The sequence below is a fragment of the Schistocerca americana genome, chromosome 5, assembly GCF_021461395.2.
Source record: "Schistocerca americana isolate TAMUIC-IGC-003095 chromosome 5, iqSchAmer2.1, whole genome shotgun sequence".
Taxonomy (NCBI): domain Eukaryota; kingdom Metazoa; phylum Arthropoda; class Insecta; order Orthoptera; family Acrididae; genus Schistocerca; species Schistocerca americana.
Window position 1 is genome coordinate 390,435,208 of NC_060123.1, and position 72,089 is coordinate 390,507,296.

Here is a 72,089-nt window from a genome sequence, read left to right on the forward strand (position 1 = left end):
TGTGCGCGCCGCTACCCCCCCCCCCCCCCCTCCTCCAAAAAAAAAGTACTTTAAATGTCTTCTGTCTCGCGGAAACCATTTAGAACAAGACAAGCGTCCTTATGAAATTTTTTGCTTCAAATGAGTGCACGCGTCACGTTCCTGAACATTGAATATTCCTCCAGGTCCGCCAGTTTAGAAGGAGAAATGTGAGTGTCATGATTGTAAAAACCGTACATTTTGATAAACTAAAAGTATTGGTATACTTTAGGGTAAAAAAGAACTACATTTTGACATGTTAGGAATTCCAAATTGCACGCTTTACCACTGAAAAGCTAAAGGTGGTTGTTTAGATTTAATGAAATTTTAAAATAGTTGTAGTCGACACTGGGTCCAAGTCAGGCGTAAACTTAAGTTCTCTAGCATTAGCGAGAAAAGTTAGAACTCTAAGCACTATAGTGGGCTCTGGCGCTTCAAGGGCGCAGTGTAGGTTCTTCACGACATGCTTACTAACATCTGAACATGGTTAAGAAGGTACGGAGAGCATTTAAAGGAAGCTACCAATAACGACGCCAGGAAAATTCACTGCTCGTTTGTTTTTTTCATGGACCTTTTTAGGTGGGATTAAACTGCTGTTTCTTCATATACACTCCCGGAAATTGAAATAAGAACACCGTGAATTCATTGTCCCAGGAAGGGGAAACTTTATTGACACATTCCTGGGGTCAGATACATCACATGATCACACTGACAGAACCACAGGCACATAGACACAGGCAACAGAGCATGCACAATGTCGGCACTAGTACAGTGTATATCCACCTTTCGCAGCAATGCAGGCTGCTATTCTCCCATGGAGACGATCGTAGAGATGCTGGATGTAGTCCTATGGAACGGCCTGCCATGCCATTTCCACCTGGCGCCTCAGTTGGACCAGCGTTCGTGCTGGACGTGCAGACCGCGTGAGACGACGCTTCATCCAGTCCCAAACATGCTCAATGTGGGACAGATCCGGAGATCTTGCTGGCCAGGGTAGTTGACTTACACCTTCTAGAGCACGTTGGGTGGCACGGGATACATGCGGACGTGCATTGTCCTGTTGGAACAGCAAGTTCCCTTGCCGGTCTAGGAATGGTAGAACGATGGGTTCGATGACGGTTTGGATGTACCGTGCACTATTCAGTGTCCCCTCGACGATCACCAGTGGTGTACGGCCAGTGTAGGAGATCGCTCCCCACACCATGATGCCGGGTGTTGGCCCTGTGTGCCTCGGTCGTATGCAGTCCTGATTGTGGCGCTCACCTGCACGGCGCCAAACACGCATACGACCATCATTGGCACCAAGGCAGAAGCGACTCTCATCGCTGAAGACGACACGTCTCCATTCGTCCCTCCATTCACGCCTGTCGCGACGCCACTGGAGGCGGGCTGCACGATGTTGGGGCGTGAGCGGAAGACGGCCTAACGGTGTGCGGGCCCGTAGCCCAGCTTCATGGAGACGGTTGCGAATGGTCCTCGCCGATACCCCAGGAGCAACAGTGTCCCTAATTTGCTGGGAAGTGGCGGTGCGGTCCCCTACGGCACTGCGTAGGATCCTACGGTCTTGGCGAGCATCCGTGCGTCACTGCGGTCCGGTTCCAGGTCGACGGGCACGTGCACCTTCCGCCGACCACTGGCTACAACATCGATGTACTGTGGAGACCTCACGCCCCCACGTGTTGAGCAATTCGGCGGTACGTCCACCCGGCCTCCCGCATGCCCACTATACGCCCTCGCTCAAAGTCAGTCAACTGCACATACGGTTCACGTCCACGCTGTCGCGGCATGCTACCAGTGTTAAAGACTGACACTGACGGCGGCGGTGCACAAATGCTGCGCAGCTAGCGCCATTCGACGGCCAACACCGCGGTTCCTGGTGTGTCGGCTGTGCCGTGCGTGTGATCATTGCTTGTACAGCCCTCTCGCAGTGTCCGGAGCAAGTATGGTGGGTCTGACACACCGGTGTCAATGTGTTCTTTTTTCCATTTCCAGGAGTGTATGTCCATGAAGTATCACTTATTCACTGCACGTAGAATTACGAGGTTATTTTCGATAGTGTGCACTTGTATGAAATGGTTTGAGAAGGCAAATGCGCTTCGTATGTTTTTCCCTTTTAATTCTGTGCATTCTGTATATCGCGGTTTGAAATTCCGTCACGTGTCTCTTACGTAGCTTGCCTTTCAGTGAGAGAGATAGATTTTGTATGTGTGACTGTTTTGGTATAAGTATTGCATTATGTTAATGGTGTTTGTTGAAAGACGTAGTGTTGAGGGTTGCTCTTCACACTGATGAGGCTAAAAATTATGACTACCTGCTTAATAGCTTGTTTGTCCGTCTCTGGAACGAAATACATAACTGTTTCTGAGTATCAGGGATCAGACAGTTTGTTGGTAGGTTTGTGGAGGTACGTGACAGTAGATGTGTATATACAGATCATGTAATTCACATAAATAACCGGCAGATGATTTGCGTTCGCGGTGATGGCGATCGGTAGCGACCTTGGTGGGCTCCCTAAGTGATCCCACTGGAGCGCCCTTCTGGCTCCGAGACACTGGAAGAAAGATGACTTCGCCGTGGGAAAGACATCAAACATGAAGGGATTCAGGTGGTTTGCAGCTGTCAGCGTGTCTTCGGTTACTGCCGTAGGTCCGACATAGGCGCAAGAGAATGACTCCAATAGCATAACGCTGCTGCCACAAGCCCGCGTCCAAGGCGCGCTGCGCGTTGAGTCGCCGTTTACTTCTATGACGGCATTCGTGGACACGACCATAGACCAAGTGTAGCAAAAATGTAATTCTCCCGAATAACCGACACGTTTCCGTTGATAGACGGTTGAATCCCGATGGTCCCGTGCGCACTGCAATCGTAATTGACGATATTGTTGTCTCAACAGATGAACAGTACGAGTGGTCTGCTGCGGAGCTCCATGTTCAACAATGCACGATTAACAATGTGTGTCGAAACACTTGTGTATGCACCAGCATTGTGCTCTTTCGGCTGACAATGAGATGCCACAGATCACCGTCTATCCAACTTTACAGATCAGACAAGCCTCCGAACCCCACTTCTGTGAAGAGTCGTGGACGTACAACCGTTTAGCGCCTAGTGATAGTTTCACTGTTCATCTACCTCTCTCCGTAGATGCTCAAGACAGCAGCAAGTGGACTTCCGACCAGCTTCGCCGTTTTCGAAATACTCGTTCTCAGTATCTTTGTGATAATAATCTGCCCTTGGTCAAAGTCGCTTATCTCAGTGGATTTCCCCATTTGTAGCTCATTTCTTCTCTAGGGTGATCCCCAGTCAGTGTCTGTTCTGCTTACGTACGTCACATGTCCACAATACTCCCAAGCGTCATTCAACGTAGCGGTGAGCAGTGGTCATAACGTTTTGGCTCATCAGTGTATACGCGACGCGTATATGAAGGTTTTGAAAAGATTGCTGAGTTTATATGAGACATGGCCATAGAAAGGAATCTGTACAACCTGATTTTTATTTATTTCCTATTTTAGTGGTGACTGATTTCTTTTAATCTTCGCGAAATTATAAATTTAATAAACTGCCGTTCTGTGACAGCCGTTATTCTGTGCTTTCCTTTTCTATTTCATGAATATATATATATATATATATATATATATATATATATATATATATATATATATATATATATATATATATTTTGGCAGTTAGAGTCTGTTTATTGCGGATCGGAGAAATCATATTGAGCACGATGATATGAAGAAGCAGGAATAATAATGTCGGAAGATGTAAATTTGTGGTGAATTACAAAAACGTGTCTATGTTGATTCATGGCAATAACAATATCTAAAACAAGAAACTGAAATTGCACCGACGATGTTGAATTGCAAAACTAATATTATTGTGCAACTTGCTGAAGGAATTTTCAAATTAGTCGACATTTGTCAGCTACACAGTAAGACGATAGTGTCATCAAGATATCCTTTGTGGCTGAGGAGAGTGTTGCACCTGGAGGATAGTGTACCTAGGAACACATGGTGTCTCCTGCTCGTAGTTTCAGTCTAGTGACCGACTTTAGATACACCTAAAGGAAAGTTCACTGGAAACTACGAGAGCCGATTCCGCCATTTTCTTCTGTTTTGTTGTGAGATTGTTTCCTGCGCAGCGTTTGTGTTACTAGTGCCGCATACGTAAGTGCTGTAGAATACAGTAATAATGTACACACATAACAAACAGTCTGCATCACCTCGGTTCAAAGAGTTCCGTAACCTGTACAGAAAATGGCAATAGAGATCAAGTTAACATCATTTCCGCCGTTTTAATTGCTCATGAAAACCACACATTGCATGTTTTACGACCATACAGCAAGACAGTGAAGTGAAATGGAGCGAAGATAAGGATTTCGGTTAGATGAGTATAGGGTAGTATCAACAGCAGTTGAAAATGGTATAACGGGGGTAGAATTAGTAATGAATAGGTAGGTAGCGCAGAGAGTGTGTTACTGTGAACGGTTCAGTGACATAGCTGTTCTCATCAGAATATACAGAAAGTCAACACCGGCAACAATACTTCAGGTATACGTGCCGACATCACAAGCAGAAGATTAACAGTTAGAGAAAGTATATGAGGATAATGTACGGGTAATATATTACGTAAACGGAGATGAAATTCTAATAGTCATGGGGGGATTGGAAAGCGATTATAGGGGAAGGAGTAGAAGAAAGGATTATAGGAGAATATGGGCTTGGCACTAGTACTAAGAGAGGAGAAAGACTGAGTTCTGCTATAAATTTCACTACTAATAACGAATACTCTGTTCAAGAACCGCAAGTGGAGGAGGTATACTTCGAAGCACTAAGCAATGGAGAGATACGCTTGAAATTCTCTTAGGCTGTAGATACTGCGATAATGAATAGCTCAGTAGGCAGTTCAGTTGAAGAGAAACCGAAATCTCTAAAAAGTGCAATCAAAGAAGTTAGGAAGAAAAACATAGATACAAAGAAAGTAACTGCGAAGAAATTATGGGTAACAGAAGAAATACTTCAACTGATCGATGAGAGAAGGAACCACAGGGAAATTCAGAAACACAGCAATGTAAGTCCCTTAGGAATGAAATAAATGGAAAGTGCACGGAAGCTAAGGCGAAATTGCTGCGTGGAAAATGTGAAGAAATCGAAAAAGTAATGATTGACGGAAGGACTGACGCATCATAGAGAAAAATCAAAACAATCTTCTGTGAACTGTAAAGCAAGGATAGTAACATTAAGACTACAATGGGGAGTCCACTGTTAAATGCCGAGGAGAGAGGAGACAGATGGAATGAATACATTGACAGCCTCTGCGAACGGAAAGAATTGTCTAATGATGTGATAGAGGAAGAAACAGTAGTCGATATAGATGAGATAGTGGATCCAGTATTGGAATCAGAATTTAAAAGAGCTTTGGAGTACTTAAGATCGTATAAGGCAGAAAGGATAGACAACATTCCATCGGAATTTATAAAATCATTGGGAGAGTGGCAACAGAACAACTATTCACGTTAGTGTGTAGAACGTATGAGTCTGGTGATATTCCTTCTGGCTTTCGCAAAAGACATCATCCACACAACTCCGAAGACTGAAAGAGAAGACAAGTGTGAGCTCTTAAGCTCATGAAACGCAGTTGCTGACAAAAATAATATACAGAAGTATGGAAAAGAAAACTGAGGATGTGTTAGGTGCCGATTAGTTTGGTTTCAGGAAAGTTAAAGGACCAGAGAGGAGGTTCTGACGTTGCAATAGAAAATCGAAGGAACGCTAAAGAAAAACCAGTACATGTCCATAGGTTTTGTCAAATTGGAAAAAGCAACGACGATATCAAATGGTGCAAGATGTTCGAAATTCTGAGAAAAATAGGGAGAAACTACAGGGGAAAGACGGGTAATATACGGTATGTACAAGAACCAAGAGCAAACAATAAGAATGGAAGACCAAGAACGAAGTACTGTCATTAGTGAAAGTGAAGAATATCGTAGGATCTGCTGAATGAAATGAAGAGTCTAATCAACAGAGAGTATAGTTTGAGAGTAAATCGAAGAAAGACGAAAATCACGAGAAGTATAAGCAATTATATCACAGAGAAACTTAACATCAGGACTGGTGATCACGATTAAATTAAATATTTCTGTTACCCAGGCCCCAGAATAATTCATGACAGACGGAGCAAGGAAGATATAAAAAAGCAAACTAGTACTGGCAAAAAGGGCAATGCTCACCAAGAGAAGTCTGTTACTATCAAACATAGGCCTAAATTTGAGGAAAAGCTTTGTGATAATGTACATTTGGAGCAAAGCATTTTATGATAGTGAAACGTGGCCTCTACTGTGGAAAACTGGAATAGAAGAGTATTGGAGCATTTGAGACGCTACAGAAGAATGTTGAAAATTAGGTGGACTGATAAGGTGAGGAGCGAGGAAGTCCTCCGGAGACTCGGCGAGGAAAGAAATATATGGAAATCAGTGACAATAAGAAGTGGCAGGATGATAGGACATCTATGAAGACATCATAGAATAATTTCCATGGTACTAGAGGGAACAGGAGAGGGTAAAAACTGTAGAGGAAGACATATATTGGAATACACCCAGCAAATAATTGAGGACGTAGGTTGAAAAAAAGACTATAACTGTTACCTAGTTCCGTTATACAGATGTCGGGAGAATTTAACACACGTCCTGTCACTTTTAACTGCCGCCAGTCTTTGCATAACTGAAGAGCACACATGTTCAGTACGTTCTTGTTCTTGTTCTTCTTCTCCTTTTTCATGGTCTAGTCCAAAGGACTGTTCTAGGTATGCAACCACTTTTTCTTTGCCTTCCTACGGATCTTGCACCTAAGGTTCTAAATTTCAAGGCTTGTTTTAGGAGTCTTGAGTCTGGCATTCATTGTAGATATTATAGTTAGCTTTGTGGATTAGACCTGATATTCCCATTTATAGCATATCCCAAGCTCTGCTCTTATGTCTACATTTCCCAGTCTATCTAATCTTATACAGCCCTTAACTCCTCTTAGAAATTGCATTCTGCCGCTTGGGTTTTACTTTCTTCCAGTTTTAGTAGTTGTTCAAGCTTCACTTCCAAACAGCAATGTAATAGTAGTCATTACCCTATAAAACTTCTTTTTTGCATTTTTCTTCACTTTATTTCTTACTTTTATTTGACTGTTCCGCATAACATTTGATATTTCAGGAGTTTGTTTGAGGTAGTTCATTCTGGTAGCGTATAATATTTTCCAGGCAACTGAAGTGACTAACTTGTTCAATAGTTTTGTTTCATATTAGGATCGTAGTCGTCAGCGGTTGCGTCCTTAGGAAGCCATCACTGTTTTTTTGAAATGGATATTTTTGTATTATATTCGTTAGGAATTTGGCTCAGTCTATAGATGGATCTTCGTAGCGAAGTTTCGCTATGCTACACAGTTGCGAGGCCGCTGCGAAGAGCATATGGTACGTTATAATTCTCAAGCTCAGATCTATTTATTGATTCCATGTTTAAATCATATCGCCAACGTATATATTAAAAAGTGTAGTTGGTAAGCTATACCGTTCTCGAATCCCTTGGTTTATCAGAGTGTCTTCTTAGATTCCATGGTTAGTCTTTATTCTTATTTTTGTACCTCTGTATAGGCTTTCTGTCACTTTTGTTATTTGTTGAGAATATCTATTCTTGTGTAGTATTCTCCATCAGATTTCCCTGTGTATATGGTAGAATGTTTTTTTCTTAGTATATAAATGCGATGTTACTTTCGCTATGGAACTCTCTTTTCGTGTAATTTGTTTAAGTGTGAAAACATTGTCAGTACAGGATCTTACTTTTCTGAAACCAGGTTGTTCTTCAGATACTAGATTTTAGGCATTAACTTGTAGATGTTGATTTATTATCTTGGCGTACACCTTATACGCTATGTTCGCTAATGTTATATCACGATAATTATTGCATTTATTTCGTTTACAATTTTTTACAGGCCGGGACCTGTTGCTTTACGTTTTTTTGTTTTATTCGGGGTTTCGTTTAGTTATTGGATCGCTATGAGATCGCCGTCATATAGGTTACCCATTTCAGGGGTGTTCTCCTTTAATGCTTGATTTTCATTGCACCAGAGCTGTCTGTAATTTGCAATCCATTTATATTCTGGTATTCAGTTTAGATTTGTTGTCTCTTTCTCCGCCGTATTTTTATGTTTTTCTCATATTGTAATCTATACACTGTCTTACATGGATATTGTCTTCAATTTTGCTCAGGAAGTTAGTACACGATTCTTCATTTGTTTTCGTGACAGTAGTTTTCACTTTATTTCTTTTCTCTTTAAATTCTTGTTTCTCAGATCTTGTTATCACCTGTAAGTGTATCTGGTATGTTCGTTTCTTTTCCCCAACTGTATTCTTTTTTCATAGTGACTCATTTTCGGCCTGTTTAATACATATATTTATAATTTGCCTTTCGGTTTCTAAACTGTTAATTGTATCTGCCTCATTTGGGCAAAGATTTAGTCAGTTTTGGTTTTGATGTTTTATGCTCTCATCCTGTAGTAGATAGATATCTAGCAAGTACGAAGAACGAAGCTACGAACGCACTGAACTTGTTTGCATAGTTTACAGTTGGCCGTCACATTAATTATTTTTATTGAATGAAATTTTCCCTGAGACATTTAAGTCTCTAATTTGTCTACGATAACGCTGGAAGCTGAAGAAGTGAATTAAAATTTGTGCTAGTAAGCAAGAAGACACGGGTTCGAGGCCCGGCCGCAGCACAAATTTTAATTCACTTCTTCAGCTTCCAACGTTATCGCAGATAAATTAGAGGCTTAAATGTCTCAGGGAAAATTTAATTTAAGATCTATACGATCACATGTAGTACAGCACTTCCCCATTACGTCCAATGCTGTGGTGCTATTCCAATGTCGGAGAGCCCTGGTAATAGTGAGAACATAAGAGGAGATGTGGACTAGAGTTTGTGTTGAGGGGGGTATTTGACTTGGGTAGTTCGTGCAGCTCTGTTGACCACAATGCTGTGGTGGTGTAATGGTCATAATTCGAGTTTTGGCCGCAGCAAAAATTTTAATTCACTTCCTCAGCTTCCAACGTTGTAGTACATAAATTATTGGTCTCTGCCCCTCGTTCTCAAAGTGTATTAATGTATGAGTCTCTTCCTAAACAAAAGAATTAGTGATTTTCATTCCTTTACTTGAGGCAAAATGTGTAAGAGAATTTCCATTATGATTTATGAGTTGTTCGCCAGTAGAGCCCACTGTTAGAAGCATTGTGTTATTTCCTATTCTGTCATATAAATCACAGAAGATTAATAGATGATGAGTTTTGTTGCATTTGTCTGTTTCTGTTTGTAGGGTTTATTCTCGTTTTCCATATTCAGATGCGAACATCCTATTCAATGTTAGCTCCCCTCAAGCTGTTCTGTATCTCGATGTTATGGTTCAATTATTTGTGTAAATACTCATAAAATCTTCAATTTTGGATTTCCATTTATTTTCTACTGATATACCTACTCAGCTACTACCGCTGTTAGCAAGGAGAGAAGGAGCAGAATATGTAAAGAAACACCAATAACCAGGGAAGATGCTTTATAAATAAAAGCGAAGCGCGTCTGGCGTAAATCTTAGTAATTAAATTGCAGTCAGCTCAAGACGGATAACCTATAGTAACAGATTTTAACAGCTACTGCGGAAGATGGCCACTCAAACATACGTATTGTAAATAGAATGTTTCGTCTGCTATGTTTAACTGATAGACTGGTAGCTTTAAGAAATTTAAATATTGTCATAGATTAATAAAAATATCTTAATTATGAGTGGGAAGTACAGCGGCTTAGAAGCACGTATTAAGAAGATAAATAAATACGCAGAATACTTTCCCTGCTTTGCACATTTATTAAATTTGGTTGTGAAGTGCACTGCAGAATGGTGTAAAGAAACATCCTTTTCCTTAGATTTCGTTGAAAGCCTCTATAAATTTTTTTTGCTTCTGCCTTTCGACGGTATCTTCTTTTGAAAGCACTGAAATAAACTAGTTCAAAAATTCTGATCTGAACAGGCTGTCGGGTACTAGGTGGTCGGTCCGAGCAGATGCTAAAAAGGCAACTGGAGTGGTTTTACCACTACCAGGTAAGTTCTGAATGACGTATCTAATAAAATGGATCAAAAGGTAGAGTGTCGTACTCTGGCTAACGGTCTAGTTTAGAAGATTAATAAGTTGGAAACAGAAATAATGACTATCGCTTTGAATCAAATCCAGGAACGCATGCAAGCGGATAGTGCTTCGCTGCAGTTATCTGATCGAAACCATAATATGAAATGCGCCCTTTATAAATCGTTACATGACTACGTCCAAGCAATGCGGTCAACATTTTCAGATACTGAAGGAAAAGCCAAAGTTCTGACCAGCTGTGAGGAATATGAGCAATAGATTTGAAGATGACGCAACGCGAAGTACAAAATACGATTAATTAAGTGGCTGTACAACACTCGATGAAGTTGGAGAAAACCCAACACCTGGTCAACGGTTTGAAATTCAGGTGTTTATTGCCATTACTGACAATGTGCTGTCTGTGTTAGCTAAGCCTGCAAGGTTTTCATATGTTTTCTGCCACTGTAAATAATTACTTTCACTGTACTGGAACAGCGGTGAATAAAAGCGATGCACGAGTAGTAGATGAGATTATTGACTCAGTATTTAAGTTTGGTTCGCTTGTTCGTCCGTCAGTTGTGTAGCGCTGAGGCATTCTTATTTGATCACAGTAGCGAGCAGTTATCTGGATAACTTTATTGTAGAAATTAAAACTTGTTTGCAAACATATGTTGCTGGTTCTATCAATGGAGAAGATTTTTTTGGTGGAATTTTTCGACGTAACCAATGCATGCGCAAGAATGAAATGTTTGTTTGGCAGAACTATTAAATGAAGGAAATATTGGTCTTTTGGATAGCTAATAACATTCGTGATTAGTGTTAATTTGGTCTCTTTGTTTTCATTATGTCGCAAATAACGCAACTCGTTGGAATGTCTGTAAGTCTTGCATTGAGAGAATTTCGTAATTATTAGGTCCCTCTTAAGTTGTACGGTCTTTTTGACAATAATCAGAGTTTAATTTTTCACGAACGACTTTCTCTAGGTAAGACCTTCCTCTATCATTCAGTAAAGTTTTGTGCACATTGCACCTTATGCCACATAAAGCCACAGTTTTTTTCTGACAAGCAAAAAACAAATTTTGTAGTGAGTACATTATCTTTTCTTTAGCTGTTGCATCTGCTGATTTCTTTTTGCTTTCGAGAACATCAGTATACCATGAACAAAACAACGTACTAAGCGTGAGGTAAGTTACTTTTATTTTGGGGAAGATCTCACTTTCCATTCTTATGAGGAAACAGTTCGTAGTCAAAATTTTCGGTTGTTGTGATAAGTAAAAAGATAAATTTACAGTGAACAGTGTAGGCAACCTAAAACAGTTATTTTATTTTTGTGGACATTTCAAGTCAGACATTGGAGTTCATCTCACGTAGTTTTCATAATGTACTTCATTAGTGAGTTTCTGTTAAACAGTTTTCACTGAGTACACAATTACTTACTTTTGGCATTTAATTATGTCAGTTTTCATTATTTCAAATTCAGTGTTTAACTAAATTGAAAGTTTTGTTTCATGACACAGTTCACATACATAACACAGGACCGACCAACAGTCAGTATTGCTCAGCAGTTGAGAGCGTCGTCTAAAGCACACGTTATACGAGGGGAAAATTTTTGAAGAAAAAATATTCAGTATTTTCATTTACAGAGGAATTTTGATATAAAGCTTACAAACCCATGGAAGCATATCATCAAGTGACTAGTGTATTTGTAGTACTTCGGCAATTTATATCTTTAACAGCAGCCTAGGTGACGACCACATTCTGTGTGTTAAGCTGTTCAAAACAGATGTGGTTATAGCTGTTGACAGCGAAAAGCAGGAATACCTGCAATTGCAGTTTTATAAACATTTAATGGAAAACTCATTAGAAGCGTGTTTTTCAAAGGCAGGAATAATATTACGCATGTCCATGCCTTTATTGATCACAAATTCCGTGGAGAACTTTCTTTTTCAAGATTGAAGCGCATTGAATATCAGTTAAGGAACACCTCGGGACAAGAACGTCTAAACGTCCTCGCCATAATGAACGTAGAATATGGTTTTCTTAGAGACACTGATTTGACTAGTGTTAATCTCTAAACTTCCCAAATTAGATAGAAAAAAACTTTTTTTATAAAGTGCTGCTTTATTTTATATCCCAAACTTTCAGACCTAAAGCAAACCAAGGGCCTGTTCTTAGACTCTGCTACCGTCCCGCGCTGGTTTGATCCGGCACTGGCTTTATTCGCACGCCATGCCCAAGGATGCAAATGGCACATATATTTCACAATGGCAACTGCCTGTTTCTCCGCCGCGAGTCCAGAGAGGACGTAAAACACATCGACATTATCAGCAACCATTTGCATAAGATAAATTTAATTTCTTAACCGGTTTCAGGCATTTAGTGCCCCTCTTCAGAAGGTTGTACGGAAAATATACCACAAATAAATAGAAGTTACGGAAGAAAATTAAAATTTAGGACGAATAGTTTAAAAACTCTTGGGGCTGGAACCTGTGACTGGACTCAGTGGAGAAACAATGCACAATAATTAGTTAATATAAAGCGACTGAAAGTGACTATGGAGGGAAAGAAGAATCCGCACAATTATACTATAGTGAAACAAGTAGTACTGGAATATATGCAGGTCGCAACTACGTTTCGCGAAAGAATTGTAACTAGCAGCGTTCATACCAATGGCATGGTATTGTAAGGTTTAGAACACATCGCTGAACAGGTGTAGAGATGTCAATCGTCTGGTAGCAGGAAATATGGCCGCGCAAACAGCGCGCAAGATGTACCAAGGGACGAGAAGCAATAACTGGAATAAATGGAGAAACAATTTCTAGTGAATAGCTAAAATGAAGAGTCAAAAATAACTGTAGGAGAAAGGAAACTCGGGCATCGTTGTATGCTTTTGCTACGGTGGAATAACTAGTTCAGAAATGCACACGAAGTCCTAAATATGCTTTTCGAAGTAAATGTAATTAGCGATATTCACAAAAGTTGTATGAAATAAGTACAATAGCTTTGGCTACCTGACCGTGCCCCCCCATGAACCATGGACCTTGCCGTTCGTGGGGAGGCTTGCGTGCCTCAACAATACAGATAGCCGTACCGTAGGTGCAGCCACAACGGAGGGGTATCTGTTGAGAGGTCAGACAAAAGTGTGGTTCCTGAAGAGGGACAGCAGCCTTTTCAGTAGTTGCTAGGGCAACAGTCTGGATGATTGACTGATCTGGCCTTGTAACACTAACCAAAACGGCCTTGCTGTTCTGGTACTGCGAACGGCTGAAAGCAAGGGGAAACTACAGCCGTAATTGTTCCCGAGGGCATGCAGCTTTACTATATGATTAAATGATGATGGCGTCCTCTTGGGTAAAATATTCCGGCGGTAAAATAGACCCCATCGGATCTCCGGGCGGGGGCTACTCAAGAGGACGTTGTTATCAGGAGAAAGAAAACTGGCGTTCTACGGATCGAAGCGTGGAATGTCAGATCCCTTAATCGGGCAGGTAGGTTAGAAAGTTTAAAAAGGAAATGGATAGGCTAAAGTTAGATATTGTCGGAATTAGTGAAGTTCGGTGGCAGGTGGAACAAGACTTTTGGTAAGGTGAATACAGGGTTATAAATACAAAATCAAATAGGGGTAATGCAGGAGTAGGTTTAATAATGAATAAATAAATAGGAATGCGGGTAAGCTACTACAAACATCACAGTGAATGCATTATTGTGGCCAAGATAGACACGAAGCCTACGCCTACTACATTAGTACAAGTTTATATGCCAACTAGCTCTGCATACGACGAAGAAATTGATGAAATGTATGATGAGATAAAAGAAATTATTCAGGTAGTGAAGGGAAACGAAAATTTAATAGTCATGGGTGACTGGAATTCAAGAGTAGGAAAAGGGAGAGAAGGAAATATAGTAGGGGAATATGGATTGGGGCTCAGAAATGAAAGAGGAAGCCCCCTCGTAGAATTTTGCGCAGAGCATAACTTAATCATAGCTAACACTTGTTTTAAGAATCATGAAAGAAGGTTGTGTACATGGAAGAACCCTGGAGATACTAAAAGGAATCAGATAGATTATATAATGGTAAGACAGAGATTTAAGAACCAGGTTTAAAATTGTAAGACATTTCCAGGGGCAGATGTGGATTCTGACCACAATCTATTGGTTATGACCTGTAGATTAAAACTGAAGAAACTGCTAAAAAAAATGGCTCTGAGCACTATGGGACTTAACATCTGTGGTCATCAGTCCCCTAGAACTTAGAACTACTTAAACCTAACTAACCTAAGGACATCACACACATCCATGCCCGAGGCAGGATTCGAACCTGCGGCCGTAGCAGTCGCGCGGCTCCGGACTGAGCGCCTAGAACCGCTAGACCACCGCGGCCGGCAAGAAACTGCTAAAAGGTGGGAATTTAAGGAGATGGGATCTGGATAAAATGAAAGAACCAGAGGTTGTACAGAGTTTCAGGGAGAGCATAAGGGAACAAATGAGAGGAATGAGGAAAAGAAATACAGTAGAAGAAGAATGGGTAGCTTTGAGGGATGAAATAGTGAAGGCACCAGAGGATCAAATAGGTAAAAAGACGAGGGCTAGTAGAAATCCTTGGGTAACAGAAGAAATATTGAATTTAATTGATGAAAGGAGAAAATATAAAAATACAGTAAATGAAGCAGGCAGAAAGGAATACAAACCTCTCTAAACGAGATCGACAGGAAGTGCAAAATGGCTAAGCAGGGATGGCTAGAGGACAAATGGAAGGATGTAGAGGCTTATCTCACTAGGGGTACGATAGATACCGCCTATAGGAAAATTAAAGAGACCTATGGAGAAAAGAGAACCACTTGTATCAATATCAAGAGCTCAGATGGGAACCCAGTTCTAAGCAAAGAAGGGAAAGCAGAAAGGTGGAAGGAGTATATAGAGGGTCTATAAAAGGGCGATGTACTTGAGGATAATATTATGGAAATGAAAGATGATGTACATGATACTGCGCGAAGAGTTTGACAGAGCACTGAAAGACCTAAGTCGAAACAAGGCCCTTGGACCGTGCGAGGTGGTGGTTAGCACACTGGACTCGCATTCGGGAGGACGACGGTTCAATCCCGCGTCCGGCAATCCTGATTTAGGTTTTCCGTGATTTCCCTAAATCGCTCCAGGCAAATGCCGGGATGGTTCCTTTGAAAGGGAACGGTCGGCTTCCTTCCCCGTCCTTCCCTAATCCAATGAGACCGATGACCTCGCAGTTTGGTCTCTCTCCCCAAACAACCCAACCCCTCAAGGCTCCTGGAGTAAACAACATTCCACTAGAACTACTGACAGCCTTGGGAGAACCAGTCCTGACAAAACTCTACCATCTGGTGACGAAGATGTATGAGGCAGGCGAAATACCCTCAGACTTCAAGAAGAATATAATAATTCCAATCCCAAAGAAAGCACGTGTTGACAAATGTGAAAATTACCGAAATATCAGTTTAATAAGTCACAGCTGCAAAATAATAACGCGAATTCTTTACAGACGAATGGAAAAACTGGTAGAAGCCGAACTCGGAGAAGATCAGTTTGGATTCCGTAGAAATGTTGGAAAACGTGAGGCAATCCTGACCCTACGACTTATCTTAGAAGAAAGATTAAGGAAAGGCAAACCTATGTTTCTAGCATTTGAACACTTAGCGAAAGCTTTTGACAATGTTGATTGGAATACTCTCTTTCAAATTCTGAAGGTGGCAGGGGTAAAATACAGGGAGCGAAAGGCTATTTACAATTTGTACAGAAAGCATATGGCAGTTATAAGAGTCGAGGGGTGTGAAAGGGAAGTAGTGGTTGGGAAGGGAGTGAGACAGGGTTGTAGCCTATTCCCGATGTTATTCAATCTGGATATCGAGCAAGCAGTAAAGGAAACAAAAGAAAAGTTCGGAGTAGGTATTAAAATCCATGGAGAAGAAATAAAAACTTTGAGGTTCGCCGATGGCATTGTAATTCTGTCAAAGACAGCAAAGGACTTGGAAGAGCAGTTGAACGGAATGGACAGTGTCTTGAAAGGAGGGTATAAGATGAACGTCAACAAAAGCAAAACGCGGATAATGGAATGTAGTCGAATTAAGTCGGGTGATGCTGAGGGAATTAGATTAGGAAGTGAGACACTTAAAGTAGTAAAGGAGTTTTGCTATTTGGGGAGCAAAATAACTGATGATGGTCGAAGTAGAGAGGATATAAAATGTAGACTGGCAATGGCAAGGAAACTGTTTCTGAAGAAGAAAAATTTGTTAACATCGAGTATAGATTTAAGTGTCAGGAAGGGATCGTTTGGTAGAACATTTTCTGAGACATCGAGGGATCACCAATTTAGTATTGGAGGGCAGTGTGGAGGGTAAAAATCGTAGAGGGAGACCAAGAGATGAATACACTAAGCAGATTCAGAAGGATGTAGGCTGCAGTAGGTACTGGGAGATGAAGAAGCTTGCACAGGATAGAGTAGCATGGAGAGCTGCATCAAACCAGTCTCAGGGCTGAAGACCACAACAACAACAACGTGACTGCGAATGACTACAAGTGCTTATTAACTGTAAACACAACTTGTAATTATAGAGTAGAGCAACTTTAAGAATAGAATGTCTATGGGTCATTGTTTATATATGGCTAACCACCAGCAGAAAAAATAAATCACCACATGTAGGTTATAGGTCCTTAAATATCTGAAGTAATAAATGAGTAACTACCTGGCAAAGTAAGTGGCTAACCTCTTACAACTGAAAATGTTTCACTACTTAGAACTGTAGATGCCCATCATCTGTAGATGATCAGCTTATTAAAACCTGTGTATAAAAGTTAAAAAACTGACTGTATGTAACAAACGTATATGTACGAAATGTACCAGCAGTAAATGGTTGACTATTTGTAGTTGTGAACAACTGTTTAAAAGTGACTTTATATAGCTATCTAACAGCAACTATATGCAACAGTGCATGACTAAGCTATAGTGTATAAAATACTTCAAAAATTTACTGGTTATAAATAGCATATTAGTGACGATTTGAGTGTAGCCACTTGCTGTAAATTATTGATACTTTCGTACTGATCGAAACCTGCTGACTGCAACTTGTTGAATATAACCGCAAACAAGTAGTTGTAATAGCGACTATAACTTGCCAAATGGCAATTTTCTACCCATGAAAACTGTTGGGTTCATAAACTTGACTGTCTACACCAGAGGAAACCTATTATATAGTATAAGCTCACTATACGCCACTGCAGTTTTAATAAGCCAATAATAAGAAAAAACGTGAGAGAAGGGAGGAGTTGGGGATGTTGGGGGTGCGAAGGGTGGGGTATTGGGGAGGGAACAGGGTAGATTAGTTTCAAATACAAAGAAAATGGGGAGGAAAGAGAGAAGCTAAACTACATATGCAAAACGCGATGAGCAGAACATTACATGTAACTTATGGAGTGTAGCATACTGATTATCAATAGGAACAAAACTGGCTTACAACAGCTAATTATTACAACTGATAAGGTGTAGCAATGTTATAATTAATTTCTACATGATTATACCAAGATTCTGCAAACTATCGAAACTAACATACTAATTGTAACTTATGGAGTGTGGCGTACTGATTGTAACTGTAATGGAGAGACTGTGGCCTTAATTGTGGCTTACTAAGTAATCACATTCTGTGTATGAAGATTGACAAATCCTACAATTAACTGTGTACCAGGAGCTGATAATAAAGCATTCCAATTATGTGAAAACATAGAAGGAAAAACACACAAAACAAATAGTTGAAACTGTGTGAGCAAAACATAACACATGGGGTTCAAAATGGCTCTGAGCACCATGAGACTTATCATCTGAGGTCATCAGTCCCCTAGAACTTAGAGCTAATTAAACCTAACTAACCTAAGGAAATCACACACATCCATGCCCGAGGCAGGATTCGAACCTGCGACCGTAGCAGTAGAGCTGTTCCAGACTGAAGCACCTAGACCCACTCGGCCACTCCGGCTGGCCTAACACGTGGGGCTGCGTGGGTTGGTGGAGGAGTGGTGAGGGTGTTGCGCGGGTGGTGGGTGGTGGGGGAAAGTAAATGTACAGATGTCATAAACTGTTGGGTAGCGGGGAGTAGGTGTTGGGATAAGCACTTTTAGTCATTCACGGTCAGCTAGGCAAAGGTATCGCACTTATTTCACACAACTAATGTGAATATCGCTAGTTATATTCACTTCAAAAAGCATATTTATGACTCTGTATGCATGTGTAAACTAGCTATTCCACTGTAACAGAAGAATATACGTTTTTCCTCTCCCACAGTTATTTATTACTCTTCGTTTCACCTGCTGTATGGGGACTGTTTCTCCATCTCTTGCTAGATCTCGTGCGCTGTTTGCGCACCTATGTTTCCTACTACAAGGCTACTGACATCTCTGCACCAGTTCAGCGATGTGCTCTGAAACTTACAGCACCACACATATGCTGTAAGCACCCCCAGGTATAATTCTTTCACAAAACGTACTTGCGACCTGCATATAATCCAGTACTAGTTGTTTCAGTGTAATATAACTGTGACCACACTTCTTCCTCTCTACAGTCACCTTCCAATTAATGACTGAGTATTGTCTGCCCACTTATTCTAGTCAAGGGTTCCAACCCCACGCTGTGCTTCGCATTTTGTTTTTACTTACAGGTTTTCTGCTAGCATGCTACTGGCCTCACCACGGGCGTTTGGAGTTTAGTTCCAAAATTTCCATCTGTAGTGCCACTTGTCTTTGGTATTAGCTTATTTCATTTATCATTAGGTCATTATGAATTACTTATTATACTGTTTATGTGCACTTAAATTTTTTTCAATCGTTATTACAACTACAGTTGTGTATGGTTTTGTTTTATTACTTTATCGTACTTTTACCCCTACCCTGAGACCAACCTCACGACATGCATGTCATTAACTGGTTAGCTCCAGTTCAAGTACACCATTTTAGTATAGGCACTATGAATTTCATGGAAATATTTACGACCTCATATTGTATTAATAGATTGATTTTTGTACTACATATTGCTCTAGTATTGTTTCAGGACCACTGAAATGTGCTGCACGCGTCTTATTGTTGACACTCGCCAATGATGCTATGGTTATAAGTATGTACCATTTCTTATCTTTACATTTTTAAAGTTTTGAAAACTGTTTGTCCTTAATTTTAATATTCTTATCGAACTTTTTCTTATTTGTGGTATATTTTCTGTACAGCCTACTGAAGAAGGGCACTAAGTACTTGAAACTGGTGAAGAAATTAAACTTATTTTATGCAACTGGTTGCTGAATATTTCAATATAATATACAACTAAGGCTGCTGACGATGGACGATAAATATATCTGTGGTACTGAGCCATGTGGCATGATCGTTGACCCAAAGAACGCTGACAAAATTATTCTTCGTTGCAGTGCTCGTTGTCGCGACCTAGTTGACCGTTTGGATAACAAAAGTAAGAGACAAACTGCGCTTCAGTCTTTCTAGTATCGCAACTAAGTACAGGAAAAAAACACCACAATTTTTATATATCACACCTCATTTTTACCCCCACACCAACGAGTAGTAGGGGTATCTTAATTCCCCAGTAATTTTATACAAATAATCCACATGTAATACCAAATTTGGCTGAAATTAATCCAAGATTTCTTGAATTATACTGTTATGTCAGCCTTCATCCTCCCCCTCCTGCTTACCCAGAGGGGTATCTTACTGTCACAACAAATATTTTCCAGACCACAAGTGACAAGTGTACCGCCGTTAGACGTGTATTTTTTTTTTTCGATTCTCCTAACAGAAAGGAGAAAAAAATGTTCAATCGAATACGTTTCACGTGCATTTATTCACGGAAGCTCAATACAAATTGTAGATATTCAAACATCCCCTCAAGGCTTCCAGTCTTTCTAACTAAATGTCTAAGAAGCCGACCTTGCCTAGGGTACTGGACGGCTTACAGGTGGCTGATAGTGAACGTTCCTTCAGATATTGTGGGCAGCTGCGAATACAGAATAAGCAGTCCCGGACCAAGGCAAAACAAAACCAAATCCATATTGCGTCTGTATTGTAGCAAGCGGCAAAGTGGTCAGCGTCTGTTCACCAATGTTGCGGCTGAAATTTATGTTCTGGGACTAATCCTTCCAATCCTAACGCTCTGAGTTTACTTAATGAGTCTACTCACCCCCCCCCCCCCACCCAACAGTGATTCCAGGTGCAATCATCGTTACCCCAGGGGGTCAATCTCCCGCCAGTATTACCGGCGCAACTGGTCTTGTGGATACTGGGGAGATCAGGTTAAAATGCAGTGTGAGTCAACAGCGGAAATAGGAGTCCTCTAGCCAACTTAAAACCAAAACAAATATATGTTTTGCAACACTTAACATACAAACACGTTTGCAGCCAAGTAAACTTCATAAATTGGGAGATACATAAAAAAAACAGAAGATTCCAATTGTGGCACTTCAAGATACACGAATGATGGACAATAACATCATGGATCTTGGCAATTATCGTCTTTTTAAAACTAAAACTGATAAAAGAACACTTAATAATGCATCACATATGGGAGTTGCTTTTACAGTCTCCAAAAATATTTTAAATTCGGTAATGGAGATTAAACCCATAAACAATAGACTAATGTCCGCCCCTGGTAGCCGAGTGGTCAGCACGACAGAATGTCAATCCTATGGGCTCGGGTGCGATTCCCGACTGGGTCGGAGATTTTCTCCGCTGAGGGACTGGGTGCTGTGTAGTCCTAATCATCATCATTTCATCCCCATCGACGCGCAAGTCGCCGAAGTGGCGTCAAATCGAAAGAGTTGCACCCAGAGAACGATCTACCCGACGGGAGACCCTAGTCACATTTTTATAGACTAATGACAATTTCTCTTAAATGCGAAAATAAAGCATAAACTTTAATTAATGCCCATATATCAGTCAATGAGGATGACTTTAGAAAACTTGAAGAAGGTAATGAAGCTTGGGAAATGTTAAAAAGCTTCATCTCGAAAATCCCTCAAACCGTATTAAAATTTTAATGGGTGATTTTAATGCTCAATCAGGTAAAGAGAAGAAATATTAGAAAGCGTTGGGTGAATTTCCTACGCATAAATGGACAAACCAAAATGGCCAAAGAATTTGTGAAACGTGCAAGAATTTTAACCTTAACAACACATTTTAAAAAGAACCCTTAGAAATAAAAAATACATTTATTGGAAAATTTCAAATAGATCATTTATCAATTTGATACCCTAACTACAAAGAAATTTTAAATGTCCAGGTTAGGAAAAGGGCTAATGTTGATTCTGAAAACTATTTAACGCGAATGAAACTAAAGCTTCAACCTCAAAAACTCTTCAAAACAAAAAAATGTTAGCCCGAAATGTGACACAGCTAAAACGGCCCCGATTTCTGACAAGGGAATTTGCTCAAAACCAATCCAACAATTGGCAAAGCCTAAAATAAAAGATCATAAAAAGACCACAAAATTTAATTCTGCTTCGAAAGAAACAAAAACACAATGGTTGGAACGTGGATTGTGAAGCAGCAGTTTAAGCATGAGGGATTGCAAAATTGGACGAGTAAAAAAAAAAAAAAAACCGAAAATATGTACAACATCTTTATAAGTATAAGAAAAGAAACATCTAAATTAAACCAAAAGCCTAAAAGAAACTACGAAAATGTCCAACTTTTAAAAATCGAAAAAGAACAACACATGAAACTATTATAAAACATTCAGAACGAAACTAATTGGTTACCGACATCACAGTCTGGACTCCAAAAATGAAAATTGCAGATTGGCTCTTAACAATCAGGAAAATTGTAAGGTGCTTGCCAATTATTGAAAAACTATTACTGTCCAGAACCAGCGAGTAAATTCCAACCACAGGAAACTAGTAACACCAACCCTAACTCTAAAGAGCCTGACGGAATCGAAATAAATAAACAAAATAAGAGATTTAAAAAGAATAAAGGATCTCGAAAAGACGGTATAGTTGCAGAACTACTAAAATCAGCTGGTTCTAACACTATAAAAGAGATCACTCAACTAATAGAAAATATATAGAAATTGAGAAAATACCTGAGTACTGGAAAACTGTCCTAATTCATACATTGCATGAAAAAAAACTGGATAGAACCGATGTTAATAATTACGGAGGAATCTCTCTTCTCCGCTCACGTAGAAAATTCTGTGGCAGTGTTAACTTGATCGAGCCCAAAAAGTTAGAACCTAACATTCGTGAATACCAAGCAGGCTTTAGACCAGACAGATCCTGTTCAGGACAAATTCTTAATTTAAAACTAATCCTTAGGCACCAATATACTACTATCTATAAATGTGGATTTTAACAAGGTTTATGACTCATGTGATCGTGAATCTCTTTTCCAAATTTTAAAGGACTAAGACCTAAATAATAAAACTCTAATACTGATTAAGGAAACGTTAACCGACACTAGCTCTAAAGTTAATTTCGTGGGGGAAATTTCTGAACCATTTGATATAAAGACTGTTGTTAGACAGGGAGATGGACTCTGCCTGTTACACTTTAACTCTGTTTTGGGAAACGTAGTTACAAAATGGCGAGAGTAAAAGTCGAGTCAAAATATAGATCAATGATTCATGGTAGGTAGAAGTAATATTACAGTAGAGTGCCTCCTCTTTGCAGAAGACGTGACAATTTTAACTAGGAATATTACCACAGCTCAAAAAATTGAAATTCTTAAAAATCATAAATAAGTTTGGGATAAAGTAGGACTACAAATATCATTAGAAAAAAACTGAATATATGACGTGTAACAAACAAGCACCAAAGTTTTTGAACACGAAATATGGAAAAATAAAAAGCGTCCCTCAATTTAAATACTTGGGGAAGTCATACAAGAAAACGGTCTGGAAAAATCAGCAAACGGTCTTCACTGTCAAAAAATGTTAACTGCATTCAGATTAACAGAAAATATTTATAATAAAATATCCCTTTCTAGATTCAGTAAACTTAGACATTACAGCAATGTAATCAAACCTGAATATCTTTATGGAGAAAAACTTTAATTTTAAATAGAACGAGCGATATTGAAGAAATTCAAAAGAAAGAAAGAAAGAAAGAGAGATTGTTAGAAAAATATTAGTCACCAAAATTACTGAAGAAGAATCTTATAGCCTGAAAAGTAATGAGGAATAGAATACCCAGCCATTCATGATGACATGAGAAAATGAAGACTTAAAGGTTATGGGCACATTAAAAGAATGACACACAATAGATTGACAAAACAAATAGTAGAATTCTGCGAAAACAGAAGTAAGGCCATAGCTGAACCAATCAAGTGGATCGCTGCGACTAAGGAGGGTATCATAGTAGCTCCGGTATAACTCAGGCAGACGTTACAGATATAAAAACATTCAGACAAAAGATATTTGATTGGAAAGTTGGTCAGAGGATCCTGAAAGGATGATACAGATTTGAATAAAAGGGAAGGCTAACCATCAAAAACGACATTGACTATTGTACCTCGCGTGGTCGTATTGGGCGCATAAGTGAATAATAATAACAAACTTCCCCGTCCCTAGAGGTGATAGTGGTACCTTACACCAACACTAGCTTTCTTTAAAAGAAAAGTCATAGTTTGCTGAAATTGCTCCTGACGACCTAGATGATGGTAGATATTAGCTATTGTTTCTTCAAAATAAACTTCCACCTGCCTCCTTGCAACCTATCTTCTTCCACCGGCCTCCACACACACTCTCCGTCTTTCACCCACTACCCTTTCCCTCTTTTATCTGCCTTCTCACATGCCTCCAACATGTGCCCTTCTCTCTATTCATCAGCTCCTCCTCCTACCTCTGTACTCTTCCCCCTTTTTCTCTTCATCTCCTCTTACCCCCTATCATTTCCTAACTCCTCCTCCCCCATCTTCCTGTACATCTAATCCTCCTCTCTCTCTGTTCATATCCATGTCCTCCACTCTCTGTCTATCTCCACTTCCTCTCCCCTCTCACTGTGCATCCCTGTCTGTCCATCTCCTATGTCACCCCTACCTCCAAAAGAGCTAGGTGGCTCTTACCTCTAAAGTATGTACTTCCAGACAGTAAGTGTTAGGTGTACCAAGTTTGATTAAAATCTACTAAGGGGCTTAGGAGGGGATACGGAACGTACATACATATAAACACTCATAGATATAGACGTACTTACAGGGTATTTGTTTTAACTTGAGACAACTAAATATATCGAAAACGACGCATCGTACGAAGAAAAAGTATTTTGCTGTCTCAAATTAAACCACAATATGTGGTGGACGATTTTAATCCATAATAGGGAATAACTGAGGATAGAGATGTAATAAAGCGAAATGCTTTTGATAAAAGCTATATATGCTTTTATCGATACGGAGTTATTTTATCATTATGTACACTGAAGAGCCAAAGAGACTGGTACACCAGCCGTGTAGAGCACCCGCGAGGACGCAGAAGTGCCGCACCATGACGTGGCATTGACTGGAATAATGTCTGAAGCAGTGATGGAGGGAATTGACACCATGAGTCCCACAGGGCTGTCCATAAGTCCGTAAGAGTAAGAGAGAGTGCAGATCTCTTCTGAAAAGCACGTTGCAAGGCATCCCAGATATGCTCAAGAGCGTTCCTGGAGCCACTCTGTAGCAATTCTAGACTTGTGGGATGTCGCACTGTCCTACTGGAATTGTCCAAGTGGACAAGAATGAGCGCAGGTGATCAGACAGGATGCTTACGTACTTGTCGTATCGCCGGACGGAGTGGCCAAGCGGATCTAGGCGCTACAGTCCGGAACCGGGCGACCGCTACGGTTGCAGGTTCGAATCCTGCTTCGGGCATGGATGTGTGTGATGTCCTTAGGTTAGTTAGGTTTAAGTAGTTCTAAGTTCTAGGGGACTTATGACCTCAGCAGTTGAGTCCCATAGTGCTCAGAGCCATTTGAACTTGTCGTATCTAAACTAAGCGTCTCACATCACTCCAACTGCACAGGTCCCACACCATTACAGAGTCTTGAGTAGTCCCCTGCTGATATGCAGGGTCCAAGGATTCATGAGGCTGTGTCCACACCGGTACACGCCCATCTGCTCGATACACTTTGCAACGAGACTCGTCTGACAAAGCAACAGGTTTCCAGTCATCATCAGTCCAATGTCGGTGCTGACGGACTCAGGCGAGGCGTATAGCTTTATGTCGTGCAGTCAAGGGTCCGCGAGTCGGCCTTTGGCTCCGAAAGCCCGTATCGTTGATGTTTCCCTGAATGGTGCGCACGCTGACACTTGTTGATGCCCCAGTATTGAAATCTTCAGCAGACTGCGGAAGGGTTGCACTTCTGTCACGTTGAATGATCCTCTTCAGTCGTCGTTGGTCCCGTTCTTGCAGAATCTTTTTCAGGCCGTTGCGATGTCAGAGATTTGGTTGTTTTACCGTTTTACTTGTTGTCTTATGTAGACGTTGCCGACCGCAGCGGTGTACTCTGCCTGCTTACATTTCTCTGTATTTCAATACGCATGCCCATATCAGCTTCTTTGGAGCTTCAGTATACACTGAGTAGTTGCACTTACAATGTCTTCACTTTTATGCACGCTGTCATACGCAAAACGTAAACTGGACGGAGCAGTTTCTTGAATTTTATTGAACAGTTCACACTTGTTTTCATCTACACCCATAAATGTAGACTATAAAATAATAAATGAAAAGCACCAGTTTGTTTTTGTTCTACAATATTACTTTTATTGTTAACCGGTTTTCGGCTTACTAGGACATCTTCAGACATTTACTGAGTATTATCACCAAAGAAGTTAAATGTTAGCAAACAACATTGGAAGAGAAGTAACACATCTAGACTGAAGTAGAAACATACAGCAAGTAAAATCTTTGCAATGAAAAAGTAAAAACTGAACACTACATAAATAACAATGGAGTAGACAGGAAAACCTTTAGCACAAAATAGGAATAGCATGCCTACATAACAGTTTCATTAATAAACAAAACTAATAAAATAAAATAAAATTAGCACTAGACAAGGCTGCATCAGGAGGTTTCATTTATTATAATGTTGGTTCAAATGGTTCAAATGGCTCTGAGCACTATGGGACTTAACATCTATGGTCATCAGTCCCCTAGCACTTAGAACTACTTAAACCTAACTAACCTAAGGACAGCACACAACACCCAGTCATCACGATTATAATGTTGTTCTACCAAGAACCGACGGAAGATTCTGTTAACACTATAAAACAACTTGACGAAGCTGTCACATTCCCACAGAGTTTTATTTGGCTACGGCCGTGGAAGAGCAGTTAGTGCAAGCGTGCTCTGAATTCCGAGAGTAAGGATTCCTGAAATACCTTTGTCTCTACCATTGGCAAAACTTAGCTAGAGGTCCACATCGACAAACGTTACTCTGCTGGTCGAATGGGAGATTGCAAGCGAGCTCCTCGGTGGATGAATCATCCTGTCTTAGATTTCATCTGAGAAATCTCTTCTGGCAACTTCTGCTCCACCGCTAGAGTTCTATGACAATTTCACCTTAAATCGATCCTTATAAATACTCTCCGGTATTTGACGAATGGTACTAATTTTGGAGTATGTTGGGTGGTCTAGCAGGCGATATCTGCCTTTCCATTCTGTTATACTTTTAGTTGCAATGTTGTAGAGTGACGTACTATTTTGAAAATTGCTTTTCACCAGAAGCTGTATTAACAGAATTCAGTTTGCTGAAATAAAATTACGCCTGCTGCTTGTGACTTCTCGTCTGACAGATAAGAAGCTGTTTTCGTTTATGTATCATCTGATGCGATAACAGGCTGCCGGATGGCGCCAGATTCCTGCTGACGACAGCACAAGCAGACAGTGCGGCTGCAGGCAGCTGTCATCTCTGGCTGCAGCGGCCGGCGAGCTCATCTCTCAGGGCTGCTAGTCAGTAATTGCGAGTTCACTCCCACAGATTACGGGGCCGTCTCTGCTGTAAGTGATGTACCATGGTTTGCTGTACTAACGCGTTCCGCTCCATACTAGGACACCACCGATGCATATTCATTACAGCGGGTGTTCAAACACGGATTAATTTTCGGCGTGCTCACAAATTATTCTGCTTCGAGCAATACAATCTGTCTTGCGGCACTGATTAGTTCGTTATATTCCGCAGACCATATCGAGATAACCGTTATGAAGTGCAACTAGTTGTTTGGATCAGGTTGATGTATTATGACTACAATTTATTTCCAGATCTGCACTGATTAAAACCGAAGCATAAGTTTACAATGCATTTGCACTTCTCCCCAATTCCACTCTAACTTCTACAATTCTCTCTTCCTGTAGTGTACAAACAACAGTCCTCTGTTACCTCTTACTCTCTTTCTCTCTCTCTTTTTTTCTCTCTCTCTCTCTCACACTTTCATCTAATAGCTTATCTATAATCAACTTCTCTACAGAAAAGGTATGTCAGGGGTTTTATTTTCTTGGGAGTATTGCGCTGTCTACGTTCGAGTCTTGCCTTGCGACGGCCGAAGTGGCCGAGCGGTTCTAGGCGCTACAGTCTGGAACCGTGCGACAGCTACGGTCGCAGGCTCGAATCCTGCCGCGGGCATGGATGAGTGTGTTGTCCTTAGGTTAGTTAGGTTTAAGTAGTTCTAAGTTCTAGGGGACTGATGACCTCAGAAGTTAAGTCCCATAGTGCTCAGAGCCATTCGAACCTGCCTTGCTCCCCGCAACACTTCGCGCTTTGCTTAAGCAGACTGCACCTAGTTCACATTAATGATGTGCACTCGTTTGATTGGCTACACTCAACTACATCGATTTTCTACAACGAGTGTGTCACATATGATCTATTTTTTTAAAGAATTTTTGTCATTTATATGAATGCGTGGTGCCTGTTCGGATATGTCCGAGAGAACAGACACCACGCATTCCTATCATTGATTCACCTCGATGGGAAATGGATCCACAGCCTCCAGTGCGGATGCACATTTCGTTCGACCTCCAGCGGCCATCAGAAAATTAGAGAGCGTGGAGGACACGGAAGGGCTCTGCAGATAGGTGGCGCTAGTTTGGAATTTTAGTCGGCTTGGGAGCCTGCCGAGGTAGTTGGCGCATTTTTTATCAACACCGTGTCCGGGCGGCGCAGTGGGTAGCGCAACTACCTAGTAAGCAGGAGGTATCGGGTTCGCGTCATGGCCCAGCACATATTTACACTCGTCTACGCTGATTCAGCACCAAGTCCCGATGCAGCTGATATCATTAGTTCTTTCTATTTCCTTTAATTTCTCCACCGTCCACCTTCAGTTAGATAATTTTTATCATCATTTACATTTTTCAGTAGCTAATTATTTCAAAGTTTTTAATTGTTATTGATTTATAAATGTCTCCCGCATAAGTAGAGCGTGTGGAGTGCTATCATCTAGATGCCAAGGTACTCATCTACTTATCGATTGTCAATCAGGTACTAATCCTCAGTACTTAATTGGTGTTGCAGTTAAAATGGCTGCCTGCCTTTAAAACAGTTAACGACCTGTTGTACAGGGACGTTTTGGTGGACATTCTTCAGCAGGTCCAACAACTCCTAGGGCTGCAAGGCATGCAAGGTTCACAGGAGAGCTTCTGTGGAAGGTAGGAGACTATGTACTGGCGGAAGGAAGATGTGAGGACCGGTCGAAAATGGTGCTTGGTTATCTCAGTCGGTACAGCACTTTCCCGCAAAAGACAAAGTTCCCGAGTTCGAGTCTCCGTCCGGCACACAATTTTAACCCGCCAGAAAGTTTCATATCAGCGCACACTCCTTTCATTCGTGGCTTATTTGTGCTTGATATATGTAGTAGTAAACTTCTATTGCAATTTGGCTATGTATTAGCTGAATGCCACTTTGATGATACTCTTATTATGGTAAGGTAGCTGACTTTAAGCAGCATATTGTGCATATATTGAATATTAGAAGCCACCTATAAAATTACCGTATCGCGTAGTTTAGTCACCGATTACACCAAATCTCCTTGCAAGGACACCTCCAGCTGGTTCGTCGTGCATCCAACGCTAGTCACAACTTCATATTATCACGTCTTTGTGCTCTCCTCTGATGTCGGCGCTTGATTGCTCACTCAAGAGATAACAGGCTATTTATAAAACCGATTTATGTGCTTTTCATTGTCTAATCACCACTTGGCAGACCAGCCTAATGTTCCATGTAAGTGTATTTTCGTATAACGATCCTCAATGTAAAATTCTTTGCACCTTACAACGAATTTTCATTCAGTACAATAATCTCCTCTTCATCAAAGAAGAACTAATATGTTGATCATCTGTAGAACCTAATAACGACCGTTTCAGTTTCTTTTTATTTGTGACAGTTAGCCTTAGTGTGTCAGTGGATAATCATGCCTCTCATTAGAGGATGAATTTTGATACCTTATCGATTCGACTTTCATGATCAGTGATTAATTTTCTGTATCAGTGAGATTAGCTAGCGTTAGGCAGAGAACTACCTCGACAATTATATGTTAGCGGGCCAATCGGAACTATCTTAACCTGTGTCAAAATAGAGCTCACTCAAGGTACTTAACACGAACTTCTGAGTTTTTGCTTGTTGTCTTCACTACACTAACGTGTGTAGCATTCGTGCAAACTGGCACACTTTATGGAAAGTGGACGGTGGCTAGCGATGCAATAATTGATTCATAATTTAGTTTGAAAACAACTATGCAATTAAACATCTGTCAGCACTGATAATGATTGAATAATTAATTGGAAATAAGCGTATAACAGCGATCGTCTGTCTTGGGCTTGTTGGGTCTCGCGCACACACGCACGCACACACACACACACAGACACACACACACGCACACACACACACACACACACACACACAATCACAAACACACACACACACATACGCTCGCGCGCATGCGCGATTTTTTTAAATGTTTGCGTGAGGCATTGATCAACAGTTTCCAACGAGAAATTTGAAAATAATTTCAATCGCCCAGTTCAGATACGATTATCGGGAGGTTTACTTTGGTTACTAAGCTGTCACGAAAAAGGAGATATTCCTTTTCAGGAATTCGTCAGTATGTTAGTATTGATCGTACCTGATATCAATAGAGCATTATCGGCTATATGTCTATACGGTAGTAATTTATTTTCTACTCTTAGCTTACTCCTCATTCGTGTGAAGTGAGTACATCAAGTGCAACTCATTGTGTATGTACTACGGATTGTCTCCATCTGCGTGAAGCTTAAATAACTCGTAGAACCTTTCTGTCTCAATAATCTCTAACGGAGTACCGGCATTTGGTATGGAGAAAATCCAAGCTTGGATGTGAACACCACAGCAACACTTTTGTAGAGTTTGATTCTGACCTTCTATACTTTGTACCAATTGCTCATAGCGTCCAGAAGTTCATGCCGTTCCTTAAAGGCAGGATTTAGTTGCAGAGCTGTGTCACCCACCCAGAGGCACATCGTATGCATAGTCAGTGTAATATGTGTGAGATGGGACCTAAACCAAGAGTTGTGGGTAATCTCATGCCACCCTTACATAGGGTGAGACGTCTTTTTCACCTCAGTTTTAACTCATGAAACATGTATGATAATCACTTGACTCAGAGATAGATAGTGATGAGGGGGATCATTTAACAAAGACAGGCATAAATTCCGTCTTTTTAAATGGAACTGCGGTATTTTTTGCTTCAGAATAGGGAATCTTTATGAGATGAATTCAGTGATATAACTCCTTTGTAAGTCTGATCGAAGCATATGTATTATAAAGATTTTGGGCTGTTGTTTCGGCGGTTTCAATATCGCGCAGTCAATTCACTCTTCATCTGTCGAAAATGGCGTATACATCACCTATAGTTTGTCTCGGCGGTGATAGTTTCTATTGAGACAGTGGTTGGAAGACAGGTTTGCTGCATTACCCCATGCTGACCTGACTTGTGTAAGCCTCTTTACCTCTGCATCTCTGAAACTTAAATCCCTTTGAAAATACATATTGTAGTCAAGCTCTACATCTACATCTACGTGGTTACTCCACAATTCACACTTAAGTGCCTGGCAGAGGGGTCATCGAACCATTTTCATACTACTTGTCTACCATTCCACTCTCGAATGGCGCGTGGGAAAAAGGAACACCGAAATATTTCCGTTCGAGCTCTGATTTCTCTTATTTTATTATGATGGTCATTTCTCCCTACGTAGGTGGGTGCCAACAAAATATTTTCACATTCAAAAGAGAAAGTTGGCGACTGAAATTTGGTAAATAGATCTCGCCGCAAAGAAAACCGCCTTTTTTTCAGTGAATGCCACCCCAACTCGCGTATCATATCAGTGACACACTCACCCCTATTGTGTGATAACACGAAACGAGCTGCCCTTCTTTGCACTTTTTTGATGTCCTCCGTGAATCCTACCTGGTAAGGACCTCATACCTCGCAGCAATATTGCAGCAGAGGACGGACAAGTGTAATGTAGGCTGTCTCTTTAGTGGGATTGTCACATCTTCTAAGTGTTCTGCCAACAAAGCGCAGTCTTTGTTTCACCTTCCCCACAATATCAGCCATGTGGTCTTTCCAATTTAAGTTGCTCGTAATTGTAATTCCTAGGTATTTAGTCGAATTGACAGCCCTTAGATTTGTGGGATTTATCGTATACCCAAAATTTATCGGATTTCTTTTAGTACCCATGTGGATGACCTCGCACTTTTCTTTGTTTAGTGCCAATGGCCACTTTTCGCACCATAGAGAAATTCTCTCTAGGTCATTTTGTATTTGGTATTGATCATCTGATGATTTTACTAGACGGTAAATTACAGCGTCGTCTGCAAACAATCTCAGGGGGCTGCTCAGATTATCACCTAGATCATTTATGTAAATTAGGAACAGCAGAGGGCCTATGACACTACCTTACAGAACCCCAGATATCACTTCTGTTCTACTCGATTATTTACCATCTTTCACTACGAACTGTAACCTGTCTGAGAGGAAATCACGAATCCAGTCACACAACTGAGACGATACTCCTATGCACGCAATTTGATTAATTGTCGTTTGTGAGGAACGGTACCAAAAGGCTTCTAGAAATCTAGGAATATGGAATCGATCTGAGATCCCTTGTCGACAGCACTCATTACGTCATGTGTTGCACAAGAACGATATTTTCTGAATCCTTGTTGGTTATGTATCAATATGTCATTTTCTTCGAGGTGATTGGTAATGTTCGAGTACACTATATGCTCCAAAATCCTACTGAAAATTGAAGTCAGTGATATGAGTCTGTAATTCAATGGGTTACTCCTATTTCCTTTTTTTAATATTGGTGTGACCTGTGCTACTTTCCAGTCTTTAGGAAAAGATCTTTCGTCAAGTGAGTGGTTGTATATGATGGCTAAGATAGGCGATATTGTGTCTGCGTACTCTGAAAGGAACCTGACTGGTATACCATCTGGGACGGAAGACTTGCCTTTCTTAAGTGATTTGAGTTGTTTCGCAACACCTAAGATATCTAATTTTATGTCACTCATGCTAACAGTTGTTCTGGTTTCGAATTCTGGAATATTTACTTCGTCTTCTTTAGATGAAGTTACGGAAAACTGTATTTAGTGGCACCATCATCGGTAACATTTCCATCGCTATCGCGGAGTGATGGTATTGACTGCTTTTTGTCACTGGTTTACTTTTCATGCGACCAGAATCACTTTGGGTTTTCTACCATATTTTGAGACAATGTTTCATTGTGGAAACTTGTAAAAGCATCTCGCATTGACGTCCACACTAAATTTCGAACTTCTGTGAAACTTAGCCAGTCTTGGGGATTTTGCGTTCTTCTGAATTTGGCATGCTTTTTTCGTTGCTTCTGAACCAGTTTTCCGACGTGTTTTGTGTGCCATAGTGTATCAGTCCCGTCTGTTTTTAACTTATGCGGTACGAATATATCTATTACTGTCGATACTGTATCTTTGAATTTGAGTCATATCTGGTCTACACTTAGATAATTAGCTTGGAAGGAATGGAGACTCTCTCTTAGGAAGGCATCAAGAGAATTTTTATCTGCTCTTTTAGATAGATATATTTTGCGTTTATTTTTAGTGGTTTTGGTTGATATGGTTTTGAGCTACAACGACTTTGTGCTCACTAATCCCTGTATCCGTCATGACGCACTCTATTAGATCAGGATTATTTGTGGCTAAGAGGTCAAGTGTGTTTTCGCAGCCATTTACAATTCATGTGGGCTCATGAACTAATTGTTCAAAGTAACTTTCTTCAGTACAGAAAAAGCAATTTACTAATACTTTTGGCTCTATGCCCATTTGCTACATCTACGAGGGTGATCCAAAAAGCAACAGCAAATTATTTATTGCAAAACATATATTTCAGTTGCATATACAAAAAGATGTCATTTTCCAACATAATTACCCCCCTTTTTGATACACTACTCATACCGTTGCACCAGTTTTTCCATTCCATTCGAATAAAAGGTTTTCGGTTGTGAGCGCAACTAAGAGTCCACAACTTCTTTAACCTCACCGTCACTTTCAAATCATCGTGCTCCAAGAGTGTCCATCAGGGGTCCAGACACATAGTAAGTCGAAGGAGCGAGGTCGGGGTTGTATGGGAGATGTAATACGACCTGAAATCTCAGTATCCGCATGACGGCAAAAGTTGCAGCACCGGTGTGGAGGCGCCCATCGTCGTAAAGAAGAAGAACGCCTCCAGATAGAAGTCCTCTGCGACGGCCCAGTATTGCTGGCTTTACCTCATTTTCCAACATGGCGCTGTACCGGTAACGCTTCAATGTTTCACCTCTTTGCTGATAGTGCTCCAATATCGGCACATTCATACCCTGGATGAGGGTGAGAAGAACCTTTCCGCTAGAGGGCTGAGAGCTGAATTTCTTCTTGGCTGGAGGAGATGCGTGCACCATTCTGAAGACTGTCTTTTCTTTCAGGTTCATAATGATGTGCCCAGGTTTCGTCTTCCGTGACGATACATGTCAGAAAATCGTGTCCTCCAGTGTTACATCGTGGCAGCCTGAATACGCATCATCTTGTGTTCACAAGTAAGCATCCTAGGCATCCATTGGGCACACAGAAAACAGTGTGAGGACCAGACTAATAATGGTATGAGCAGATCAGACACTGATAATCAGTTCCCTGGCTAAAGCTTTTACAGAAATACCCTGGTTCTCACGAATAATAGCAACAATGCGTCCCACTTTCTCGTCCATAACTGGGATGACCAGAGCGTTGCTCCTCTCTGACTGATGTAAGTCCACTTGTAAAGGCATATACCCACTTGCACACACTTGTTTCACTTATGAAGCTATATCCATACCTTTCCAACATCCATCTTGGATATGTCGAGGTTTTGCGCCCTCCGTCCACAAAAATCGTACTACTACTCGCTGTTCTTCTACGGTGGACACAGCTAGGCATGCAGCCATTTTGTTTCAACTGCCTTCCCTATTCAGCTTGTCATGCCATCTGTCAGCATATGCCAGAACTTTCTCAAAACATGCGTCTTCACTTCCTTGGAGTTTCAAATGCTTGAGTGTTATAGCCGGCCGAAGTGGCCGTGCGGTTAAAGGCGCTGCAGTCTGGAACCGCAAGACCGCTACGGTCGCAGGTTCGAATCCTGCCTCGGGCATGGATGTTTGTGATGTCCTTAGGTTAGTTAGGTTTAACTAGTTCTAAGTTCTAGGGGACTAATGACCTTAGCGGTTGAGTCCCATGGTGCTCAGAGCCAGCTTGAGTGTTATTTGCTTTTAATACTGATAATTTACTGTTGCTTTTTTAATTGCCCTTGTACTTCAAGAATTGAACTCCATATACCCTCCTGAATTATATCTATTGTTGTTGTTCTGGTCTTCAGTCCCGAGACTGGCTTGATGCACCTCTCCATGCTACTCTATCCTGTGCAAGCTTCTTCATCTCCTAGTACCTACAGCAACCTACATCTTTCTGAATCTGGTTAGTGTATTCATCTCTTGGTCTCCCTCTACGATTTTTACCCTCCACGCTGTCCGCCAATGCTAAATTTGTGATCCCTTGATGCCTCAAAACATGTCCTACCAACCGATCCCTTCTTCTAGTCAAGTTGTGCCACAAACTCCTCTTCTCCGCAATCCTATTCAATACCTCCTCATTAGTTATGTGATCTACCCATCTAATCTCCAGCATTCTTCTGTAGCACCACATTTCGAAAGCTTCTATTCCCTTCTTGTCCAAGCTATTTATCGTCCATATTTCACTTCCATACATGGCTACACTCCACACAAATACTTTCAGAAACGGCTTCCTGACACTTAAATCTATACTTGATGTCAACAAATTTCTCTTCTTCAGGAACGCTTTCCTTGCCATTGTCAGTCTACATTTTATATCCTCTCTACTTCAACCATCATCAGTTATTTTGCTCCCCAAATAGCAAAACTCCTTTATTACCTTAAGTGTCTCATTTCCTAATCTAATTCCCTCAGCATCACCAGACTTAATTCGACTACATTCCATTATCCTCGTTTTGCTTTTGTTGATGTTCATCTTATATCCTCCTTTCAAGACACTGTCCATTCCGTTCAACTGCTCTTCCAAGTCCTTTACTGTCTCTGACATAATTACAATGTCATCGGCGAACCTCAACGTTTTTATTTCTTCTCCATGGATTTTGATACCTACTCCAAATATTTCTTTTGTCTCCCTTCCTGCTTCCTCAATATACAGATTGAGTAACATTGGGGAGAGGCTAAAACCCTGTCTCACCCTCTTCCCAACCACTGCTTCCCTTTCATGTCCCTCGACTTTTATAACTGCCATCTGATTTCTGTACAAATTGTAAATAGCCTTTCGCTCCCTGTATTTTACCCCTGCCACCTAAAGAATGAGAGTATTCCAGTCAACTTTGTCAAAAGCTTTCTCTAAGTTTACAATTGCTAGAAACGTAGGTTTGCCTTTCCTTAATCTACACTCCTGGAAACTGAAATAAGAACACCGTGAATTCATTGTCCCAGGAAGGGGAAACTTTATTGACACATTCCTGGGGTCAGATACATCACATGATCACACTGACAGAACCACAGGCACATAGACACAGGCAACAGAGCATGCACAATGTCGGCACTAGTACAGTGTATATCCACCTTTCGCAGCAATGCAGGCTGCTATTCTCCCATGGAGACGATCGTAGAGATGCTGGATGTAGTCCTGTGGAACGGCTTGCCATGCCATTTCCACCTGGCGCCTCAGTTGGACCAGCGTTCGTGCTGGACGTGCAGACCGCGTGAGACGACGCTTCATCCAGTCCCAAACATGCTCAATGGGGGACAGATCCGGAGATCTTGCTGGCCAGGGTAGTTGATGTACACCTTCTAGAGCACGTTGGGTGGCACGGGATACATGCGGACGTGCATTGTCCTGTTAGAACAGCAAGTTCCCTTGCCGGTCTAGGAATGGTACAACGATGGGTTCGATGACGGTTTGGATGTACCGTGCACTATTCAGTGGCCCCTCGACGATCACCAGTGGTATACGGCCAGTGTAGGAGATCGCTCCCCACACCATGATGCCGGGTGTTGGCCCTGTGTGCCTCGGTCGTATGCAGTTCTGATTGTGGCGCTCACCTGCACGGCGCCAAACACGCATACGACCATCATTGGCACCAAGGCAGAAGCGACTCTCATCGCTGAAGACGACACGTCTCCATTCGTCCCTCCATTCACGCCTGTCGCGACACCACTGGAGGCGGGCTGCACGATGTTGGGGCGTGAGCGGAAGACGGCCTAACGGTGTGCAGGACCGTAGCCCAGCTTCATGGAGACGGTTGCGAATGGTCCTCGCCGACACCCCAGGAGCAACAGTGTCCCTAATTTGCTGGGAAGTGGCGGTGCGGTCCCCTACGGCACTGCGTAGGATCCTACGGTCTTGGCGTGCATCCGTGCGTCGCTGCGGTCCGGTCCCAGGTCGACGGGCACGTGCACCTTCCGCCGACCACTGGCGACAACATCGATGTACTGTGGAGACCTCACGCCCCACGTGTTGAGCAATTCGGCGGTACGTCCACCCGGCCTCCCGCATGCTCACTATACGCCCTCGCTCAAAGTCCGTCAACTGCACATACGGTTCACGTCCACGCTGTCGCGGCATGCTACCAGTGTTAAAGACTGCGATGGAGCTCCGTATGCCACGGCAAACTGGCTGAGACTGACGGCGGCGGTGCACAAATGCTGCGCAGCTAGCGCCATTCGACGGCCAACACCGCGGTTCCTGGTGTGTCCGCTGTGCCGTGCGTGTGATCATTGCTTGTACAGCCCTCTCGCAGTGTCCGGAGCAAGTATGGTGGGTCTGACACACCGGTGTCAATGTGTTCTTTTTTCCATTTCCAGGAGTGTATTTTCGAAGATACGTCATAGGGTCAGTATTGCCTCACGTGTTCCAATATTTCTACGGAATCCAAACTGATCTTCTCCGAGGTCAACTTCTACCAGTTTTTCCATTCGTCTGTAAAGAATTCGCGTTAGTATTTTGCAGCTGTGACTTATTAAACTGATAGTTCGGTAATTTTCGCATCTGTCAATACCTGCCTTGTTTGGGATTTATAATTATTATATTCTTCTTGAAGTCTGACGGTATTTCGCCGGTCTCATACATCTTGCTGACCAGGTGATAGAGTTTCGTCAGGACTGGCTTTCCCAAGGCTGTCAGTAGTTGTAATGGAATGTTGTCTACTCCCGGGGCCTTCTTTCGACTCAGGTCTTTCAGTGCTCTGTCAAACTCTTCACGTAGTGTCGTATCTCCCATTTCATCTTCATCTACTTCCTCTTCCATTTCCATAATACTGTCCTCAAGTACATCACCCTTGTATAGAACCTCTATATACTCCTTCCACCTTTCTGCTTTCCCTTCTTCGCTTAGAGCTGGGTTTCCATCTGAGATCTTGATATTCATAGAAGTGGTTCTCTTTTCTCCAAAGGGCTCTTTAATTTTCCTGTAGGCAGTATCTATCTTACCCCTAGTGAGATAAGCCTCTACATCCTTCCATTTGTCCTCTAGCCATCCCTGCTTAGCCATTATGCACTTCCTGTCGATCTCATTTTTGAGATGTTTGTATTCCTGTCTGCTTGATTTGTTGCATTTTTATATTTTCTCCCTTCATCAATTAAATTCAATATTTCTTCTGTTACCCAAGGATTTCTACAAGCCCTCGTCTTTTTACCTACTTGATCCTCTGCTGCCTTTACTACTTCATTCCTCAAAGCTACCCATTCTTCTTCTACTGTATTTATTTCCCCCCATTCCTGTTAATTTTTCCATTATACTCTCCCTGAAACTCTGTACAACCTCTGGTTTGGTCGTTTTATCCAGGTCCCATCTCCTTAAATTCTGAGGCGAGTCCAGCTACAATTGATTAGCAGCATTGCCAGAAATGGGTAAATCCCAAAGCTGGGATTCTGGATGACTGTTGCACACATGGCCTTTATGTAGGAGATGTACCAAAAATGTTGAAATGTCAAAGAATCTTGAAGATGGCTAAGTTACAGCTCTTTCAGAATCTACAATAATTCAATGTCAAATGTTGATACAATGCTGAATACATCTGCGATCTCAGAAGAATAATGCGCATTCAGAGAAGGAGGAATACTTTCAATATCTTTAAAATTACAGAAGTTAATATTTCACAGTGAATAAACATTTTCACAATGAACCTCAGCATTAACAACTTTTAAGTGCTTCATGTGTTGTTAACAAACGATATCTCAGATGATGGCATTTCACAACAGCTATCGTCCCAGAAAAGCACTCATCTATATCTATCTTATTTATTGACTTATAACGTCTTTTATATCTTCACAACAGCTATCGTCCCAGAAAAGCACTCATCTATATCTATCTTATTTATTGACTTATAACGTCTTTTATATCTTTTTTACTACACAAATGTTCCTGAGAACATTATATTCTCCACAATTACAGAGAAAATTAATACAGCGTGGATACCTCATATGTTGTCATAATTGTGTAATTATTTAGTCATCAGCTCAATACTTTGCTGGCAACTTAACTATTAAAAAACTGTGCTTTAATTTAAAAATAGTCATTTGCATGTGTTAACAGACATCACAATTGAAAAGAGAACCAAAAGACACTTAAGTAAGAGGAGCAGTTAGTGCTTGTGGATGGAGCAGGAAATAGTCTTGATAGGGATGGGGAGTATGATATAGGTGGTGACCTGGTAAAGTTAGCTACTCAAATTGCTGGCACTGACGTGCACTTCGTGCAACTGTTTCAGCGTCATGATTTGCCTCAGTTTAATGTGACTGTTAGGCGTGTTAACATGGGGCTGGAGAAGTCGCTGATGATGGAGAGCATGGATCACGTTGCAGTGGTGCCAGTTGAGTCAATCACTACATCAGATTTCACTAGGCATGGCCTGCACTTGAATAGGTATGGTAAGGGGAGGCTTGAAAGCTTATAGGTGACTGTGTAGTGGGCAGTGGTGGGATCACTAAATAAAAAATTCCTGTAGTAGTTGATGTTATAGCTGCACCTTTCTTAGACTGTAGTCAGTTGAAAGTTATCCCTGCTTAAAGGAAGTCACTATAACTAAGGAATCACCTTCAGGGAGGTCAGGTATCCAAGTAGAGAAGGAATTAGCATATTTCATCAAAATATCAGAGCTATTAGAGATAAAATTAGTGAACTGCTTGTAGATGTTGTCTTACATTATTGTATATTGGAGCACCATTTCAATAATTTGACAGTTCAGAGGCATCCTTTTCCAGGACACAGATTAGCTGACTGTTTTTCAACGAGTTCTTTGTGGAGTGAGGCAGTGGCCATGTACTTAAAAAATCAGTATCATATCTGAGTCTGTAGATGTATCATGGCACTGCACTGAACAGGTATTTGAATGTTGTACAGGGGCAGTTGAATTTAGAGGAACAAAACTGATTGTTGTTGTTTATAGATCCCCTAACTCTGAATTCAGAGAATTTCTGCTCAAGCTGGAGAGGGTTCTTGGTTCACTTTTTAAGAAGCACCAAAAATTATTTATATGTGGTGACATCAATATTAAGCTTGTATGTGATTGTGCAAGGAAAAGGACGTTGGAAGATCTCCTCAATTCATATAATCTGATGTAGAATGTTTTTTTTTAAATTTTTTTTTATACCAAGGTGCAGGAGAACAGTAGTACAGTCGAAGACAATATTTTTATTCATTCTTCATTGCTAGATGGTTGTTCTGTTGTGAAAGAGTGAATGGCCATTCAGACCACGATGCACAAATGTTATATATAATTACTAACTATGTAGAAAAGCTAATCCAGCAGCAATACAGTTTTTTGAACCTCATTACGGAACAAGAGTGGCAGTATGCTTTTAGTGCCAATAACATAGATGTCAAATATAATGCTTTTCTTAAAACACTTCTCATTATCTTTGAAAGTTGTTTTCCGTTAGAACATTCGAAACAGGATACTATCAGTAAAAGGCCGGCCTGGATAGCTGTTTAGTGGCATAAGGATATCATGTAGATCAAAATGGGAATTATATCAAAATGTTAGAAGTAGTCACAATCAAGCTACCATAGCCCGTTAAAAACAGTATTGCAAGGTGCTTAAAATGTTGTGAGGAAGGCATAGAGTACGTGGTATGCAAAAAGAATAGCTAATTCACAGGATAAAATTAAAACCATATGGTCAGTTGTGAAGGAAGTGTGTGGTCAGTGCAACAAGGTCGACAATATAAGGTCAATTCGTAGTAAAAATGCATCTCTTACTGATAAATCAGATATATATACAATATTTAACAATCGTTTTCTCAGCATTGCTGGTGAATTAAATAAAAACTTAGATTCTACAGAAATCATATAACTCTCTTGGAAAATGCCTTTTCGAGACTGATGACTGAAGTACCCTCTGTGATACCGACAAGGGGGAAACTGAAGAAATAATGAAATCACTGAAAAATAATGACTCTCATGTATATGATGGAGTGCCTAGCAGAATATTAAAGTACTTTGCTGCACATGTTAGCCCTGTACATAGCCATATTTGTAATTTTCCTTTTAAGAATGATCAGTTTCCTGAACGATTAAAGCACTCATTAGTAAATGCACTTTATAGAAAGGCAGAAGGGGATACTGTAGATAATTTTAGATCTATTTCTATGCCATCAGTTTTTGCAAAAGTTATTGCAAATGCTGTGTATGTAAGAAAAATTGATTATTTTATTTCACATAATCTCCTATCAAATGTTCAATTCGGTTTTAGAAGTGGTTTAACGAACTGAAAATGCTATATTTTATTCTCTGTAAAGTACTGGATGGATTAAACAAAGTGTCTCGGAGCAAGGCATCTTTTTTTATTTACATAAGGCGTTTTATTGTGTTGATCACAAAATATTGCTTCAGAAGTTGGACCATTATGGAATATATGGGGTGGATCACAGTTAGTTCACCCCATTATTCACATTGTTGAGAATGGTCTGAGTGGACACAATCAAATGGGGGGTGGGGGTGCTGGTACCAATGCTGTTCCATATTTATATAAATGATATGCCCTCTAGTATTACAGGTAGTTCCAAAATATTTCTGTTTGCTGATGACACTAACTTGGTAGTGAGCAACATTGGCTCTGTTTCAAAGAATGCAATTCATCACATGTTCATGGCTTGTAGAAAATAAACTAAAGCTAAATCACAGTAAGACTCAGTTTTTTCAGTTCTTACACACAATTCAATAAAACCCAAAGTTTTAATTTCACAGAAAGGGCATATGATAAGTGAAACAGAATAGGCCGAGCGGTTCTAGGTGCTTCAGTCCGGCACCGCGCTGCTGCTACAGTCGCATGTTCGAATCCTGCCTTGGGCATGGATGTGTGTGACGTCCTTAGGTTTAAGTAGTTCTAAGTCTAGGGGACTGATGACTTCAGATGTTACATCTCATAGTGCTCAGAGTCATTTGAAACGGATTAGTTCAAGTTTCGATGTGATCAGATTGATAATAAACTGTATTGGAAAGACCATGTTCAGAATCTTGTTCAAAGACTTGATGTTACCATTTTTACTATTTGAACGATATCTGAAGTAAGTGATGGTTCGACGCAGAAAGTAATCTACTTTGTGCATTTTCATTCGCTTATGACGTGTGGTATTATATTTTGGGGTAACTCTTCCCATTCTCAAATGATATTTTCAGCTCAGAAACGGATGGTTCGGACAATAAGTGATGTAAGTTTGCGAACCTCTTGTCGACCTCTATTCACTAGTGTGGGTATTCCGACGTTGCCCTCTCAATATATATATTCTTTACTGTCGATTCTTCTTAACAATATCAGCTTATTCCCAAGGATTAGTAGCTTTCACTAAGCTAATACTAGTCAGAAATCCAATCTGCATTTGGATCGGAGTTCTTTGACTCTTTTGCAGAAAGGTGTGCAGTATACTGCTGTATCTATTTTCAATAAGCTACCACATGAATTCAAACATCTTAGCAGTAATCCACACTCTTTCAATCGGAACTAAAGAATTTGCTTATGGGTCACTGCTTCTATTCTGTCGAGTAGTTAGTTGACAAATTAGGCTGATTCCTGTGTTATGTTGTTGACTGCGTTTACATAAACTTACGGCTTGTCTTTCTTTGGCTTCATAAACATTTTGTTTTACCTGTTGTTACATTTATGTTGTATTTTAATGTACTAACACGTTCCATGACCCTGGACGTTTGCTCGTCACTTTGGTCCCACGAACCTAGACGTGTAAAATAAAATAAAATAAATAAAAAGTAGGACTCTAATTCTTTCTGCTTGTATTACAGAAGGATAGACAGAGTATGAGTTTCTTGAACTTCGAACTGCTTTTAGCTGGTGAATATTTGGTGTATTGCGATCATGAAATGGACTTAGTTTTCACACATCTTTGATAATGTTAAATGACTCTTGGTTTGTCACACTTGGAGAGTGAAATGAGACGTCAGGACGACAGTAGATTTGTTCAGTTAATTTATTTATTCTGGCCTTCGGCCATAGTACATCAGGAAAAGTTTTGTGGAGACATCCAGTTGCCTCTCATGCAAAGTAACAGACATCTGGCATACCTGGCAGCATTAAGAGCAGGGTCGAGCGTGGCATCACTCGAGTGCTGTTGCCAGCGATGTCTCCAGCTGCGACCGTGACGACAGTGTGTGGCGACGCAGCTGATGATGGCCATAAGCTTCTTACAGCGAGTGGGCAACTGCATCATGACTCAAGGCTGGTGGTCTTGTAGTCGAACAGCGGACCACGTACTGAATTCTGGGATGTCGCTCTGGGTGTCCAAGGGTAGTGGAATATACTTTGATAGTGAGACAAGTGGAATTTAGAATACGAATGCCTGAGTAGTTATACCCTCCAGGCTATGATCATTTGGGGGTTAAGACACATACTCTAAACACGTCTCTGGTGGCAACTGAGGAAACGCTTCCATCCCTCCGCTAGTGTACTGCAGCGTTGGGTGTTGCTATACTGTGCCCTGCTGACTCTGCTTTGCAGTTCCAGTCGGCTGTGTTTCGCTTTGCAGAGCGTAACACTATTGCTTGCCTGTGGCTGCCTCTGCAGCTCTGCAGCTACTCACTTCAACTATGGCGTAATTTTTGACGGAATATGGCCGATACGCTACAATAACAATTTAGTTTGGGATTCTGCTAACGTTCACATAATACTCTCAAGGTAGCTTTAGTGCATTTGATAAAGGTATTTTCTGTCTGTATTTTAAATAAATATTGTATGACCATTTAGTTTATTTAAGACGTTCTTTCTCGAATAAACATTATTCAACATAATTATCTGTCATCTTTATGAATTAAGACATTAGAAGGGAACCCTTGTTATTAAATTATTCATTTAACTTTTGTTTTGTATTTCTGTGTATTTTATTAACTCGCAATTATACCCAATGCACAGATTATTTGACTGTAAGATTACAGCCACAATTTATTATTTGCAGCGAATTAGCTGGGGGGCGGGGGAATGAAAGGGGGCATGAATGGCTCAACCTTATGATTACAGCTAGCTTTTTTTTACCAGAACTGTTTGTAACCGTTAGATACAAACGCACTCAAATGGGATGAATCTTTCTTAATAATGACATCAGAGAAAGTAGGTTTATCAAATATTCCAAAAAGATAATTACTGCCTTTCCTAGTAACAGAGACATATAAGGAATTTGATGAACTGTTCACTTCCACTTCAAAAATGAATGTAATGTAAGGGGGCATGAAGCTGATATAGGCACATCGGCTGGAAATATCCTCTAACATACTTCATACAATAATAAAATGTCTTCTACATAATGGTAATATGGTGTAATTTTTGATGTGAACTCTGTATTGTATTTAAAAAATGTGCATTCCAAGTGATTTACAAAAATCTTATTATTTAATTGATGTAGTTTACAATTTTATCACAATGTGCGTTTGTTTTCATTCCTTGGTTTTCCGATTATGGTCACAGTAATATAACTTCTCATCTTGAATATAGTTACATTGCAAGTGCATTATGCTGTGCTTAGCATAATGAACCTTGGCTATGGTTAACTACTATTTAAAAAGGCAGGCCACCATTTCAAACATCTTATTTTTGATACAATGTATTTGTGAGCTTTTGTACTATTAGATATGTTTCACATTACCATTACATATAATAATATGTACAAACGAAATACAGTACTTCTGAAGTAGTATGACCACTACTTCAGCATTAGGCATGCTAAAGTATCAGTTTTGTCAACTAATGAGCCTAACTTGGCATCCTCAACCATACTGTGTGTGGATGTTTTTGGCGACCTTAAACATCTACTTAAGGCTAGACTGTCATTACATGACAATATTAGACCATTGCACTTTAAAAAATTAAGAAGATATTTTTCATTTTACATTAGCTTCTACTTTGTTACAAATTATTGCCACTCATCTAGGTTTACCTATGTGGTTCTGTTTTATATGTTTGACTATTATAATATGACTACATCTGGTCATACTCATCAACATTTTAGCTTGTGATACTCATAAACTTATTCTTTTACAACTTATATCTTACTTTATTTCTTGATTATATCGATTTTATGTTTATATCGTACTTCACCAGTTAATGGTTGCAATGTATGTCTTCTATTGTACTTACTGATTAATGAGTATTTCTGTTATGTTGTTCACAATGTTACCTTGCAATACACATTTGATCCAATTTAAAATTTAAATAATGTCAACATGTGAGTTTTTCTCTATAAAAATAGAATAAATATATCGTGGTCAAGTTGTCCATGCTATTATATTACAACATGTACTTCGTCTCTACGTAAAAAAATATTCGTTGAGAAATAAAGTTTTTCTTTTTACAAATAAGATAGTTGTCTGTCCATATATAACACTGTACTGAAGGAGCTGTTAATATAGTGATATCAGACAGAATGTTTCCCTCGCAATGTAATTCTTTGGTTTCATTTATATTGTCAATGCTAGCGCCATCTGCCAGTCTTGGTTTGCTTCTCAGATAACTTAATCGCCTCAGTTAGTTTGGCATTGGTTCTTTTTGAACATACATCACTGTCAAATAAGCCTGTTTGAGATGAGATTGATGTTACATTCAGTCTGTGTGCTCACTTTTGCTAGCCTTTTCCTGAAGTTTTCTTTAAATGTATATTAATCGTGAAAACTGAAAATTTTGTATTTGGATCATTATTGTGCTTACTTAGGTCAGTATGTGTATATTTTTGCTATCGTTAATTTCTTTGTACAGTTTATTCACAGCTTCTGTCTGATGATGAAATTTTGAAATGCATAATGGTTAATAATGGATTGTGCGCTCAAGACTATTCCATGTTTCCAAATTTTGTCATATTCGAATATTTGACTGCCTCTATATGGATGTATTTCTTCATGAGGTAACGGGACTCTGGGGAGGGAGAGCTGTCCTTTTCCCAGAGATATCCGCCAGCAGTGGTTGGGTATGGGAACGGCCACTCTGGGTTTCCTGTGCTGGGAACTGGCCAGCGGGGTCAGATTTATTCTGCTATATACTACAGACGTACTTCAGGCACTACTGTTAGGCGCGGCTGTGGAATGTTGTGTGTTTCAGAGAATGGGAACCATGGCTTAATAACGTAGACTGTGAGGAAGACATACCTCTATAAAAAAAAAACCCTCAATCGAAAAGGTGTGCTACGTGCCGATGGAGTGCATGGCTGTTGAGAGAAAAGAGTTCCTAGTGGGCAATCTTTGGGGCTCCTGCTGCCCCCTGTTGTATAAGGCTTGCACGCTGGTCTCTGCCTGGGTCAACTTTTGTTTACTGAGAGCATTATGGGATCCCTGCGGAGCGACGTCAATTCACATCTACTCCTGACAGGGCGGGTGTACCGTCAGACGGTACCTACGTCCGCCTAACAAAGAGAGCTGAGAAGTATAGCAAAAGGACACCAGCCTGCTGTATTACTTTCATCATAATCAAGAGAGTAGAAACAGTCTTTGAGAAGGTCTCCATTTCTATACTCACAAGGAGTTGGAAGGGACTGCTGGGACCTTAAAAAGCGTTAAATAACTTCCTAATGGAACAGTGGGCTGACGAAAAGTCTGCAGATTGAATACTTATGAGACACTAAATTTTTCTGTTTAGGATAACAGGCTTGGCTTCTTATTTTTGCGAGCGAGAAAGCTTCGCAACTCTGAAGTGTACCAGTTTTATTCTTACTGTGTAATCAAACGTCATGAAGTAAATTACAACCAGATTGCAAGTAATTCCTGCAATTTATAGTTATCTCAGTGTTGTAGCTCTCCTCCTTTTTGTAGTCTTTCGTGGGTGCTAAATTTTAGTTTATTAAGTTGGCGAGTGACGATGTCTTCGATCTCCAGGGTCGTGTTCAGTTTATTTTTATTTAAAGTTTCAAGAACAAGTCACAAACTTCATTAAAATCTCATGAAACAGTAATAGCGGACGTAACGTAGCTTGGCATCGTCATAAATTGTTTATTTACAAGCCCTTATAATTCGCCTTAATTAGGTTTCCACGTCAGGTTACACGCTGAAAGAGGTTGCTGCAATGTAGTCGGTGAAATTCTTCAAACAAATGACAGTCAGCCTATCGCTCGGTGCTGCGATCGGGAGTCAACTTTTACATGAAAATTGTTTGACTGCTGCTGAATTGAGCCTGACTTCAAAATTATAGTAAACGCAGTCTAGTATTTTTAAAATCAATCAGCAACAAAATTACACTTTTCAACAACAAACATAAATGTAACAGAGATTCTGAGAGAGAGCTAACAGAACAGAATATATCGCTTCGGTCTAAAACATATACTTCTAAAAACAAAACATTGAACAATGTAACATCTACCTGTTATTCTGAAGCCCTTACCTTCCTTGAAAAATCGAAATTATTTTATTATATTAATACACTTATAAATTTCAAACAAAAATTGACATAATAACTCATCTAAACAACTCAAATTAAATAAAAATAAATATTTCAGTTACTATACTACGAAAATTTTGCTTCAGTGAGGTGGCAGTAATGGCGGCTATGCAGTTAGCGCCCAAGCCGGATATTTCTTTCATACAGTAAGACGCACCTACAATTTCACGGTGTGGTGTCCTTAGGTTAGTTAGGTTTAAGTAGTTCTAAGTTCTAGAGGACTGATGACCTCAGATGTCAAGTCCGATAGTGCTCAGAGCCATTTGAACAATTTGGTGTTTATGTTCATCTCTATTCCCATTTTCTTTACAGGTTCCGGAACTCTCGGAACCGAGGCGACGCAAAGCTTTTTTTTGATATGTGTATATTCTTTCATCGGGTTGTAGTTGATTGCTTCATTTATGAGGTTGTGCTGTTTATTTGTCCTCGTCCGCGTTTCTCGTAGGGTGATGTTTTCCTGGCTCGCTGGAGTTCGCTGTCTTTTATTATAAGATTTGTCGCAGTTCTTGATTCTTCAGTCCATTTCGTCGCTCTTCGGTTTCTCTGCTTTTCAGATGCTCATTGTCATTCACTGGGAACTTAAACGTCCTTCGTGCTCTTAGTGTGTTTCGTTTTTTCTCTGTTGTTTTTGCTTTCAGCGTTTTGCTTCAGAACTGGCAAGGTCTCCTCCTCTTTTACGTTTAGGCAATGTTTAAAATATTAACCAAATCAACATTTTATTAACAAATCCACTAAGTACATTTTACACACTTTTCAGATTTTGTTTTCGATTTATATTCAGTCACTGAATCACTTTAACTGCTCATACATCTCTGTTCATTTTTATTCACTCGCTGCACTACTTTTTCTATTCCTCCCTTCGCCACTGACGTTCGCATCCACGAAAGGTCCTGCTTCATATACCCCTAAGAATGGATAGCTCCACCAGTGGCGAATTCCAGAACATACCAAAAAGGCCTCGAATGGTTCGTGATGTTCCAGAACATTCCACAACATTCGGGAGTGTTCTGGAATGTTGTACAATGATCTGGGATTTTCCGGGATGTTCCCGAACATTCTAGAATCTTCCCGAATGATCCAGACTATTCCTGAACGTTCAGGAATACCCTGGATCACCGTGTAAAATTCTGGAACACTCTGGAATGTTTTGGAATATTCTCGAATACTTTAGATAGTTATAGAAATTTCTAGAGGGCGAAATTTTCCAGCCCTTATATCTTCAAAAGCACGCCCTTCAGGTGAAAACGGGAACTTCCTCATGGATGCGTGAGTTGTTAAGGTGATTGTGCGATAATACTCGCACTTGCCGGCTCTTACCATCTTCGGAACTGCGTGGATGATGTTTTTAGGGAAGTCAGATGCTATATCCCCAAACTCATACATTCTACACACCAATACGAATAGTCGTTTTGTGGAAATTTCCCCCAATGATTCTAGAATTTGTGATGGAATTTTATCAATCCCTTCGCCTTATTAGATTTTAAGTTTTTCAGAGTTCTTTTAAACTCAGATTCCAGTACGGACCGACCCCTTTTTTTTCTGTCACATCATCAGACAAGTTCTCCAATAGAGGCCTTGAATGTATTCTTTCCATCTATCCGCTCTCTCCTCTGCATTTAACACTGGGATTCCCATTGCACTCTTTATGTTACCACCCTTGATTTTACTTTCACAGAAGACGGTTTCGACTTTCCTATATACTGAGTCAATCCTTCCGACAATCATTTCTTTTTCGATTTCTTCACATGTTTCATGCAGCCACTTCGCCTTATGTTCCGTGTACTTTTTGATTATTTCATTTCTAATGACCTTTTTTTCTGTATTCCTGAATTTCCTTGATCTTTTTTGTACTTCCTCCTTTCATCGATCAACTTAAGTATTTATTCTGCTAAACGTGGTTTCTTCCCAGTTTCCTTCTTTGTACTTATGTTTTTCTTTTCCACTTCTGCGATTGTTCTTTTTAGAGGTGTTCTTTCCTCGTCAAATGAAATGCCCGCTTAGCTATTCCCTATCGCAGTGTATTTAGCCTCAGAGAACTTCAAGCGTACCACTTCTATCGTTAGTACCTAGGTATCCGACTTCTTTGCGCATAGATTCTTCCTGAGTAGTCTCTTAAAGTTCAGCCTTCTCTTCGTCGCTACTTAATTGTGGTCTGAGTCTATATCCGCTCCTGCGTACGTCTTACAATCCAGTATTTAATTTCGAAATCTCTATCTGACCATGATGTAATCTATCTGAAATCTTCCCGTTTCTCCCGGCAATTTCCAAGTATACCTCTCCCCCTGTGGTTCTTGAACAAAGACTTGCTAGCTAAAATTTGTTGCAGAACTCAATTAATCTATCTCCTCTCTCGTTCCTAGTACCAAATCCATATTCTCCCGCAACCCAAATCCATATTCTCCCGCAACCCTTACTTCTACTCCTTCCCCTAAAACGGCCATCTATTCCCCCATGACTATTAGGTTTTCATCTCGATTTACGCACTGAATTACCTGTTCAGTACCCTCATATACTTTATTTCTTCATGTTAGGTCTACGACGCCGGAATTTATACGTGAACTATTGTTGTCGGTGTTGGTTTGCCGTCAATTCTGGTGAGAACCACCCTATCACTGAGCTGTTCAAATGGTTCAAATGGCTCTGAGCACTATGGGACTTAACTTCTGAGGTCATCATTCCCCTAGAACTTAGAACTACTTAAACCTAACTAACCTAAGGACATGACACACATTCATGCCCGAGGCAGGATCCGAACTTCCGACCTTAGCGGTCGCGCGGTTCCAGACTGTAGCGCCTAGAACCGCTTGGCCACTCCATCCGGCCTCTGAGCTGTTCACAGTAACTCACTCTCTTCTCTATATGTACGTACATGATGAAAGAGTCCAAGGATATTGTAAAGTTTATTAAGAACAAAACGTGAGACACCGATCGACCATACGCTGTGGCAAAGACGTTAATTATGAATGCGCGTAAGGCGCAGACAAATGAAAAAGCCATCATTCATTTTTTATGTGGTTCTGTTTCTCACTCTCTAGTATGTAGAAGTTCTGTTAAAAAGCGCTGTTAGAAATATGACGGGCTACGAGTGTTTTTTATCATACATGTTTCAAAATAAGAAAAACTTTGATACCAGTATTAAGGGGCTCCGGAACGCCCTATACTTGCAATGCCAAAATAACGCTTATAAATTACATCTTTCCTCACAAAGTATTTGAGGTAGGATGTTGAACTTTTTACAGATTATTTATTGGAATATGGGCTACACCTTAACACAGGGATTTTACAAAATTTTAGTTCAGTTATTAAAGATGATTTTTTTCAATTGTAATGAAAATTCACAACATTTTTTTGCAATTTTTTATTTATATATTCAAAAATATACAGTTTTTTGGAAAAAGGCTGTGTTATATTATGCAGAAGGTACTGTGTAACATTTACTGAAAGTTTGAAACAAATATGTTTGGAAGATCCTTAGAAAACATGAGAAAATAAAAGTTTTGGGAATCGAGCGACAAAGATTGGATTAACTTTTTAGTGCATTCCAGGTCCATAGGATGGATTATGTTCATCCTCTGCAAACTCCTCCTCCAGCTTCCTCTTGTTCCTCCTCCTGTTTACTCTTGCTTGTATTTCTAGACTCTTTACAGCCCTGTCTGGAGCCCGAAGGCGTTCCTTGTCTAAAGCAAGCATCGCTCGTTGTTGTGTTCGTAGATTTTGCTACCATTTTCTTCAGTTGCAGTTACTGCAACACTGTTCCAAAAGGTGGTCATGTATGAACACTTATCACATTTCAGTTGTATTTCACTAGCAAGTCCTACGTGCTTTATTATGGAGAGTTCCAGACCAACTTCACTACAATGAATACATCTTACACAGTTTGAAAAAATTCCTTTGAGAACCGACATATCAAATATTTCATTCACATCCGATTCGCCCATAAAACATTCAAAGTTTTCACTCATTGAACCAAGCTTCTTCTGTGAAGTATTTTCTTTCCCACTTTGACTGCTATGGGCAGGTGTACTTGAGAGGTTAGGTTCACTCACTTGGTTATCGTCTTTGTTGTTTACAGTAATAACACATACCTTTGGCTTTCCAACATTTCTCCTTTTCTTAAAAGCCTTCAGAGGATTTCTAATAACTTTACTTTTACTCATTATTATACTTCAACAAAACAGAGACTCAAGAAACAGAATTAATTACGAATATTTTCGGGATAACGACAGAGTAAATAAACATGACACAATCGACAATCACACCAGTGATATATATTGAACCATCACAGGTTAGCCACAATACATACTTTATCTCACATCACTAAAATGTACCTGATGAACACGGACGTTAATAATAACACCATTTGACAGCAGTTTAACAGCGCCACAGTGGGTCACGCCCATGTAGAACACATTTCAAAAAAAGTTTAAAAATAGTTGCAGTCTTCGGAATTGAATAAATTATATATCTATTAAAAGGTATTTGTCTGCAGATTCAGAAAACGCAAAAAAGTAAAAATTGAACTTTTCATGATTTTGAGCCTTTCCAGAGCCCCAAGTACTTTTTATACAACCGAAGTGAAACCAAGTAAGGAGGATTTTCTTATTTATGGCATGCACTGGTGTACTTGAAGACCGCTGCCGGCACCCACAATTGAAATGTAAGAGAAGAAGTCCGATAGCTTAAAAATTGGTACAGGTACAGAACATTTCTAATAACGCAGTTGTATTTTCCCTTTTAAGTATTTCTCATATTTGTATGTATATTTTTATTTACTTTTTTTAAATTTACATACAGCTTTCGACCTGTGTGCCAGGACTTCAGGGCACCGGTTGTGAGTAGGTATTTTTTAACTATTGTTATAGTAAGAAATTTCTATGACATTGTTATGGATCATAAAAACTAATTATCTGTATTTTCTGTTTGCATGAATCACGACGGGGAGCAAGTACAGGAAAACGGCACAATTGTGGAGAAATTTTGGAAAGTAATAAGGATTGGACGCAGGTTACGTAAAATTTTCCATAGTAAGCTGTTTTGTTCGGCGCAGCAAAGGTAGTAAGGCTACGCAAGTTGCTTTGTATGGTTGCGGTTGGTAGCGCCTTTTTTGATGAATATGGAAACCTTTTCCTCATTATTCCTTTCCTTGAATTTTATTGCGAAAAATTTAGAGGAAATTTTCAGTGTGGTACACATGGTCAGTAAAACAAAGAATTTCAATACAATAGTTTGCCCATCATGATAGACGCAAATTATAATTATTAAGTGTAATAATTAGCATGTGAAATTTTAACATTTTTCTGCAAATTTTGTTTTGGAATATTCATACAACATGGCAGAAAATTATATGCCCATTGTTGATAGCGATAGTGGAAACGAAATCAGCCAAGATGGCGCAGAATTGCGTTATCGAACGATAGACGTTCAGGCGCCATGCATGTCTACTCCAGAAAGTTTAAGTAGAGATGACTGTCGCTAGTGTGACAAATGATAGCGACGCTCCACAGTAGAAAAGACTTGACGACACAGTGTTTAAAACTGACGAGACACCGTCACGCATCTCCCAAAGCGACATACCGCTTATGAATGAAACACTGGAGAGCGATTGCAGTATTAATCTTGGCAACACATTACAAACACCACTTGGTCACAACACAAACATTAACTTGGAAAGTACAACTGACAGCAACCACAATAGTATAACTGGAGCACTGCTATGGCAGTTATTGTCTAACATAAATACGAAATTTAATGATATGAAACACAATATGAACCCTACTTTCAGTGATATAAAACAAGATATGCATACCAAAATTGATAAATTTACACACAATCAGAACACCGTCACGCAAGATCTAAATATAATGAAACAAGATCAAAAACAAATATTCAAGGCTTTCCAAGACACGGTCTCACAGAAATTCAATGACTCAGCCAAAAATTTTCGCACTGAAATCAACGAAAAATTGAATGATATGAAAAAACAAGTAAAGGATGAAGTACTTTCTTAAGTTAACAGTAACATTTCGGTGTTAAAACAGAAGGTACATTCTTTTTCCGACCATCATGTGATAAAGAAATTCACAGACGCAAGAGACACAAAACCAGTTGTGTTCAACAGCAAACAAGGTAACCACTGTAGTTAACAAACTAAATAAAGACTATGAATTTGCAGCTCTAGCTGTAGAAGAGCTTACTTTAAGGTTAGCAACATCAGAAGATGACTCAGCATTTTCTTTAAATGCTAGAGAGAAGATCAATGAAAATCTGAGTGATATCGTTAGCCGAGCTGAAGCAGGTATGTTAGATAACGGCAATACCACTGCAGAGAAGTTAGTAACAGACTGTAACCTATACACAGATGAGGTAGAAAAGGCTATTCAGAAAAAAGAAAATGAAATAGTGAAAAAGGTAAACATAACCTACAAGCCACGGAAAACAGGATCCGCAATCTGTTAGAAGAAAATATTATCTGATCTCGAAATATGCACGTAAATAATACACAGGCTACAGTGAACAAACCACAACCTGTAGGTATTTATCCAGAAATTGTCACGAGTCCCACAGCAGATACCAGTGACAGTTGTAGAGTGCAAAATGTAGCCACACCCACTTGGTTAGGCTCACTGAAAATGTGCTTCAACGATTTGCAAATTACAGAGTTACAGCCAATGTAGAAACGTCTAGTTTTGTTAGGCAGCAAGTCAAATTTTTAGGACATGTTGTGTCAGAACAAGGTATATTACCTGATCCGAATAAACGTGATGCCATACCAATTGTCCAGCTCCAAATAATAAAGAACATCTAAAAGTTTTCCTAGGACTCGCATTTTTTTTTCGTAAATTCGTACCACAGCAACTGATGAACAGTGATGCATTGCTAAACTTGTTACGAAAAAGTAGGCCTTGGTTATGGGATGACAAGTGTCAGGAGAACTTTCAGAACACCAAGCAGGCATTAGTCAATGCGAACATTCTTTGCCGCCCTGATATGTCCAAGGATTTTTGTCTATGTACAGATGACTTATCTCAGGGGCTGGGGGCATACTTGTTCCACACGCGAGTAGAAGGTAAAGAAGTACCCAAGGTCATCAGGTTTGCTAGTCGCACATTATCAGAAGCAGAAAGATTTTACTCTGTGTAAGAATTGGAAAGTTTAGCTGTAATATGGGCATTTAAAAAGTTTGAATATTTTTTGTGGGGCAAGAATACAAAAGTTTACTGTGACCATCAGTCAGTGTCTTTTCTTTTAACATGTAAACTATTGCACTGTAGATTATCTGGGTGGTGTCTATATTTACAAGAATTTAATTTCAAGATCATTTATATTAAAGGATGTCTGAATGTTATTGGTGATGCGTTGTCCAGGTTACCACAAGGTTTAGAGGAATTTGGTCAATTAACAGAGCAGGATGCAGAAATCAAAGCGTTAGTAATGCAAGGTACAACACAACAGTCTAATTGCCATAAGTTTTGTAAGCAAATGAAAATTATAGACCAGCAAGATCATAGATGGAGTAAACTCATGAAAAACCTTAAGCAAGATGAAGGTGGAAAGGTAAGTAAATGGTATCAGAAGTACAAGGGTGTTTTGTTTCATGCGAAACATGAAAAATCCAATCAATGGTGTGTGTATTCCTGAAGATTATGTCGACGAATTTATAAGACACACACATGAAATATGGTGACATTATGGAGTAAAAATGTACTGAAAAAATTGCAACACTTTGTTATTTTCCAAATTTGAGGAGGCGAGTCCTACAGGTATTCAGAAAATGTGAAATATGTAAAAAATCAAAACAGTGAAATGTGTCAAAATATACGGAACTACACCCAATAATCACAAAAACCTTCTAGATATAGTATCCGTGGACATAGCTTGTCCATATCCAAAAAGTAAAGGAGGAGTAAGATACGTAGTAGCACTATACGATATTTTTTCGAAACACATCAAAATGTACGACATTAAAAAGGCACCAGCCACAAATATCAGAAAAAGAATTGAGGGAGACTATTTGAGAAGAGTAGGTCAACCAAACGTACTAGTAACAGATAATGTTTCATATTTCGTTGGGCAAAAGTGGGAACAATGTATGACCTCACAGGGCATAAAGCACATATTACTAAGCTTTTCTCACCGACTAGCAATCCCAGTAGAATGAGTTTTTAATTTAACCGGTTTATTAGGACATTCACCCCTCACACAGATACCCGATGGATAGAATACGTAACTCCTTTCATGAAAGTTGTCAATAACCTTCCACATTTTTCAACAGGTTTTGTATCGTCGCCCATACCAAAGGTACCCGCTACAGAAATGACACTACAAGACAAACAAGCCATGATTACACTAGAAAACAGGGACGAGTATAGAAAGAAATTTTATAATAAGAAACTGAAACGCGTTACACAATTTTTTGAAGTACAACGAGACGCGACAGACTAGCAGAAGGTGCAACCAAATAGGAATGCCATATGTACAAGTACTTAACTTATATACAAAGTAAACGGAAATACTACGCAATTAGATCTACTGCATAAGAACTAAGGAACCTATTGATATATGTACACAGAGCTTTAATTAAATACTAAGCTATGTACAACATATTTACGAGAAAAGGAAGCATTATGAAAAATTATGCGAGGCGCGTAAGCTAAGGATAAACGACAAAAGACCGCAAAGAATGCCAAATAATTTTCTTTGCGGGTTAAATAATCACAAAGAGTAACAGAACAAAGGAATGTCTATGAATTTAAACAAAGTATGGAAACATTTGCGGCCGGATGAAATGACGAAATGTATCAGTGGCCACCGAGCTACGCAATGAAGTTAGTTTTAAGTTTTTTTTCTTTCAGCGACCAGTGCATCGACACGGCGCAGAAGAAGAGAATTACGTCGAGAGTAGCAGGTACCAAATGAGGAAACCGGCCGCACCTCGAGTAAACAATTTAGTTATAAGGTTATTTATACAAAGGCCGTAAGGCAAATGAAAAATGAAATATGCATCTTGGCAGTGTATGTCCGTAACAATTATCAGTACCCAATCACTGCAGAGAACACATAAACATTGAAGCACGAGATTTTGCAAAAAACAATTAATTCTTATCTTGTCACATAAAAGCTCGAAGAATGACATATCCAGGTACTTGAGAAAGAGAAGTCTACGATGGTTAAAACTTCATATTTCACACTAAGCTACACGTGAATTGAAGTAAACGGCACTAGCACATGAAGAAAAACATGATACTAAGTTGCCTAATACGTTAATTATGAATGCGCGGTAAGGCGCAGATAAATGAAAAAAACAATCATTCATTCTTTTGTACATGATTTTTTTCTCACTCTCTAGTATGTGGAGGTTCGGTTAAGAAGTGCTGTTCGGAGTATGATCGGCTATGTGTGTTTTGTGTCATACATGTTTGAAAATAAGAAAAACTTTGATACCTGTATTAAATATTTTTATGCAAGTGAAGTGAAACCAAGTAAGGAGGATTTTTTAATTATGACACACACTCTGGTGTACCTGAAGTCCGCTACCTGCATTTACAACTGAAATGTAAGAGAACAAGGCCGATAGCCTACAAATTCGTACAATTACAGAACATTTCTAATAACGCAGATGTATTATCTCCCCTTAAATGTTTTTCGTATGTATATGTATATATTTTAATTAATTATTTTTTTTATTACGACACACCTACCTCCCTGCTTCATAAGGAATCCTACTTCCGTTATACCATTTTCTGCCGCTGTTGATGTTACGCTCTACTCATCTGTCCAGAAATCATTGTCTTATTTCCATTTCACTTCACTGACCCTCACTATATCTAGATTGAACCTTAGCGTTTCCCTTTTCAGCTTGTCTACCTTTCCTACCATGTTCAAACTTCTGACATTCCACGCACCGACCCACAAAATGTTATCTTTTCAATCAGAGGTCACATGTACTGTGGATACATATTATGTGTCTTTAATGCAGTGGTGTCCATTGCCTTCCTCATCCTCATGCCGTTGATCATTGCTGACTTTTCCATCTTTAAGGGCAGTTTTTTACCCTAAGGGCAAGAGAATTTCCTGAATCTCTGTCCGCCCCTCCACCCTCTTTAACAATGCCGTTGGCTGAATGTGGGACGACTTCTTATGCCTTAAATTTTCAGCCGGCCTCTGATGTTCTTTATTTAAGCTTTAAGCGGTGGCGGGGTTCTGATTCGGAACCGAGAACATTTTGATTACTAATCTAAGGAGCTGGTCCTCAACCAAGGCTAATTTACTTACGATAAAGATTAAACTTAGGGCTGGTATATGTGAAAGTTGGAAATGCTTTTCCCATTTCCCTCTTGATGTACCAGCTTTACCATTTACATTGCACTTGAAGTATTCATATGCAAACGTCCATTAGCAGCCGGTAATTATTATTTATAGAGCAATAACGCCTTCACCATTTCCTTGCCCTCTCGTCCTGTGGCCTTCTGTGCATGCAAAGCCACGCTATTGCCAGTTTCTCTTTACAGAACTTCAAGTACTGAATTAATCTTCACAATGAAAACAATTACTTTTGTCACTGTTCAGATACATAATGTGTCTTTCCATGCAGTTCGTAGTACTTTCAGATTGATCATACTACACAGTTCTGTTTAATCTGTGGACATGCAGTGAAATGATATTAGTGCAACCACGTGATATTTTCATCATATATGAGCCTTCATTCCTTCCTGCTGTGGCAGTGCGTGCTTCTCGTTTTTGACGCGCTTTACATCATTCTGTTCTCATACCAACTGTACAATTACAAAATGTTAATACAGACAACGTACAAAGAGAACATATGAACCCACCTTAGTTGTAATACTAATGTGGTGTCATATAGTCCATTTGTACGTTAGATATATTAACATGTTGTAAGTATGTGTACAGCAATACAGACCGAAAACCATAATTATTATGAGTTCATAAAATTACATAAAATATTTTCGAAGAATCATCTGTTATGTTAAAGGGGAAAGAAAGTAGAAAATTTTCATGTTACTGTTACAAACCGACCTGCACCATGCAAGTGATACCAGTGAAATGCGCCTGTCTTTGTCAACCATGTGACGTTTAACATTTCTGGCATATAAAAAGTTTCATCGCACGACTGTAAAATCGTGCGACATCACTGCAGAGCAGAGAATTACAAGACGAAATGGGTGTTATTAAATTTTCTGCCTTGGTCTGCGACCAGTAGCCTGCGTACGTCTTTCAAAATGTGCGTTTTATGCTTGGTATGCATCCAAATTAATATCTCACAGATGAATCAGATATATTTTGCAGAAACGATGTATAGGAAAGCATGTCAATGCGGCGAGATTTCGTTCGTGTTTTGTGCATGATGAGAGAAATATTAATCTTTTGCCTCCAGAATGAGATTTTCACTCTCTAAGTTAATAAGGAAGAGATAAGAACCCTCCCCCCATAAAAGACATGCAATGATGAGATTGCGTGAGAATTATCTGTACTCTTCTGGGAAGAGTGATGTCAAGAGTCGCAGCTGGAACTGGAAACCCGTGCAGAGCCGCTCTGTGACGTCTGCACAGATGTCCCGGCCCTCTCCAAGGTGGCGGACAAAGTCTGGAGCCCCCAGGGAAATTATGTGGCTCCCCGTCTTAAGTGGTTTCGAATAATTTACTTTTGTCTGTGAGACGTTGGCGGCGAGCTGCGACGCAGTCTTTGGGTGCGGCTGCGTAATTGCTGGCGCCACGGCGCCCACTGCGACCTCCGTAACACTCCCCCTCACACTCTCACCCTCCCTGCCTGACCAGCAGTTCTTCCACACAGTCTACTGCAAAGGCACGCCTCTTCCTCTAGCGGACATTGCACTGTCGGCAGCCGTAAGAGCCATTAATTACGATTATGCTATTCTAACAGTCGGTGACAGAGTGAGCAGGCACAGGAACTGGTTACGAACCTCATATGGCTGTGTGTTGACTTTTGGTGGAGTGCTGCATCTACTGTGTAACCTCCATGCTCACCTGCGCAGGCCCTGTCTGTATTTGGCACTTTCCTCGAAGAGGAACAGATTGTTTTAAATTAAAAATTACGAGCACACCTGTGTATGCAAAGATTTGTTCTTCTCCAGCTTTGTTATGTTGGATTTAGATAACGTTGCTAATCTATTCACTGTGAGTACACTAAACAGTAGGAGCGTGGTGCCTCACAAATGCAGTGGTGTGCAAAGCTTAAGGATGAAAATAACGTTTGAATGATGTGTCATTGCCAGGTAAATATAGCTCGATGAAAATCAAACGCTTCTCATCATTCTTCTAATCCGATTTCCTTCCACATGGATTCCTGCGACTGATTCTCTCAAGCTTCAGTCTGCTCTTCATCAACACTAAATTGTGATCTGAGTCTATGTATGCTTCTGGATACACGTTACATTCCAATATCTGATTCCGTAATCTCTGTCTGACCATGTGTTTCTTCAACAGAGTATTTCTTGCTACCATCTGAAATTTATTGCTGAACTCAATCTTTCGCCCCTCTCTCATTCATACTGCTAAGCACATTTTCACCCGTGACGTTTTCTTCTGTTCCTTTCCCTACAATCGTGCCCACTCCCCCATCACTATTAGATTTTATTCCCCCTTACATAATGAATTACCCCTTCAGTGTTCTCACATACATTATTTCTTCATCTTCTGCTTGTGATGTCGGCGAGTGTAACTGAACTATCGTTGTCGACGTTGGGTTCCTGTCGAATCTAGTGACAACAGCCCTATCACTGAATTGTGTACAGTAACTCTCTCTCTGCCTTATCATCCTATTCATCACGGATCCCACTCCCGTTATACCACTTTCTACTGCTGTTGGTATTATGCTACATTCGTCTGACCAGAAATCTTTATCTTCTTTCTATTTCACTTCACTGATCCCACTACATCTAGATTGAGCATTAGCATTTTTCTTTTCAGATTTTCTAACTTTCCTACTACTTTCAAACTTCTGAAATTCTAAGCTCTGACTTGCAGAATGTTATCACTACGTCGGGTATTCCAAATTTTTCTCAAGGTCAACTTGCTTTGGCAATCCCCTCCCAGAGATCCGAAAAGGCGCTATTCCGGAATATTTTGGCAGTACAGAAATTATCACGAAATTTTTGCAATTGCAGCCCACATGTTCTGTGGATATACACTATGTGTCTTTAATGCAGTGGTCTCCACTGCATTCTGCATCCTCACGCCGTTGATCATTGCTGTTTCTTACGCCTGTAGGGGCAGTTTCCAAACCCAAGGGAGCGAGGTGGCGCAGTGGTTAGCACACTGGACTCGCATTCGGGAGGACGACGGCTCAATCCCGCGTCCGGCCATCCTGATTTAGGTTTTCCGTGATTTCCCTAAATCGCTCCAGGCAAATGCCGGGATGGTTCCTCTGAAAGGGCACGGCCGACTTCTTTCCCTGTCCTTCCCTAATCCGATGAGACCGATGATCTCGCTGTCTGGTCTCTTTCCCCAAAACCAACCAACCAACCAACCAACCCAAGGGAACCTCTTTCCGCTCCTTCGACCTCTTAGACAAGGGGATTGGCAGAACAGGGGTTAGTTCTGACACCGGAAGCCGTCAGCTATCATTGCTGGTTATTGTTAATAAAATCTAAGCAGCGGTGGTGATCGTACAAGAAGATTTTGATTGATAGTCAAAGACACTATTCATAAGCACGAGTGACTACTGTCGGCCTGCTATCAATTATATCTGCAATGTTTTTGTTTTTGATTCGTTGCTGGAACGCCAGTGGACGCCTGGCCGCTGGAGATCGAGTAAGAAGCGGCCAACTGGGATACACAGGTGTTCTCATCTAGGTATGGGGATGTAACTTGTTGGTAACAGTGGTCAGATGGAGGTCCACGTTTTCCGAGGCCATGTGAGGGTACGAAACATAGCTGGAAGGCGATGGCTGGCTTGTTTGTAGTGGCGGTCGTAAAAACACTTGAAACATTTGCTACAGCACTGAAGTGCGTACTAGCAAACATAGATTTACTTCTGCAGGAGATCGAGTGGATAATACAAGACACAAAATATTAGATCACTTTATTAAAGTTTAAACAATGTGAAATGGTTTAAGTTAGATAGAATCCATGTACCCAGAACTGTATAATTTTTTGTTGTTGTCGCTGTATCTATAACTTATCACTTGATACATTTCAGAATAATAGTCTCATCTCGATATTCAGTTGACTATTAACTTCGATACAAATCTGTCTTCTAACATATCTCGAGCTGCTTGATCTTAAATAAGACGATGTTGTCGTCGTAAGTGATGACTGCAGACTGGAGCCGAACGGCACTGTGCTCTGACGTAAGTAATCTTCCAACAGCGGCGGAGTATGTTACCTCCTTAGAGCGTGTCAACGCCGGTGTCTATCAATAGTTGCTGCATCAGGAAGCGACTGTCATTACTTTTGATTGCCTTATGCGGTACCAGCTTTGACATGGGACTCTTTCTTCGGATGACACCACACTGTGGAGTGTTATTGGCGCCATCACGCCGGTTGATATTTAGCTGTCAGTTACTCGATGGTTATAGCAAACGAGCCTGATTAGGGAAGTGTTGTGTGTCCATACTATGGACTGTACGGCGAGGGCTTTCGTAATGGGCAGTAATTTTGTTCTCAACCCCTGTGTGAGCCACAACATCTTAGTTTCCTTATGTCCTGTTTGATATTTGTGTCGTTCCTCCGGTCTGCTTTTGTGAGCCATAGGCGCTCGTTTTTCTATTTTAAAATTTTATTTTATTATTTGTGCTACTGTGTTGCGTCTGGGCGATTTTCTGCACACATATTCGCGATCTGTTTCGAAATTCTAATAAATTTTAAATTTCGTCGTCTGCTCACCACGTTGCTGATCAGTGTGGCTGGCTTGTTTGTATGCGCAAGATGTGCTTTCTGTCGTATTACTCTGTAGGTTACCTGCCTGATTTTTTTAAATTACGTCTTGCTTGCCAGCCTTCTTTAACGTGTCTTAATTTGATTAAAGTGGTTTTTAAGATACTTACTGTTAAGCTTATCTGTATTCTCCCCGCCTGCCATACACTACTGGCCATTAAAATTGGTACACCAAGAAGAAATACAGATGATAAACGGGTATTCATTGGACAAATATATTATACTAGAACCGACATGTGAATACATTTTCACGCAGTTTGGATGCATAGATCCTGAGAAATCGGTACCCAGAACAACCACCTCTGGCCGTAATAACGCCCTTGATACGCCTGGGCATTGAGTCAAACAGAGCTTGGATGGCCTGTACAGGTACAGCTGCCCATGCAGTCCATGTCGTGATACGATAAACCGCAATCGCGATAGGCTACACTCCGACCTTTATCAAAGTCGGAAACGTGATGGTACGCATTTCTCCTCCTTACACGAGGCATCACAACAACGTTTCACCAGGCAATGCGGGTTAACTGCTGTTTGTGTATGAGAAATTGGTTGGAATCTTTCCTCATGTCAGCACGTTGTAGGTGTTGCCACCGGCGCCAACCTTGTGTGAATGCTCTGAAAAGCTAATCATTTGCATATCACAGCATCTTCTTCCTGTCGGTTAAATTTCGCGTCTGTAGCACGTCATCTTCGTGGTGTAGCAATTTTAATGGCCAGTAGTGTGTTATCTGATATCTTGTATTTTATGAATGTAGTGTTTATTCAATGATCGCCAGCCTTCAATTCGATGATGGTTTTGGCATTTCATTAGAATACTGTTTGGTGTTCAGTGCTTGCCAAATGATTTAATTCATTGAAATGCAGACGTTTTTAAAATAAAGTTTAATTCTTTCAATGCTTGTCAAACTTGTTCTGTGTATTGTTTTTATATTTAATAAGAACAGTGTTTAATTCTGTCTATTCTGCCTATATGTTTGTGTTACAGGACAAATCAGCCATCATTTAATCCATTATTTATCAGCGGCCTCATTGTATGCTCTAGTCGGTCTGATGACGCTCACCAAACGACTCTGTAATACGTCTGTGGGAAAGGTATCTATTTTGGTAAGACAGTTGGCCAGCTGATTACCTTCGGCTTTCCTATTATCCGAACTAGCTGCTTGTGTAATAATTATGTTGTCATTTATTTATTTACTGATTCTGCCGACAGGGTTTCGTTGATTTTGTTTGTACATTTGGTCGGTTATTGCCTCTGTTTGCTTTCCTTTAACCTCTGAAATAAAGTGCTGTCCTTGCTTTGGTCTTATATATGTCAACTGTACATGATTTAATGCAACTGATTTCTTCTAAATCCCGTTTGACTATGCTTAAGTGATACCGTCTGGAGGTGCGCTTCAGATAAGTTTAACCTGATGTTGTGCTCTAGAGCATTCTGTCCTTAAGCTTAAGTTTCACAAAAATAGTTACTGATTTCTGTAAATCCTGAAGCACCGTCATGAATTGCAAAGTTGCTATATTGCCGCCAGCCGTTAATTGTGTTATTCCGTATTGTTTGTCAATACTATTAAGGCCCCCTGTAGAGTAATTCTGTCGATTTAAGTTTTTAGCTGTTATCATTATGACCGAGGCACCATATCACTTAACGAAAATTTTATGTAAAATTGTACTACTTGAAATGGCTTCGCAGTGGTACACAGTTGTCATTAGGTATTTAGGCGTTTGTGCCGTTGGCAAGAATAATTATTTGATTGGTCTTGACCTGTAGGTTTTTGTTAACCATCTGTACTGGAACAGCTCAACACTAACAATTACTTTGGCTTCGCCGTAGAAGACACTTATCATTGGACAGTCGCTGAGTATAGTGAACAGATGTTCAGGAATTAATCGTTAACGACCAACGTCGTAGGGAGATTAACAGTTTGGTAGTACTTGAATAATATGATACTTACATGTGGAGACTTCTTGTTTTTTTTTATTGTCATCTTACGCTTATTTATCTCAATGATTGTATTTAACTGTATATTTTCTCATTCTTACAGTTTTATTTCTTTGTTAATAAACTGTTGAACTCTACTTTAATTGGTGTACCCAGTACCTCTCCACTTCCCAAACAGCTCTCTACCGCACATGGCGAGAGGTGGGAGCACATACTGCGAGCAGCAACATCACCCAGCATGGTCGTTTTGGTGGTCCAGGTGTTATGGTAGAGGGCATAATGTTGTATGGGCGTACTGACCTCCAAATCTTTGAACACGGAAGACTGTACGGTCAAGGGTATTGTGACACAGTACTCCATCCCTTTGTGCGTCTTTTCAGGGGTGAATTCTGTTATGATTTCAGTTTTATGAACGATAATGCGTGAACACATCTAACCGCGCAGATCGAGACATTCACGGATCGACAGGATATTTGGAGAATGGCCATTGTCTTGACTTAAATTCAACCGATCACGTGTGGGATGCGTTGGGGAGACGTATTGCAGCATATCCACACGCAAGTGGAGGAATAGAATTACTCACTAACTTTGTAGCCAGCACGGGAGCGTGTTGCAGAGGACACATTGCCGTCTATGCTGATCACATATCCTATTAAGAACCATTTCTATGGGACCATTATAGATCGCAGTGACATCAACGTAGTTGTTGTCTTTGAACACAAGTGTCATTTTTGTTTATCTCATTCGGTATTTCAGTTACTTGCTGTACGGTACCGTAGCAGTTCGTTTTGAATATGGTCCAAGTTTCGTAGTGCTATGTTACTTCGCAGTGGCACATCGACAAAGTTTATGATTGTGCTATTTTGTATACGCAGTACCATTGAGCTGTGCCTGTCTGACTTCAGAATGCGCTAAGGGATTCCGTGAAGATGAGGTATAGGGGTTCTGTGCATATTTTCAGTGTGTAAGATTGTGCTTTGAGTTTTATGTATGTGTGTGCTATTGTCTCTAAAGTAGCACGTAAGCGTTAATTTTGGGCGTTTGTGAGAAACTTTTCGTGGTTCTTGTCCTAAATTTAGAGGGAGACTGTGGGGTGAAGTTTGTGTTGTTTCGTAACATTTTGTGGATTTATTCTAAGTAATCGTGTTGATCGTGGGTTGGTCTGAAAGGTCTCTTATTGTGTGTTGGGGAAGTATCTGCCAGCACCTGAGATGACTCGGAGAACTTTGATTAAGAATCTTATTAGAGTTGTGTTTGAACGCCATAGACGCATTTCCGAGCCATAAAAGATGAGCTGGAACCAGGAGTTTGCACTGAACGGTTAGCCCATCGCCTTTCAGGACTGGGCTAATCTACAAAAAATGTGCAGCCTTTGTTTTCTGCAGTGGTGAGATGCTTGTTCCTCATTAGGCATCGATCAATCCCAATGCGCAGCTAAGTGAGAGTGGTTCTCCAAATCAGTTCGCTGCCGTCAATAGCGACGATCAGGGAGCTTGATTTTGTGGTAAAACAGATCACCTAGCACTCTTGGTCTTCCACTTGTCCAGATTTTGCTGACGGTTGCGGCGTATTTGGAGGAGACTGTGACTACTTTCATAAATGGCGGTGTCATCAGCATAGAGGGTAATCTCTCCTTTGATATTTTTAGGAACGTCATTCGTTTTTCTGGTGTAAAGGACAGGACCTAAAACCGAGCCTTGTGGGTCTCCTGCCGCAATCTGCCGTGTCTGGCTGGACTTATCTCCGTTCCTTGCGAAGAACTATCGTCCTTAAAGGAAGGAGTCAGTGATCCAGATTATGTGTCCTGGCCACCCTATTTGATGTAGCTCCTAAATTAGCCCTAGTGCTACACACGGTCAAATGCCTTCTCTATGTCCAGGAACACTGCACCTGTTGCTTCTCTCCATGTCCCGGCCAGACAAATGTGTTCTACCAAGTGGATGGATTGCTGGATAGTGGAACGTTAGCGCAGAATCCAAGCTGTTTGGGCATAAGGGTATTATATTTCAGTCAGGAATGACGGGGGGTAAAATGATTAGTTACTCTATCATTTTACTGATGCCTGTTAGGAGGGAAATGGCCTGTGGCTTTCGGGAATGAGTAGACTATTATTAGGTTTGGGTAGGGTAATGACCTTTGCAGTTTTCCACGTTGAGGGAAGTATGTTAGCTTCAGGGAAGGGTTATAATCGGTTTTCTAGCTATGCTACGACGGTAAGGAGACGGTGCTTCACGAGTGCGTGGTATGGATGCGGTTGGGGCCACGAGTCTTGTGGTTACCCTGACGCTTGATGAGTGGACATATTGTCGGCTCGTTCATGGCCGCCTATTTCTTATGTGAGCCACTCGTCCGATAAGTATTATCTCCTGCCTATCGTCCTCGACATCATGGATGACGTGAGTTAGCAATTTTGACTCAGATGATTTTGCCACTACATCCGCCTTTTCTTGTTCATCATATACATGGACATTCTCGCCATGAAGTGGCTTGTTGTCACTGGTGGGGGCTTTCCGCTGCTGAGTTATTTTCCATATTTTGCTTCTGGATAGGTCTGTTTCGGTGGATCTTAGATACTCCCCCACCCCCACCCCTTTCACCAGCAGCGGCTGCTGATCTCTTGTCCTTGTTTCACCTGGTCCACTAGACACAGGTGGTGGTCGACTGGATCGCGATATCGTCGCCACAGCCTACGCCTTCTGCGTTTGGCAACTACGAGTTTCCAGATGTCAGGAGACTGGTCCCTGGTTTCATGATCAGTGGTAATCTATGCGGAAGTTACTTTCGTCCTTACGTTTAGTACGTCTGCCGCCTACTAGATGGCGCACGTACGAGGAATTACTTTGTGCTTCTTCTACAAGACTTACTTCATCCGCCAAAAATTACGTATGCAATCAGAGAAACTATCTGATGCATCTACCAAATAGCTCACACATCTGATTCATCTGCCAAATAGCTCAGAGGACGACATTTAGACGCCGAGGGCATGATTTAAGCGACTGCACGCCGACTCTCGGCCAGTTAGAGTTCCAGTTAACTGTAGTGACATTTGCCGGCCGAAGTGGCCGTGCGGTTCTAGGCTCTAAAGTCTGGAACCGAGCGACCGCTATGGTCGCAGGTTCGAATCCTGCCTCGGGCATGGATGTGTGTGATGTCCTTAGGTTGGTTAGGTTTAAGTAGTTCTAAGTTCTAGGGGACTGATGACCTCATGTGTTAAGTCCCATAGTGCTCAGAGCCATTTGAACCATTTGAACTCCGGGTGTCAAAAATTTTTTAAGTGATGTCCACAGTTGTTTGCTATTGACAGACCGTACTCAAACTCTCTGAACTTGAAATCGTCTACTGTGCTTGTTAGGTTAGGTTCATCAGTTGCACGTCTTATTACAGAGGTAAGTTCGAATATCTGTTTTGTAACGTACTTTTCTTGTAGTAAATGACTGTTATGCTACTCATGTTTTGCTGCTGTCGATTCTGTTCTAGATATTGTGTATGGCCATGTGAAGTGTGTGTAGCTGGTGTGCTGGCAGGCCACTTCCATTTAGCTATAGAGATGTAGGTAGGGGAAACCTACTCCAGGTGTACAGCAGTGTGTTTGTGACTAACAGTGGTACTGTATTCTGCTTTTCACAAGTGTAAATACTAAATTGTAATTATAGTATTCTATAAATAAGGTTATCCAATGACCCAGTATTTATCTGTGTCAAGTGTTTCCAAAATTAAGACTTCGTTAATACAGGAGAATGTGAGCTGCTGTGTCGGAAAGAGAAAATGCAAGTGTGTGTGAATACGGATTTTGCTAAAATTTTAATTTGATTATCAGACGTTTTCGTAGCTGGTTGGATTCTGGACTTTGAGTAGTTTCAGAAGTGGTCCCTAAGATGGCTGTACTTGGTTAAGTGAAAGCGACCTACAGGCTATGGAATAATGATTCTGTACACCTCCTGATCATGCAAGTGAAGGTAACTTCTGTGTGAAACCCGAAGCTTAAGAAGCACGTGAAAGGGAAAACAGTCGTCTAAGAAATGCTATTGACAGTAAGTATATGAAGATGAGTTGGGAGATACGATATTGACAGAAATATTCGATAGAACACTGAAAGATGTCAGGGAGTGGCTTACCCGACCTGCTCTCGGACTTCCCATGTTTGAATAAAGTTCAATCAGTTTCGTTTTCTGTGTAGGATCGTCGGCTTTGTTGATATCTGAGTCACCTCTGCTCTGATAGTTCATAATTTGGTCACCGCTGTTACTACCCTTAGTCTGTCATCTCCAGGGAGTTGTGTTCACCTTACATCTGTAGACTGTTGCCGTTATTCCCCCGTCGTCACCCCTCATCCCCTCATTATCGCGTTCATAACATGCTCACCAATACGACACCAACAATAATGAACTACCTCTTCTATTTCACTCCTGCAAGCACATTCATTTCCCACCTCCTCTTCCTTATTCATGTCCACGTTTCCAACCAATTCTGCTTCTATGATGGTCCGTTGAGCCTTTGACCAAAATACGAAGCATCAATCGAATCTGCTCTACCTTTTCCTCTATCAGAAGCATCAGATCAATTGATGAGTGTCCGGTTCATCCACTTGTTCAAGGACAAGCAGCACCGGTGATACCAGGACCTGCGGTTTCTGTAACTACTGAACTTATAATGTCATCCAGTTCAAGGCCGACCTAGATGGTGAAGTAAGGAAAATTCTATGCTTATGCAGTATTCCAGAGTTACTTACGTCGTTAGACAGTGTACGGAATTATCATCCTCTGTCCAGGAATGGTGCAAACATATAATCACAGACATAGAGTGAAACCATCGAGACCAGGCCAGGAGCACATCACTGCCGGCGAATCTTGGTGTATAACGATATGTTTATTTATTTATTGAGTCATCAGTGTTCTTACTGATTTGACGCAGCCCGGGCGTGAGTCGTGCTTCGGTAGCTCAGATGGTAGAGCACTTGCCCGCGAAAGGCAAAGGTCCAGAGTTCGAGTCTTGGTCGAGCACACAGTTTTAATCTGCCAGGAAGTTTTATATCAGAGCACACTCCGCTGCAGAGTGAAATTCTCATTCTGGAAACATCCCCCAGGCTGTGGCTAAGCCATGTCTCCGCAGTATCCTTTCTTTCAGGAGTGCTAGTTCTGCAAGGTTCACAGGAGAGCTTCTGTAAAGTTTGGAAGGTAGGAGACGAGATACTGGCAGAAGTAAAGCTGTGAGGACCGGGTGTGAGTCGTGCTTCGGTAGCACAGATAGTAGAGTACTTGCCCGCGAAAGGCAAAGGTCCCGAGTTCGAGTCTCGGTCGGGCACACAGTTTTAATCTGCCAGGAAGTTTCATATCAGCGCACACTCCGCTGCAGAGTGAAAATCTCATTCTGGAGCGCTAGTCGTGTTGATACAAAGCAGAGCAATTGCATTACATCTACAACAACAGTTGCCGAAGTTGACACTTTGTCAGGAAGGAACCCAAGGAATTTCGCAGAGTGGGAAAGATGCGTTAGATGAAATGTTAGCTCTATTGCAAGTCAGTGGAATGTGTGGCGTCGTATACGCTCGACTGTGCAGACAATGGACACGAGGAGTAGAATGATGACTATGTGTGCTTAACAAGTGAAAGTGATAAAGAAACAACTGTCGAGTCATGTAGTTCAGCATCCTTGTCGGACAGGGAGTCATAAAACCCGTCTCCAGTGGGACGAAGTAAAGAACAATTGTTGTCCAAGGAGCGAGTACTAAACGTAATTTCTTACTCGTACGTGAGATCATTAGCAGCGTATTAAAATGCAATTATGAACAGATATCGAATAAGTCCGCAGCATATGACCGTGTACTGCACAAGAAAAGCTACGGATGTTCAATGAAGAACAATGCGCACTTATCACCAAAACTGGTGGTTACGCGTTTCAAGGATGATCTGTACAATTTACAGGATGTGCACGACGGTAACCTACAACTTTTTGCACATCAAACTGCGCGTGACACAGATTACAGTGATTTCAAGTGAAGCAGTGGACGCTTGCATAACTTCAAAGATAAGGAAAAATGTCAAACAAAATATCAACCTGACGATACACAGCAAACTGTGGAATCGGACCGAAAATTTGAAGATGAGACAAACTTATCCCATCATTCGATAACAAATTTGTTTTCAGCTCCGACCAATCGGGATTTGAAGAGGAAATGCATATGAAAGGAATCTTGGAAATTAGAGGTACCAAGAGAGTTGTCTCAAGGTCAACAAACATCAATGCCTTAACGGATTCGTATACAATTATGCCGACTGTTAATCTGGATGGTAAATGGTCTGGAAGAAGTTGAAGGTGGTCAGCACTGTACGATCCTTTCTTGTGTGCGTCATCTTGGAAAAGCAGTGGAGAATATTTATGTCACAGGAAACAAGAGTGGGGAAATGGGCGTAAGGGAACTACAGGTATGGTAAGAGCATTGCTTTCGGCCAATAGCTGGCCAAAATAGCTTGCTTTTGCTTGATTCCTTGTCTGCGTGTAAAAGTCATACTCCTTTAGGGTAAACTATCACTGCTGAAAAGAGTGTGACATTGCAGTTTATACGATCTGAAACCACCGGACAAATTCAGCCATGGGATGCTTGTTTCTTCCGTGCCTATAAAATATATTACCGCGGTATTTGCAGCTGCGCCTTAAAGGACAGCCAGTTTCACGATAAGCTCCACGACATGCCGTTTCGCGTTCAGTTGCATGCCATTACACTTTATATGTCTCATCATCCTATGTGATTTTTAAGAGTGGATACCTAACTGAACATCCTATAGGTTTGTAAGTCCCAAGGAGTCCGCCTTTGAGCTTGATGATGCGAACCTTTGAGATAACTGTGGCATGCCCCTTTCCATTGGCGTTTACGGTGCAAGATAATGATTTGTTCAGAACGTTTCTTGAATGTCGACTATGCCCATTTTGTGAAGTGTAATACGTACATCCCATAAAAGTTTGATCTCTACATCTCCCGTACACTCATTTTCTGTCGCGCTGCTGATGCACATGGTGAGTCATTAGCAGCTAATACTTTCCCTGCCATGACTGTTAACACAGCACTTTTAACTGAGCCTTGCTAAAGTTTGAACGTGCGATCTGGCACTCAAGAGACACCTTGCTAACTATGTCGTCAATTATTTGTTGGGCGTATTCCTATTTCTGTATTCCTCTTCAGTTTTTACCCGCTACAGCTCCCACTAGTTCCAAGGAAGTTATTCACTGATGTCTTAATAGGTATCCTGTTATTCTGTCCCATTTTCTTGTCAATGTTGCCAATATATTCCTTTCCTCGATGATTCTAAGGAGAAACTCCTCGTACCTTACCGTATCAGTAAGCCTAATTTTCAGCGTTCTTCTGTAGCATCACATCTCAAATGAGTCGATTCTATTCTATTCCTATATTGCCACAGTCCATGTTTCACTACCATACAGTGCTGTGTTCAAAATGTACGTTCTCAGAAATTTCTTCCTCAAATTACGGCCTATGTTTGATACTCGTAGACTCCTCTTGTCCAGAAATGCTGTTTTTTCCCGCGCTAGTCTGCTTTTGTCCTCCTTGCTCCGTCCGTCATGCGTTAATTTGCTGCCTAGATAGAATTCCTTTACTCCGCCTGCTTCGTGATCCCTAAATCTAAGTT